Raw genomic sequence first — 72,089 nt, forward strand, 5'->3', positions numbered from 1 at the left:
AAGATGGTGGCAGAAGAGATTGATTCCACATCATGGAAAGATCCAAAAATATTGGTTGACCGGCTAAGACTGATGGTGGCATCTGTTCGTAGAGGAAACTACTCGCATATCGTGGAAGTATCGTCCATACTGTAAGAACTTCGGAACGCTGGCTACATACAATAATCATTTGATTAACTGTCATGTGTGTACTAATGAAAAATAAAATGAATTATTTATATTTTAAAAAAGTATGATTTATTTCTTGTATCCTGATTTCCAAATAAGCCTGTGTTTCCGCTACTGTATGTGTGATCATTCCGTTTCCTGTGTGTACTGTGTGTACGTTCCGATTTCCTGTGTGTACATTTCGTTTTCCTGTTTGTACATTTCGTTTTCCTGTTTGTACATTTCGTTTTCCTGTTTGTACATTTCGTTTTCCTGTGTGTACATTTAGTTTTCCTGTTTGTACATTTCGTTTTCCTGTTTGTACATTTCGTTTTCCTGTTTGTACATTTCGTTTTCCTGTGTGTACATTTCGTTTTCCTGTTTGTACATTTCGTTTTCCTGTTTGTACATTTCGTTTTCCTGTTTGTACTTTTCGTTTTCCTGTGTGTACTTTTCGTTTTCCTGTGTGTACATTACGTTTTCCTATGTGTAAATTACGTTTTCCTGTGTGTACTGTGTGTACGTTCCGTTTTCCTGTGTGTACATTCCGTTTCCTGTGTGTACTGTGTGTACGTTCCGATTTCCCGTGTGTACATTTCGTTTTCCTGTGTGTACTTTTCGTTTTCCTATGTGTACTTTCGTTTTCCTGTTTGTACATTTCGTTTTCCTGTGTGTACATTCCGTTTTCCTGTGTGTATGTTCCGTTTCCTGTGTGTACTGTGTGTACGTTCCGCTTTCCTGTGTGTACGTTTCGTTTTACTGTGTGTACTTTTCGTTTTCCTGTGTGTACTGTGTGTACATTGCGTGTTGGAGCCGAGTAGACTTGTATCCATGTAGCTTCATAGACATGTAGTTTCGTAGCCATGCGGTCTTTTAGTCATGCAGTCTCTCAGCCATGTATAACTCGGAACCAGCTAGATCCTTTTAGACTCGTAGCCTTGTAGCCTCGTTGTCTCTTAGACTCGTAGCATTGTAGCCCAATATCATTGGAGCTGTTGAAAGAAAAGGTAGTTGAAGCATTTGGAGCTGTTGGAGCCATTTGGAGGCTGTTGGAGCATTTGGAGGCTGTTGGGGCATTTGGAGCTGTTGGAGCATTTGGAGCTGTTGGAGCTAAGAAGTAGTCGTTGCACGTCTATGCAAAGCTAAATGTTTATAAGATTGCTGTCTTTCGCAAGTGATCCTGTAGTAGGATAGAAATTGTGTAGTAAATATTATGTTTGTAAAAGACTTTGTGGTGTTTTATTTCTCGAAACTTACACTTTTCTGGTACTTTTTTGAAATTAAAGTTGTTTTGTATCGGCCAGGGATCGAACCAAGGACCTTAGTCGATCTAATCAATCAGTATATAGATTACGAATTTATTTAATGAATATTGAACTTTTTCCCGAATCTCTAGCATTACAATTACGAATTTCCAATATGGTGGTCTTGATGGCTTATAGGATGATGGTAGTAGAGGATTTAAAGTCTCTTTAAGAATGTTGAACATGGTTTATTGAAGTTATTATTTTTTTCATAAAATTAAACATTATTGTAACGATCGAGGGTCGAACCAAGGACTGGAGCGGATCAAATCGATATGTAAGTTAATGAGTGATTTTTTTGATGAATTTTGGATTTTTTTCCGCTTTTCTAGCTACATTATTACATGATTTCAAGATGGCGTCCGAATTTCAAGATGGCGGGGGGCACCTCGGTAATAAATGATTACTGCAATGTAGCAGGCTAGAATAAAATTAACCAGATGGAAATGTACTCTATAATACGAGTACACACACAAGATGGTGTACTCCAGCAGGTGGTCGCTCCTGGTAGCATGTACTGAACATAAAATGTCGGATCCATGATGGTCGACTGGGACAAAGTCAAATTTCAAGGACAAAGTAAAATTTCAAGGTCAAAGTCAAATTTCAAGGTCAAAGTCAAATTTCAAGGTCAAGGTCAAATTTCAAGGTCATTGTCAAAGTTCAAGGTCAAGATCAAATTTCAAGGTCAAGGTCAAAGTTCAAGGTCAAAATTCAAGGTCAAGGTCAAAGTTCAAGGTCAAGGTCAAATTTCAAGGTCAAGGTCAAATTTCAAGGTCGAGGTCAAAGGTGTGGTAATTATACTACATGATATCGGCACACTCTAGCAGACGAAAACAATATGGTGGTCTCCAGTGGATGAAGACAAGATGGCGGAAATGATGTCATACCTGTTGACGATATATATACCTTGGTATTGGTGGTGATAGATCAGTCTAGGTAGCTTTCATGGAGGAAGGATCGACTGTTTACTCTCGTCGGGAATCGAACCAAGGACGTACATCGATATTATCAAACAGAATTCAAATACGTTAATTTTTTGATGAATTTTGGAATTTTTTTCATTAAAATCGGATAATAAATAAAGATTTCCAAGATGGCGTCTCAATTTCAAGATGGCGGACATGACGTCATACTACCTGATGGTATATGTGCATTGACATAAGTGGTGGGGGTCAGTCTGCTTGCAGTCACCTAGGGGGAAGGATCGGTCACCATTTTTTAATTTTTTTGCCTCTGTCGGGTTCGAACCGAGGACTCTGACCTCCGTGTCTAAAAAGTTCAATTTTTAAAAAAATATATATTAAAATTTTATTAATTGAATTTTTTTATAAATTTTAAAAAAAATTTCATTAAAATCGGATAATAAATAAAAAAGTTAAAGATGGCGGACGTATTGGAAATTGCAACGGTGATGTCATAATCCAAGATGGCGGAAAACAAAATGCTGGAATGTTCGAGAAAACAAAATGACGTCATCCAAGATGGCGGATCCAAAATGGCGGATCAAAAATGGCCGCCGTGATCTACTTGTCCCGTTACGTTATGTCCCGTTACGTTATGTCCCGTTACGCTGTGTCCCGTTACGCTCGTCCAAGATGGCCGCCGTGACGTCAAAATCCAAGATGGCGGACAGACAATCACAATCCGCACCATCCACAGCCAGAAGCCAGTGCCAGAACATACTATCCTATACTACTTAAAAACGAAATAATATTATTCCGCTACCGTGAACAAAATTTTTATAAATGTATATATAACATCTGAAACTATTAATTATTGAATATGGCCTCGTGGATGAGCGATCAGCGGCGCTATCTACTAGTTTCAAGGTTGTCGGTCCGAATCCCGGCAGGTGCGAATTTTTTTTCATTTGTAAAAATAAATACGACGCTCGTAACATTTCAAAAGTAATAAATATATTTGAATAATGAATGCAAATAAAAGTAAATTTATTAATTAAATTGTACATTTCATTTCACTCCTTTGTATCCATACAAAATAGTGATAATTCAATAAAAATGATTCAATTTTATTCCTAAAAGTATGCAGAGGTAGATTTTATCATACAAAAGATAGAAAATTTTTTAAAAAATATTCTTCCTCAAAGAATATAATATTTTTAATGCCTAAATGGTTTGGTTGCAAAAACCTATTACGGCTCAGTCTCAGGCCGAATATGATATTTCCTTTTCTTCTGGATCAATCATTTCATCAATGTTTTGTTATGACGTTGTCACGTTAAACTATCGTCCGTAAACCGACTTTACAGACAACCAATTTTTTTTTTAAATTTTATTTAAAAAGGTAGGTATGCATCTCGATCTTAGTGAATAACATTCTCACGGAAGTCTCAAAGTTTACTGACGACTATTCGAAGCACGCACCATATTAAAATATTATATGTTAAAAAATTTAGAAGTGAAATACAAATTACCACATAGCTAATTGTCTCCGTTTTTACAACAGTCAACAAGCTATTTCAGGACATAACAGCTGTAGCTAGGGTGTTCAGGACTGTAACAAAATTTCAGAACAGGAAATTTTGGTATAGTCTTTACTGGAACAGAGAATTCCCGGTACTTTAAATTAATGGTGCAGCAGTAGGTGATTGAAGTAGTAACAGTTAGTTTTGAACGATTAAACAAGTTTTAATGACCCGAAGTAAAAAAAAGATAAACATTTGTGTTACAATTTCTTATTGGAAAAAGTATCTACAAACGTGAATAAATCACTTTATTCTGTCTCTCTCTCATCTCAACCATTAACTCTGGAAAGAAAACATTTAAACAAATATTTCTTTTAACGCATGCAAAATAATATAAATACTGTCTTAAAATAACAGATAAAATAATTTAAAGAAAAAAATATCGTTATTTAAAGAATATTGGCAATGACAAATCACAGTTAAGTATATACCTGTTTTCGAGAAAACTCAGTAACTCAAAATTAAAATAAAGTTAGCATTTTAATCTTAAATAACGCAAAATACTTACATTTGAAGTGCCATTGAAGTAAAAAAGTAATGTCGATGTCGAGTTCCGAAAGTACCAAAATAACTTGTAATAAATTTTTAATTACCGGTTATTTTACTATATCAAAAGTACTGGGAATTCTCGACACTTTCGGAACCGGGATTTCCCGGTTCTGAACTCAACCTGTAGAGGTGTCCAGCTGGGTAGGCAGAGCGCATGACAGGGTAGCATACGCTAGAGCCGGCAGGTGATTGGTTGATGCGTCTGCTCTCTTGGTTCTCCATTTAGATGGCTGTCCTCTTCGCGCTAAGTGCTGTAGTGCCTTGTTGCAACACCAAAAACTGTAAAGTGTACAGAATTTCACAATAAAAACCTATTGCATTGAATTGAAATTCGGCCGAGTGACCAACTGCAGCGCTCTCTGCACAACTGCCACGTCGACTTCAATCCTGTTCCTCTGCAAGGTACCATGAAATTTCAGACAGTAAACTAATGCAGTTTAATCTCTGAATGTCTGTAGGAAAATTTTGTCAATCTTTATCCACCATAGTTATAGGGAAAAGTAGACATTTCACGTAACCAAATTATGAAAAAGATTGAAAGAACTTTTTTTTTTTAACTGACACGTATACGTGAGGAAAGGGAAGTGTTTAAAATAAGTGCCCGAGGTCTTCCAGCCGTGAATGTTGATTGAACCAGGTAGTCTCGACAAGACTTGCAGGACCTGCATGCAGAAACAAACCGGTGCAGCGATGCACCCAGTCCCACGAGACCCGACTCAGAGGAAGTCTCCCAGGACAACACGACAGTCTCCTCGGTCTACTCGAGTCCTGTCCCGTGTTCATTGGTTGTCTGTTCGTGACCGCACATTGTTTGTACTGCCAACTTCCAGACATTGTCATAGGCTTCGGTAAGGCATTATGAAGTAATCTGAGTAATGTTAGTTTAATGGCATTTCTATACGAAAGAAGTAGTATGTAATAGCCGGTCCGGCGCCAGGATCCAGGGTGTGGTGCCTGTGGTGCCGACCGCCATATTGGATTGTGACGTCACGGCAGCCATCTTGTATGGTTTTGACCTTGACCTTTGACCTTGACCTTGACCCTGGCGGCCATTTTGGATCCGCCATTTTGGATGACGTCATTTTGTTTTCTCGAACATTCTGGCATTGTGTTATCCGCCAATTTGAATTATGACATCACCGTGGCAATTTCCGTTATGGTCGCCATCTTTAACTTTTTTTATTTATTATCCGATTTTAATGAAATTTTTTTAAAATATATAAAAAAATTCATTTAATAAAATTTTAATATATTTTTTTTTAAAATCATACATTAACGACACGGAGCTCGGAGTCCCCGGTTCGAACCCGGCGAGTGCAAAAAAAAAATTAAAATGGCGACAGGCTTCTTCCTCAATGGTGGCTGCAGGCAGACTGACTCCCACCACTTTTTTTCAACGTATATATATCGTCACCTAGTATGACGTCATGTCCGCCATCTTGTCTTCGATGCTGGAAGCCATAATCATTGTATCGTCAGCGAGAATGCGCTGATGACATGTTTGTTTGATTCTTATCCGCTAAAGTGCAGTAATCATTTATTGCTGTGACACCCGCCATCTTGAAATTTGTACGCCATCTTGAAAATCCGTAATTATTTAGCTAGAAATTCGGGAAAAGTTCCAAAATTCATTAAATAAATCACTAATTAATTTACATATTGATTCGATCGATTCCCGTCCTCGGTTAGATACCCGATCGATGCAATAATGTTTAATTTTATTTAAAAAATAATAATTTCAATAAACCATGTTCAACATTCGTAAAGAGACTCTAAATCCTCTACTACCATCATCCTATCATACAACAAGACCACCATATTGGAAATTCGTAACTTTAATGCTACAGATTCGGGAAAAAGTTCAAAATTCATTAAATAAATTTGTAATCTATATAATGATTGATAAGATCGACTAAGCTCCTTGGTTCGATCCCTGGCCGATACAAAACAACTTTAATATTTTACAAAAGTACCACTAAAGTTCGAGAAAATAAAAACACCACAAATTCTATTAAAAAAACTTTTATTACATAAATTCTACACTACAACAAGTACAAAAAAATACACAGAAAATTACTAAAGTTTTGTGGATTCCGATTCAAACAGTCTTCTTGTTGTATGGACCAAGTCTTTTACATGTTCGTAAATGTCTATTCAGTTTATCAGGTCGACATATTGGTACACCACAATTTTCACACAAAGACGAATTGTTGACTTCATTAAAAGAACAGTGATATATTTCGTGTCGTTGTGCACTTTGAATATTTGCCAATGTTTTGTTACAAAATATACAGCTTGATTCCGATGAATGTACAGCCAGTCTATCACAATTCCTGAGGTGTAGTTTTAATCTTCCATATTGTACAAACTTGCTTAAACACCTGTTGCACTGATATTTAATGCGTTCAGAGTTATTACTACAATTGTGTATTACATAATCCCGTAATTTCAATTTTTTGATCTTCTCATAGTACGTGCAGTCGGGTGATGGAACACCGCTGGATGCTCCTTCCTTCATCAATGGCACTGGAATTGTTGACAACCATTGTAACACTTCTGACATGTTAACTTCTGAAGCCTTTGAGGTCTGCTCTGCAGAAGATGTAGCACGCGTCGAAATCTCCTGCTGTGCTGAGAGAGCAGGTGTAGCTGTAGACATAGTTGTCATCGTGCTCTGCACTGATGATGGTAGACGTTCGATCCAGTTTGGTGTAGATAGTGGTAATGATGCCATCGAATTCTCAAGAATAGCTAGATACCGGCCTATTATGTTATACAAGTCTAACTATCCGATCCATTCATCACCGCAGTCAGAGACGGACTGAAGTTCATATCACCAGGGTCTCACTTATATAATCTCATCAGCTGGTACAACACAAGAGTCAAAACAATAACCATACTCATTATACTCGTACTTAACTTTCTCGGAGCATTTTTTATAATGAAGACGTAATCTATCAATACGTGAAATTAGTTTATTGCACTTATTGCACTGAAATTGTATTCTTTTAACATTATTAGAACAACTTCTTCTTTCATGTCTGCGAGCATTTGAGGTGATAGTAAATGATGCGTCACAGTATTTGCACTGACGCAATGTACTCTCTTCATTAGTTGAAGAATCCATTGCTGATGATGAAACTTCGGATGATGGTGGTATCACATGTGTTGAAATCTCCTCCAATGTTGACGTCGTCGTCGTTGCCAACGGGATCTGCACCTTCTCCGTCGTAGCTGTCGTAAAGGTTCCCGTAGACGATGGTACAACCTCCGAGTTCGTCGTTAAGTCGGTAAAGATGCCATCGAGATCGCAAGAACAGGTAATTACGCGATTTATGCACCAGATTAAACAAACAAGGTGATCCTTACACCGCCGTCGTCAGTAACAAACTAAGCGTCCTGATTTTTTATTTTTTTTCCCCTTTCTAGGACTCGCTTATATACATGCACCGTATGGAATAATACGCTAGTCAAATCAAGAACCATCTACAATAATACTAGAGTCAAAACAACATTCAAATAGAAGGACCATCAACGAAAAGGCAGCACATTTGGAAGCACCGACAACGAAAAGGCAGCACATTTGGAAGCACCGACAACGAAAAGGCAGCACATTTGGAAGCACCGACAACGAAAAGGCAGCACATTTGGAAGCACCGACAACGAAAAGGCAGCACATTTGGAAGCACCACCAACGAAAAGGCAGCACATTTGGAAGCACCACCAACGAAAAGGTAGCACATTTTGGATGCACCATCATAAAGGCAGCACATTTTGGAAGCACCATCGAATAAATAAGCACATTTGGAAGCTAAATCAACAAAAAAAAAAAAAGCAAAAAGGAAGCACAAGTTACGAGATCTAAGTCTTAGTTAGAAATCAGAATACAAGAAAAAAACCATTAAATTCTTATAATTTAAATTATTTATTTTATTTCTTTACATTATACAAATGTAAGTAAAACAAACCATTATTGTATGTAGCCAGCTTTCCTCAGTTCCATGAGTATAAAGGATATTTCTTTGATGCACGAATAGTTTCCTGCACAAAGCGAACCATGTAGAAGTCTTAGCCGGTCAACCAATATGTTTGGATCTTTCCATGATGTGTAATCATTCTCTTCTACCACCATCTTCCTTGCACGTTTATAATAAATATTATGATCTCTAGTGTCTTCCGTTTTACCACCAACCTCAGGGTAACTTTCATTTTTGAGACGGTGATCATCACAAGATTGATCAGATTTATTTAATATATCACGTCGTTTCCATCGTTTCGGTCTCAGGACACCACCACATTCTTCGATCTTGTCAGCTTTAGGTGCTTCATCATAGTCTATGTCTTTGTCAACAGCCTCAGAGTCACTGTAACAACCACCGTAGAAGGAATCGTCTTCACCCAATTTACCGTAATAATTCGATGTTGATGATGTTGAAGTGTCTTCATCGTCTTCATGCTTCCTTTTTAGGAGTCCATCATTTTTACAAAGTAGTAAAGATCTACTTGAATTCGGCTGGAATATATTCTCACTTTTCACGTTAAGGATTCTTCCATAGTCTTCATTCTTCCGTAAATCATCAACCTCCTTCAATTTAAGTTCTTTGTCGAGATCGGAAGAACCAAGAAAATTATTGTCGTAATGCAGATCACTCTTCCTTAGTCTAGTGGATTCATCGTTGTCCTCTAGCTTGTACGCAGGCTTGGCGTTACAATTTCTGCCATGTCTTTTTAGGCTCTCTCTCCGCGTAAACGACTTGCTACATCGAACACAACTTATCATATTGCGCAGTCGATTTTTAACACAGTCATTCTTCTCGTGTTGTCTTTTATTCGTTCTCAAGACAAACTCTTTGCTGCAAAACTTACACCTATGTTCTTTCTATACAGCGTCAGATCACAAATCGGAATTCATATTAGTTACTGAGACTAATGCCAGATACCAATTGAGTGATTTAAATTAGATCCATTAACTTAAATATAATTTTTTTCATATTTCATCAGCGTGAATTAATATATCTCATGCAAAAGTACTTTATGCATGTAGTTCTGCTTTTCAACAACAGATGTCGCCACATGTTGCTTGCAGGTAAATAATATTTAGTTCTTTTATGCGGGATGCGGGATGCTCACTAACGATCGCAAAAGAAGGATGGCTTCGCTAGACTCCAAGGAGAAGGAAGTCCGTCCTTCCTGTTAGTGCTTCTTAGATTTCTCAGAGATTATTATTATTTGACTGAGAAATGATATTTTTTTTAATTTCCACCTGATAAAAATATTACAAGTGTTGATTAAGTAGCAGAAATTCACTAATTAAATGTACCCTTAAATAATTTAACATGACTCATTAAATAAAAAAAATCCTTCATGAAGAGATCAATTGCTCATCTGTAACCAGAAGCACTTGCAGAAAATCATCAAAATATTGTCAAGTATAATCAGGAACACACGGAGAAAACCATCAAATAATTGACAAGAATATTCAGGAGCACACGGAGAATCCCACCAAAATATTGTCAAGAATAATCAGGAGCACACGGAGAAAACCACCATAATATTGACAAGAATAATCGGAAGCACACAGAGAAAACCGCCACAAGTTTTCTTTGTTATCATAAAATTACAGAAAAGAATTAATAAAAAATTAATAAAAAAATCACAACAAATTCGAAAACTGATTATGCTAGCTTGTGAACTTCTCATTGTTGAGCAAAGATAGAGTTCTAGACCAAGCCAGAATCAGTTTTTGAATTTGTTGTGGTTTTTTTTATTAATTTTTTATTAATTATTTTCTGTAATTTTATGATAACAAAGAAAACTTGTGGCGGTTTTCTCCGTGTGCTCCTGATTATTCTTGACAATATTATGGTGGTTTTCTCCGTGTGCTCCAGAATATTCTTGTCAATATTTTGATGGTTTTCTCCGTGTGCTCCTGATTATACTTGACAATATTTTGATGATTTTCTGCAAGTGCTTCTGGTTACAGATGAGCAATTGATCTCTACATGAAGGATTTTTTTATTTAATGAGTCATGTTAATTTATTTAAGGGTACATTTAATTAGTGAATTTCTGCTACTTAATCAACACTTGTAATATTTTTATCAGGTGGAAATTAAAAAAAATATCATTTCTCAGTCAAATAATAATAATCTCTGAGAAATCTAAGAAGCACTAACAGGAAGGACGGACTTCCTTCTCCTTGGAGTCTAGCGAAGCCATCCTTCTTTTGCGATCGTTAGTGAGCATCCCGCATCCCGCATAAAAGAACTAAATATTATTTACCTGCAAGCAACATGTGACGACATCTGTTGTTGAAAAGCAGAACTACATGCATAAAGTACTTTTGCATGAGATATATTAATTCTCGCTGATGAAATATGAAGAAAATACTATTTAAGTAATGGATCTAATTTAAAACACTCAATTGGTATCTGGCATTAGTCTCAGTAACTAATATGAATTCCGATTTGTGATCTGACGCTGTATCGAAAGAACATAGGTGTAAGTTTTGCAGCAAAGAGTTTATCTTGAGAAATAATAAAAGACAACACGAGAAGAATGACTGTGTTAAAAATCCACTGCGCAATATGATAAGTTGTGTTCGATGTAGCAAGTCGTTTACGCGGAGAGAGAGCCTAAAAAGACATGGCAGAACTTGTAACGCCAAGCCTGTGTACAAGCTAGAGGACAACGATGAATCTACTAGACTAAGGAAGAGTGATCTGCATTACGACAATAATTTTCTTGGTTCCTCCGATCTCGACAAAGAACTTAAATTGAAGGAGGTTGATGATTTACGGAAGAATGAAGACTATGGAAGAATCCTTAACGTGAAAAGTGAGAATATATTCCAGCCGAATTCAAGTAGATCTTTACTACTTTGTAAAAATGATGGACTCCTAAAAAGGAAGCATGAAGACGATGAAGACACTTCAACATCATCAACATCGAATTATTACGGTAAATTGGGTGAAGACGATTCCTTCTACGGTGATTGTTACAGTGACTCTGAGGCTGTTGACAAAGACATAGACTATGATGAAGCACCTAAAGCTGACAAGATCGAAGAATGTGGTGGTGTCCTGAGACCGAAACGATGGAAACGACGTGATATATTAAATAAATCTGATCAATCTTGTGATGATCACCGTCTCAAAAATGAAAGTTACCCTGAGGTTGGTGGTAAAACGGAAGACACCAGAGATCATAAAATTTATTATAAACGTGCAAGGAAGATGGTGGTAGAAGAGAATGATTACACATCATGGAAAGATCCAAACATATTGGTTGACCGGCTAAGACTTCTACATGTATCGCTTTGTGCAGGAAACTATTCGTGCATCAAAGAAATATCCTTTATAGTCATGGAACTGAGGAAAGCTGGCTACATACATTAATGGTTTGTTTTACTTACATTTGTATAATGTAAAGAAATAAAATAAATAATTTAAATTATAAGAATTTAATGTTTTTTTTCTTGTATTCTGATTTCTAACTAAGACTTAGATCTGGTAACTTGTGCTTCCTTTTTGCCTTTTTTTGTTGTTGATGAGCTTCCAAATGTGCTTCCTTTTTCGATGGTGCATCCAAAATGTGCTGCCTTTATGATGGTGCATCCAAAATGTGCTGCATTTTCGTTGGTGGTGCTTCCAAATGTGCTGCCTTTTCGTTGTCGGTGCTTCCAAATGTGCTGCCATTTCGTTGTCGGTGCTTCCAAATGTGCTGCCTTTTCGTTGTCGGTGCTTCCACATGTGCTGCATTATCGTTGTCGGTGCTTCCAAATGTGCTGCCTTTTCGTTGTCGGTGCTTCCAAATGTGCTGCCTTTAAGTTGTCGGTGCTTCCAAATGTGCTGCCTTTTCGTTGTCGGTGCTTCATAATGTGCTGCATTTTCGTTGTCGGTGCTTCCAAATGTGCTGCTTTTTCGTTGTCGGTGCTTCCAAATGTGCTGCCTTTTCGTTGTCGGTGCTTCCAAATGTGCTGCATTTTCGTTGTCGGTGCTTCCAAATGTGCTGCCTTTTCGTTGTCGGTGCTTCCAAATGTGCTGCCTTTAAGTTGTCGGAGCTTCCAAATGTGCTGCCTTTTCGTTGATGGTCCTTCTATTTTTAATGTTGTTTTGACTCTAGTATTATTGTAGATGGTTATTGATTTGACTAGCGTATTATTCCACACGGTGCATGTATATAAGCGAGTCCTAGACAGCAGGACGCTCAGTTTGTTACTGACGACGGCGGTGTAAGGATCACCTTGTTTGTTTAATCTGGTGCATAAATCGCGTAATTACCTGTTCTTGCGAACTCGATGGCATCTTTACCGACTTTAACGACGTACTCGGAGTTTGTACCATCGTCTACGGGAACCTTTACGACAGCTACGACGGAGAAGGTGCAGATCCCGTTGGCAACGACGATGACGTCAACATTGGAGGAGATTTCAACATATGTGATACTACCATCATCCGAAGTTTCATCATCAGCAATGGATACTTCCACTAATGAAGAGCGTACATTGCGTCAGTGCAAATACTGTGACGCATCATTTACTATCACCTCAAATGCTCGCAGACATGAAAGAAGCAGTTGTTCTAATAATGTTGAAAGAATACAATTTCAGTGCAATAAGTGCAATAAACTAATTTCACGTATTGATAGCTTACATCTTTATTATAAAAATGCTCCGAGAAAGTTAAGTGTGAGTATAATGAACATGGTTATTGTTTTGACTCTTGTGTTGTACCAGCTGATGAGATTATATAAGTGAGACCCTGGTGATATGAACTTCAGTCCGTCTCTGACTGCGGTGATGAACGGATCGGATAGTTAGACTTGTATATCATAATAGGCCGGTATCTAGCTATTGTGAGAACTCGATGGCATCATTACCACTATCTACACCAACCTGAATCGTACGTCTACCATCATCAGTGCAGAGCACGATGACAACGATGTCTACAACTACACCTGCTCTCTCAGCACAGCAGGAGATTTCGACGCGTGCTACATCTTCTGCAGAGCAGACCTCAACGGTTTCAGAAGTTATCATTTCAGCAGTGTTACAATGGTTGTCAACAATTCCAGAGCCATTGATGAAGGAAGGAGCATCCAGAGGTGTTCCATCACCCGACTGCACGTACTGTGAGAAGAACAAAAACTTTAATTACGAGATTATGTAATACACAATTGTAGTAATAACTCTGAACGCATTAAATATCAGTGCAACAGGTGTTTAAGCAAGTTTGTACAATATGGAAGATTAAAACTACACCTCAGGAATTGTGATAGACTGGCTGTACATTTATCGGAATCAAGCTGTATATTTTGTAACAAAACATTGGCAAATATTCAAAGTGCACAACGACACGAAATATATCACTGTCCTTTTTTTGAAGTCAACAATTCGTCTTTGTGTGAAAATTGTGGTGTACCAATATGTCGACCTGATAAACTGAATAGACATTTACGAACATGTAAAAGACTTGGTCCATACAACAAGAAGACTATTTGAATCAAGGAATCCACAAAACTTTAGTAATTTGTCTGTGTATTTTTTTGTACTTGTTGTAGTGTAGAATTTATGTAATAAAAGTTTTTTTAATAGAATTTGTGGTGTTTTTATTTTCTCGAACTTTAGTGGTACTTTTGTAAAATATTAAAGTTGTTTTGTATCGGCCAGGGATCGAACCAAGGAGCTTAGTTGATCTTATCAACCATTATATAGATTACAAATTTATTTAATGAATTTTGAACTTTTTCCCGAATCTGTAGCATTAAAATTACGAATTTCCAATATGGTGGTCTTGATGTCTGATAGGATGATGGTAGTAGAGGATTTATAGTCTCTTTACGAATGTTGAACATGGTTTATTGAAATTATTATTTTTTACATAAAATTAAACATTATTGCATCGATCGGGTATCGAACCGAGGACGGGAATCGATCGAATCAATATGTAAATTAATTAGTGATTTATTTAATGAATTTTGGAACTTTTCCCGAATTTCTAGCTAAATAATTACGGATTTTCAAGATGGCGTCCAAATTTCAAGATGGCAGGTGTCACAGCAATAAATGATTACTGCACTCTAGCGGATAAGAATTAAACTAACATGTCATTAGCACACTCTCGCCGACGATACATTGATGATGGCTTCCAGCATCGAAGACAAGATGGCGGACATGACGTCATACTAGGTGACGATATATATACGTTGAAAAAAAGTGGTGGGAGTCAGTCTGCCTGCAGCCACCATTGAGGAAGAAGTTTGTCGCCATTTTTAATTTTTTTTTGCACTCGCCGGGTTCGAACTGAGGACTCCGAGCTCCGTGTCGTTAATGTATGATTTTTAAAATTTTTTATTAAAATTTATTAAATGAATTTTTTTATATATTTTAAAATTTTTTTCATTAAAATCGGATAATAAATAAAAAAGTTAAAGATGGCGACCGTAACGGAAATTGCAACGGTGACGTCATAATTCAAATTGGCGGATAACACAATGCCAGAATGTTCGAGAAAACAAAATGACGTCATCGAAAATGGTGGATCCAAAATGGTGGATCCAAAATGGCCGCCGGGGTCAAGTTCAAGGTCAAAGGTCAAGGTCAAAACCATCCAAGATGGCCGCCGTGACGTCACAATCCAATATGGCGGTCGGCACCACAGGCAGCACACCCTGGACCCTGGTGCCGGACGGCTATTACATACTACTGAAGGAAGATAAGCTTATTTTGTAGCTTATGACGTTAAAAAATAACTAAATGAAATAATATATTATATTAATACATATTGGTGTGTTCAGTAAAAAGTGTTAACAGGCTGCTGAACTGACAGAAAGAATTTTTCAAATAGCTAAAAAAAAATAATTTAAAACTAGCTGTGTGCCCGATGGCAATGTATTTGATCCTCATTTTTGATGAATTACCAAAAACGCCGATACAACTGTTAATTTATTAACAAAACCCTAAACACCTATTTCCATATTTCAAACTTCAAAAATTAAGAAATGTCATACCAATTTTTTTTTTTACAAATTATCGTCCCCTATTTAACCTCCTTAGGGAATGAATTTTCAAAAGTTCTTTCTAAGTGCTCACCCACGTTATATAGGAACTCCTAAGTAAATTTTCAATTATTCAAGGCCCACCGGTTTAAGCTGTCCGTGGTATGTCAGTCAGTGTTATATTTATATTAAATAGACAGCGCATTGCTGTAAATACGTGAATTATTAGCTAGCCAATTTTTGTGAGTAAATAAAATCATTTTGTTCGAGTAGGAGCAAAGTTAACGTGGGAATTGATAAAACGTTTTTGTTTCAAATACACAATTGTTTGAACTGTTCGTTTATTGGTTCGGTTGACGTGACAGTACTCCATGTCTGGCGGGGAGCAGCCGCGCCACTGGCGGCGAGAGTGTGTACCAGAGTCGAGCCGCCGGAACTCCCCGGCCGGAAGTGCGCCTCCCCTCTCGACGCCCCAGGCCGCGGAAACAGCGCCGATTAGCGCGCGGCCTTTGAGCGGCGTGTCGCTCCCCAGGTGTCGTCGCTAGGCGCCGCGGGCCCCGATCAAAGTCCGCCCCGCGGAGTCGCGAGCAGGGGGAGGGGTTGGAGGGGGCAGGGGACTGGGAGGGGGTAGACTTGTAAGTCTCGTCACTCGTCGGGGGGCGAGGACAATCGCAGCACGGAGCTGGAAGAACAAGGCAACTTGCGTGGAGGGCGCAGCCACACTGCTAGGAATTACAGCAAATGTACGGAATTTTCAATGAAGAATTAAACTCAAATCAACCGGAGTTCATAATTTCAAATAACTGAATCTTCGTAGAAACTACGCTGTATTGTGACTTACCCGTTGCATATTTCGTTCTAAACATAGGTAAACACAAGAAAAGTGTTCTTGCTGTACACTTAGTCAATTTTTAAATGTTTTGTTAGTACACCAAATATATTCTTTTGGATTCATGTTGAAAGAAAGTGGACTCAGTAAGTTTACAAAGATAGCCGTAAATTTATGAAGATCCGTGTATAATTTTTAACCAGAGTTATTCGTAAATTGAAGTTTTTAACAGTGCACTCGATGTCTCTTTTACGGACATATGCTGGATTCCAACTTACCGGTGACAAGCAATATAACCTAACAAGAGAGTTAAAAACAGTTGTTCTGTGTGACTCGTATCCAACAACAACATTGGTAGATGTTGACAAAATGACGAAGAGAAGCGGGAGGAATAGGAGGAGAGCAGCAAGCATATCAATCGACTTATCAGACCATCTCTGTGCAAGCGGTGAGAAACTAGCGTGCTGCGGAAGATGAGGTCTGTTTCTGATGCGCGGAGTCTGCACTGTTAGGGCAGCTTCACACGAGGCCACCACAATGGCGCGGCCAGTTCGTTCCGTTGAACTCTACGGGTTCATTCACACGTGGTGGTGACCACGCTGCTGGTGGCGGCACCAGATGAGTGGTGGCCGGCCTGCTGGTTGCTTTCCTGACCATCGACTGGACATATCTTACCACCAACTGGATGTACTAGACTGACAAACAGACTGGACATGCGTGCCTGGCCTACCTGCTGATATGTATGGTAACCAGCTTTAAATTAATAGCTTACATAATGACGTGCCTGGCAACAGAGTGGATGTGCCTAACTACAAACTGGACATGTCTAGCCATCAACTCAATGTGCCTGGCTACCTAGTGGTCGTGTTAGCCTGACCACAAACTGGAAGTGCCTAACCACCAAATGAATGTGCCTAGTTAATCGAATGGACGTGCCTAGTTAATCATCTGTCACGTGGTAATGCCCTGAAAACACATGTCAAGGCATGTAAAGGTCTCGTTTCGTCTTCTAAGAAGACTGTAAAATCGAGAAATGCTTTTAATTTGCTTTTTTTATTTGTAGAATTTACATAAACAATTGTTTTATTTGTAATTTTGTTTTTTTTCTGAACCTGTCCTTTCTTTGTAAATTGATGTGATATACGAAATTAAATTAAATTTTTGTATTGACCAAGGATTGAACTAAGCACTGTTATAGATCGAATCAATCGCTATTTTAAAAAAAACTTTTTTTCTATAATTTTTGGAATTTTTCCGAATTCACAAGTTAATAACTACAGAAGTTCAAAATGGCGGCCAAGAGAGTCAATGGGATGGTGAATAAAATGACAGTCTGGTGTTTGGCACTATAGCGGGTACAAATTAAATCAATATGGTGGCAGCGCACTCTAGCTGACTGTGTGTGTACTACATGACACTATGACTCCTGGTATCGATTACTGAAAACAAGATAGTGGCAATGCCACTTAGCAGGTGATGCCATGATTTCTTCAAACTAAAAAAAAATACAAGTCCGAATATGTGTGTTGTTTTATATACTTTTTAAATTCTCTGTCTGGTAAATGTGTCGATGGCCGCGCGGTCAAAAGCCATGTTTTCCAACCCACAGGTCCAAGCTGCCATGATTCGAGTCACCGCGGTTCCAATGTATTTTGTATAAAAAATTAAATTTAATATGTCGATAAGTACAAAAACAACATTGGTAGGTAATGGAACATCGACCTAACGAGCACGGGACAGAGCGATGCTTGCGCTTTCTAGGAACAAACAGCAGAGACAAAGATGTCGGTATTCAAGATGGTGACGTCCAACAGAACAGAAAAAAACAAGATGGCGGCCGTGACATCATTCAATATGGCAGCCTCTAGCAGAAGGCAACAAGATAGCTGCAGAATAGAAAAAAAGTGATAGATCAAAGTTGGCTGACATGATATTAGAATTCAAGGTGCTGACCATAACGAAAAATGCAACGTTTGGGGTTGGGCACTCGATGTAAGAATGAATGAATTCAAGATGGCGGCAGTAACGGAAATTGCAACATTTCAGTGTCCAAGAGGGCGACCATAATGAAAAGTGCAATTTTACAGAACTCAAAATGGCTACTGAGCTCAAGGTCCAAGGTACAGGTCAAAGATCAAGGTCATTCAAGATGGCCGCGGTGACACCATGGTGGTCGGTAATTGACCCCATACTCAATCCTCACTCCAACTTACGGGCCAGGAGGAACCAAAATATACTACTGCTGACGATAGATGATTTGGTGTCACTTAGATATCTGTAACTCTACTGTAGATGGAGTTGCTTGGCTTCTGGTTCATAATCGCGTCGAAGGCGAAGATTTCACCGACGTTTCGGCCGACCTTGCGGTTGCCACCATTAGGGTGGCAGTTACCTACCTGCAGTTACCTGCTACCGGGATAATGGCGATTGCAATCTCGACCGAAACTTCGGTGAAATCTTCGCCTTCGACGCGGCTACAACCCAGAAGCCAAGAAACTCAAGACAATGGCTGCGAAAGCCTGCGTTCTTGTCTGTGCATGCTTTCAAGTGTCACTTTATTTGCCTAATGTTGCATGTACACGTCTTTTAAATGCACGTAAGCAGGAAGCACCCGGCTCATGCATTTGTAGTGGAGCGTGATTGGAGAGGGGGGGGGGGGGGGGGAGGCAGCACAACACACATAGACCGACATTCCTGTTCATGGACCATTGATCTTCATTTGTGATTCTGCAACAGAGGCGAGTATTGGCTACGCATTAAAGCGCTGTGCTAATGAGTTGTGGTTTATATCCACCGATAATTTGCACAGTTCTTCGCGCACTTAAATCATCAGGTAATTCGTGAGGTTTTAACATATATGGGCATTCATCAACTAAAGCCAATGCCACATTTCTACGGATCAAATACGCAACGGGATCAACAGGAAGTTTATCAGTATTTTATATTGGTATATGCATGTTGCTTGAAACTGCCTGACAAGAAAAGACAAAAGTAAAATAAAATACATTTTCCATTCATCGTTCCAAATCGTCGTGATTTGAGAGGTAAGGTAAACATGACGACCATCAGGTGGCTTCAATAGTATATTTTCTAGTGTCAAACACTTGCTGTAATTAAGATGCATGTTTTGATTCGTTTTGCACAAGTGTATATCATAACTTGTTACGCAGGTTGGTACTGCGTAACGAGGAAACTCGCCCCTGCGGGCTAGTGGGATACCACCCGCCAAACACTGCACGGACTCGGCGCGCGAATTTCAATTGATGCGCGTTGGATAGCAGATCCTCGGGTCCACTCGTGCCGAATCGCCATTGATCGGAGCACGTGGATGTGGTCGGAAGTTTCCGAGCCGCGTTTCCGATTCAGGATGTCCAGAATATTCCTCGCTGTTTTAGTATGGAGCGCAGCGAGTATATAAGCAGGCTGCTAGCACGAGTTCCACAGAGTCTTCTCTCAACCGGCTGCGTGAATAATGTGGTGACCACGACCCGCACCTTCGATCATCGACGCCGAAAGGCTGCCCGCTGAGGTCTTCAAGCTGCGCATGGATGCCGAAAAAGGCGGTAAGAGAGGCCGCAAATTATACAAGTCAGTTACGGACTTGGTAATAATTCAGTGGTAGCCCAGTAACAATTTGCAAGTTGGCACGGGACTTCGGAAGTAAAAAGTATGTGTCGGACTTTGCAGTAAAATGACCAAGGGGAACATAGAAAATTCCGCCGAGGGTCATGAAGTGGTTTGCGACTAGGAGCATAACAGAGTTCTGCTCAGCAATACCTTAAAAAAGAAAATATATTTTCTCGTTCTATTAATACGGTGAAAATAAAAGGTGTTACTACTTGATTAAAACATTAAGGGCGTAGTGCAGTGGCATTAGCGGGACTACCAGTCGTGGCGTTTAAGACTACCAATGAACATAAACAAGGAGGTAAATTTTTAATGAAAAACTGTTTTAAAATAATTTCAAGCAACAGCATGTTAGGTGATTTGTCTCCAATTTTCTGCACTAGTATAGTGTTCGTTTTATTACCAAATAGTGTGAATTAAGAGCCGGCGAAAATGTGCAAGTATCAGGGAATCAGCACGGCGGCAGAGGTAGAATAAAGACATTCGCTCCATCGATGTTTCCGGTCCGACTGGGGTGATCAGTTCAAGGATCAACGGAAATAAAAAACACTCGCCGCTATCACTTAAACGACACTGAAGATTTTAGCCAATTTTATTTGGGGAGAAGTGTTGAAATTTAAATTGTGTTAGAAATATCTCGTTCCTAAGTCTCTGGTACTGTTAAAACAATGTCTAATTTTGATCTGTAATTGAAGGTTTAAGTATTTTGTATAAAAAAGAATTTGTAATTATAACTAAAAGAAAAGGGTCCAGTTAGAATTATTTATTGAGGAATAATTCGTGTAGTTATGAGAAAATGTTTAAATAAGTAGTGAATGGTACGTAATTTTGTATAAGTTTATTTCAGGTGTTTTGTTGGTAATCGCTGGAACATGAATTGTAGCAGTAAGGTGTAAAAGCCAACATAATAAGAAAATTTATATTAATGTATGAGGATTATATGTGTTTGTATAATGTGTGAATAAATTTCTGTACATGCCGTACTAAATATGTGTTATACATTGCTCTGTGTTTCCTTAAGCTCTTGTTGCCATTCTAATTTCCAACGACTAGGTAACAAACTGACTGAAGTCGCTTATTGGAACTGCCTGCAAAGACTTTCGGGGACATTAGGGAGAGTGAACTTGTCATTGCCAGTGTTCAATGATATTCGTACAGGAAAATGAGTGTTGGTTTTTTTCCAAAACATATTATGGAAGTTATTAACATGTAGGTATCATTTATAGTATTTGCTATAAATTTGCATTAAGGAGTGACATCACAGAGTTATTGATAATATTTCATGTGCAATTTCGTAGGCCAATAACTTTCATTTCATTTCTAGTAAAATTATAAAAATAACTTGTTTGCATGTAATACCTGCCCAGATCTTAACGTAGGTAAACAGGTCTAACAGGCATTCAGTGGTTGCGATACAGTAGTGGGAGAGGACGACGATGTGTAGACAATGGTGGGAAGAGACTCCCGCTTTAAGCCCCACAGAGGCGTGCCAGTTCAAGGCAGGGCGTAGAGGCGTCCGCGCGACTGATGCACGCATCATTGTCGCCCGTAGAGCCTCGCTCCTTTACGCAAGGAACAGTCCTCCTAAGAATGGCGCTCAGCCCTAGCCTCACGGGCCCCAGGCGAGGCCGGCCACACCGCCAGAACCGGCAACACCGCAAACTTCCGCCCGCCGCAACGGAATCCAATCAAAGTTAACCCCGAGAGGGGAGGCACGTGTTGGTACAGTCCAACACAACACCTTTCACCCAACACGGGAGGGTTGGCTGAGAGATGTAGTTAAGTCCCCTTTAGGAACATACGCATATCAAATGCCGGATGAACAGTAGTGGCACATGGCTATTTACTTTTAAGGACACCCTCCCCGGAACATTTGTAAAAAATCGTCTCTATCAAAATACATTTTTAACCCAACTTATTACTTAAATTTCGACCACAGGTTTGCTAATTTATTTGAGAATTTTTTGATATTTTTCCTTGATAAATTATTCTCAGGTCAGATTTATAAATGCTTACGATTAAATTTCCTGTATAAATCGCTTCATTATAAGTGGCAATAAAATCTTAAATATTTTTCTAATACAAAATCATAAATTTAAATAGGTATTGACCAGCAAATTAACTTACAAGCTAATAAAGAATTAATTTTCCTTTTGCCATTAATGTCCATATTCTTAACGGAGCGCTAGACCAAGCATCGGCGTGGGCACTTGGCTTGTCCTCCATGGAGTAGCCCCAGGGATGAAGAAGACACACTGATAACATCTCGTACACAGCAGTGAGAGGCTCTCAAATGATTATCATGTGCTGTTGCTGGGGGCGCGGGTCGCCGTCTGTGAGAGGAATATTCTTCCTTAAATCCCGTAACTGTAGGATAATAATTACACATTTAAGTTTCAATATTTATTCTGAATTTCTTCCTTTGTATTTCAGTTTTTTTTCTCAATGAATTTCTTAAAGATAATTAAACCCCCACAAATGATGACAGCACAAAATATTGAACACAAAAAAAATTTTCAGCACAACAGTTGAAACGAGACAAAAACACGAAAAAACGAAAAGGCGAAACAAACACAATAGTTTTCTAAAACAGAAACAAGCCTTTTGTGTTTTTTGTAGTTTTCTTCTACATACATAAATGTGCTTTAGCAATGGCGTATGTCCAAAAGCTTACATAAAGTCATAAATTAATAAAATAAGCAAGAGGGCTAATACTGCTCATAGGCGTTTCTCTCTCGGCATAATAATTTAAGGCATGTTTTCTGTAACGGAAAAATGACTCATTATTAGGTTTTAAGACGTTTGTAAAATTAATGAAATTTTGTAACTTAACTTCTTATTGGTTTAAAAGTTTGTTCAGTGTAATGAGGTATCTATGCTCAACTGTTCAGAAGGGTTAGTTGAGTCACAGCCATCCTGAGCTATACAGTCCCCGTTTAGATTAGTTCCAAAATTTTTGAACATTTGATGGTGCTGAATATTACAGATGATTAGTAAAACTTTATTGGAGATGACTAAATAATTACCTGAAAATTTTATTCGAAAGCTCTATAAAATACTACATCTATTGTAATTTAATTAGTTGTCATCAACGCAACTCGAAGAAGTTATACTTTTGCGTTTACTAAAGCTTAACTGAAGAATTCTTCGAAGTGTTTCACTTTTTGGTCTCGTAAAAAAATTGTATTGTAAAATCCTGCGAAGTTAGTTAATTTTGGGACTCGTACAGTAAATCGAAGTTTGATAAAGTTGTGACAACGAAAGCGACATTTAATTTAATTTACTCAAGAGGATGCCTCCCGGACTGTTGAGTTTATCTTCCGAGTCTTTAAGAAAATATATTCGTTGAGTGGGGAACTATTTTGATTCCATTTCTAGGAGGACGCCACGTGCCTGCAGTTCAGGACAGAGGCTGCACGACCATCGAGCATCCGCCTAAGTATTTGAACCAACCCGCTGTATTGAAGGAAACCCAGGACTCCCAAAGCTGTAAAAAGACAATATGGACGTTAACTAACTACAAAACGGCAATACAAAGATTGTAAAATAGCGTAGTTGCAAAATTTCTGTAAGCATCCAATTGGTTAGAATCTGTAGTAGTATTTTGTTTTTTGAATAAATATACTAACTTCTTTTGCTGTTAAATTGTCACATATTTTCTTAAGATATTATAATTTTGCGTTTTTTTTTAACTTAGAGGTTTAAATGAGGATAGAAAACTGTTTCGATGTGGTTATAATAATATTGTAAACTAACACTAAGTAGAGTGTTGTCTGTGGTGCATATATAAGAAAGTGTAAAAACCTGCTCTAACACTAGAACTTGGTTGGGTGCCGCTACTAAAATATCCTCCTTAGGATATATATTTCTGTATATTTAAATAAGCTAACAGAAATACGACAGAGTTCATTTCTGTTATTGAGACCTATGGCGAAATTAATTTGAAATATTGAAGTAACTTATTCAGACCTGTCAATTAAACGACAAAATAAATGGTTAAAAATAAATAGACACAATGGTTTTTAATAATTACTAATTGACAAGTATTTACTCTCATGTAACTGAACATATATAATGACACAGTTTCAAGTGGAGTCTATTATATTTACACATAAACTGATAATTATTTGAGTAGGGGGAGCGGACGGCTTCTGGGGCACAGTAAACAATCAAACAGGTGGGTGTGGCACTCCAACAGGTGGGCGTGGCAGCAGGTGGGCGTGGCACCACGTGGCCGGGTGGGGCGTGGCCGGGAGCCACGTGGAGGGAATCCTCAGGTGGTTGTTGACATCACATGGAGCGTCGTCTGCTCGGGCGACGGCATCTTGGTTCTAATTTAGGAAGCTAGGGAGCGCAAGTGTCGCACGCCACATTTAGTTTTACATGTACAAAAATGGAAGGTATCATGGCGGCGGGGATTCAGTCCGTCAACCTTTGGATTGGTAGTCAGCAATGCTAACCAAACGGCCACGAGGCCAGTTGGAATTAATAATTAAGTTGTTGTATATATGCTTATAATTTTTTTTGTGTTGTGGAAGTTTTAAAAATGTATGTAGTCCGCCATTTTAATTTTTTAAAGTACTAGGCTGGAAATTTAAAATATATTGTTGGCTGCTAGGCGGCCATCATGTTAATATTTTAAAGTTATAGGTGGGAAATTTAAACAAGCTGCATCGGCTGCTAGTTGGCTGCCAGGTTAATTTTTTTAAAGTATTATGCAGGAAATTAAAAATATAGTGTTGGCTGCTAGGCGGCCACCATGTTAATTTTTTTATTAAAGTACTAGGTGGTAAATTTAAACGAGCCGCATCGGCTGCTAGGTGGCCGCCATGTTTATTTTTTATAGTACTAACCAGGAAATTTAAACAAGCCACATCGGCTGCTAGTCGGCCGCCATGTTAATTTTTTTAAAGTACTAGGCGGGAAATTTAAAATATAGTGTCGGCTGCTAGGCGGCCAGCATCTTTTTTCGTCAACATTGGAAAAAAAAATAATTTCGGCTGCTAGGAAGTATCCAGAATAACCAACTAAGAAAATTAATTAATTTTATATATGACAATAGATTGCTGTAAGCCGCCATCTTGTAGCATGGCATACCAGGCTGCCATCTTGTAGCACAGCATACCAGGCCGCCATCTTTTTTCCAATTATAGTCATTGGTTTTCAAGTTTTAATATAAAAAAATTATTTCGGCAGCCACTACTCTATGACTATAGTAATAGGTGCCAAGTTCAAAACACACACTAGAGGGCAGCCATATATTTTTTTATAGTACTAGGCACCAAATTCAAAACACACACTAGAGAGCAGCCATGTTTACTTTTATAGTACTAGACCAGTAGTCATATTATGCTTAATTTGTTATGTAGCATGTCTGCCATCTTAGATACCACTATAATGAAAAAAATCTATAGGCATTACCTATGCTTATAGGAATATTTATGTGTTAGTAAAATACTTGACGTATATGCAGTACTAGTCCGCGAATTCAAACACCATTTTTTTAATGTGTTTAAGACATGTTCTCTTGTAGTGATATATTTATATTGTTTTTCCAGTAATTAAATATACAGTGGCAATTATTAAAAAAAGTAATATTATTTATAATTTATCACCCATTTTATTAGAAGTATTCTTACTACATCGCACACAGTTGTCATTATTCATAAATAAAAGAATTTTTTAAAGGAATGTCTTGTGCATATATAGAGAGTATTCTCTCTTATAGTCATTATATTAAATTTTTATATTGCCAATGCCGTGTAGGTTATCCAAGAGAGCTCTCGCTGTGTCACGAGCCTTGCAGACACGTTGCAACGGCGACCCCTCCTGTTTTAATAATAACCCAGATGGCCTCCTGCGTAGGGATCGCCAGCCAGCAGTGCTCGGAGCCCGTTAGCAAAGCCTTCAATTAATATTATTTAGATTTACCTCAAGTTAAAATACTTTTTCCACACTTAAAATATTATGTGTGCCTGTATACAAATGTAATTTCTCCAAAGTTAAAATATTTATTCAACTGTTTAAATATTACATGTATATGCATTATTTCAGTTAATTATAAAATAGTATTTCAAGATAAAAATAAAATATTATGTGTAACAATTTTTTTTACTCCAGTTAAGTGGCTGGAAGTTGTGTGTGTGTGTTATTAACAGAGTTACCTGTACCTGCCATTTGATTGTTACCAGGCAAAAGTAACTTGTAATAATATTTTATTCTTTTGCGATAGTTTAATTTACATAAAGTTTCTTTAAAAAAAAATAACGTATGTATATTTCTCAAATCAGTTTTAATATCTCTTACGAGTAGCACATTGCTACAAATTATATTAAATATTATGTGTGTTTTCCAGACAAATGTAACTTACACCAGATTTGGATCATCAAATAATGTAGTCAACACATCGATATAGTTAAAAAAAATATCTTTATTTATTTTGTACAAAAATCATCCCCATTCTGCTGGGCGTCCATTGCCATCAGCAGGGCCACAACCTTGCCGCTAAACAGAGCTGGCACCTGCTGCTGCAAAGCAGGTAACTGGTATCCCCTGAATTCTTCGGCCGTTAGCGGCCGACCCCAGGGACATGTCCCAGAGGGGTCGGCAACTAACAGCAGCGGCAAAGCCGTGGCAAGCGGAGGAGGAGGGGAGACGACGGCCCCTCCTGCAGTTCTTCGGCGAAGAAGGCCACCTCAATTTCGGGTGGAATATCCTCCCCCCACCTCAACCTCTTCCTCAAAGAAAGAGGCTGCCGATGCTAATGGGACCCTCTCCATAAGGGTGGGGAGACCTGTAGAATGTCACACAATTTTCAGGCATCCTATCAAGAGTACGATTTATATATTATATAAAAAAAAACAAGTTAGTGTTTTTTTGCGTTACTTTAAATCAGGATAGCATGTAAATTAATATAATTTGAGATGCTATCCAGGCAACTTGAAACAAGGTAGTATTTTTTTACGTTACTTTAAATCAGGATAGCATGTAAATTAATATACTTTGAGATGCTATCAAGTCAACTTGAAACAAGCTAGTAATTATTTATGTTACTTTTAATCAGGATAGCATGTAAATTAATATCCATTGAGATGCTATCCAGGCAATTTGGAACAAGCTAGTAATTTTTTACGTTACTTTAAATCAGGATAACATGTAAATGAATATAATTGAAGATGCAAGCTATCATGGTAACAGGGAATATTTTGCAAACATCTCTACACCTTTTCTTTAACATACCGATGGTTTTTATCTCCACATGCATAATGGAAAGGGTCAGTTTGCATGACATGTTGCGGCACGGGGGAGGTGAACACACCCCTCGAAATTTTTTTTTGTGGTGGGAGGTCGAAGAAGTGCTGTTGTGTGCCTTAAACCCCTTCCCCCCCCAGCACACACACATATACACTAGAAGCCATCCGTGCAGAGGAAGAGTGGCGAGTGCTGTTGTGTTCCTTCAACCACTGCTCGGAGGTTATGTCAGCAGTGTTCGTCTCACTGGTGAACGTAATCGGAGGAAAAATGGAAGTAAGTACAATTATTAGGGGGGATCGCGCGAGACACAAGTTTGAGAATAACACAGATCTTTATGCCCCCAAGGTAATGTGCTGACACCATCTTCAGAAAGCCAACGCTTATTGTCTCCTGAAGACAGTTCTACCTTGTTCACTCGCTCCGTAAACACAGTGTGGCCTCGCGAACGGAAATGGAATTGACTGCCTAGAATCCGGGAATATTTAAGCAAGCAATCCAGGTATTGAGGAAACAGAAGTGATTTGATTACGTTGGCCTTAACTCCTTTCACTTTACACCTTACAAGAACCATTCTACATCTTGTATGCGTAATGTTTCGAGCGAAGACCCATGTATTCCGTGATGATCTTGCCACCGGCTTCGTCTTTCATCAACCCTGTTACGCCCTTGTTGACTAAGGGGAAGCGTTCATCATTACCTGGCACATAAATTTATTTGTCGAAATGTGAAGCTAAGTCGGGGCGAATAGAATCATAAATGTTATCACACTGAACATGATAAATAAACTAATCAGTGTCCAAGTACAAGAGATGCAGAGACTGTGGAGGGAATTTTTTTTGCATATAGTTCTAATGAAAATTGTATAAAACCAATTTTGACAAATCTAAAATAGCGATGCCCAAGTACAAAGGTTTATCGAAGGTTATCGAACCTTTCTCCAACTCTATGAGAACTAAATTTTCATCGATGATTTGCCGAACCTTGAATGTCGGACAACCAATCAGCTCAGCCGCCCCATAAATATAGTCATACTGTGAAACAACACATACATTTATGTGTTCTAAAGTTTTACTGTACACACAGTTAGAAAGTAATTTAAAACACGACTTTTCGAAAGGATTCGCAGCCTGGGCACGATGCTCAGTATTAAAGGATATGTATTCCTTCATCCAGGCTACCTGCTCAAACCACAGCACGTGGTGAACATGGCTGATGACCACCCCATACTGAACGTAGTGCTGCAGTGTTTTAGCATGGATAACATAATTATTACGCGGTGCGAGAGTTAACAATAATTTACTCATACGCCCTTTTGGCAGTACACCATTCACAGGGGCCAGAGGCAGATCTGATAGGCGGTCATGACAATCATCAGGAAAGGTCAAATCCACTTCCACGAAATATGACATATCGCCATCTATGTCAGTGGTGTTGAAATCCCAACTCACATACTCATCCCTGGGAACCCACTCAAATTTTCCCACAGGAAGTTTATCTATCATTGTGTGAGCATACAAAGCATTTACATCGAAATAGCAGATATAAGAAGACAGAAGGCTCGGGTCATGAGTGGATATGTAAACATTATTGGCTTTCGCGTGATGTCGACTTACATTGGTTATACCTCCACGAATGGCTGACTCTAGGAAGAGGTATATATTCGGGTCAGTTATCAGCTCAAGATATGCACCGGTTTTAATGAGAAGGGCATTCCATGCGAGCGAGGGAGCGGTAATGTAATAGGCAGGATCTAATGAATAATACTGCAAACAAACTGAACAAAATGTCTAAAATATGTCGGCCAGCAAACAAGTATCCACCTTTAGATAACTATGTGCGTACTCTTAAAATGTGGCACAATGGAAGATGTCCCAAGCCTTTTGAGCGTGAGCATAGTCCCGATCACTCATGTCCATGCCACTCATTACATTATGGAACTCTTCTCTTCCAGGTAGCGAGACGGTCTGCAGGTCTTCACTATATTTAACAAAACCATAAGGGAAGACACCTTTACGCGTAGCTAAGTGAAACTGTGTGTCGTCTGAAAACATTGAACGGGTGACATTCAATTTATCTGGCACAAGATTGCCAGCGAGAGTTTCCAGAGATGAATTAAAAAAGTTAAGTGAATCTATGAACCTAAGACGCACAGTGCGCACGCCACCTTCCGCATTACCTGAAATGGGTATGTTTTTGGTAATACATTTATAGCTCTCCATTGTAACTCCAAGGACTTTGACCTCACCAGGGTTCTCCAAAACAAAGAAACCGTCCGGCTGTGCAATCCGCCACGAAACGAAATGTTTCATTAAAAAGTGGGCATCGTAATTTTGCAAATTATAAAAAACCATGATGAGTTGATTCTTTTGCATCCTGAAAGCCAGGTTGCATTAAGAATGGGCATAAACACGTATTTCATCAGTCAGGTGACAGGGATCAAGCACCATCTGCCCAGCCAGTATATTCTGACAGATATGGCAATGTGTTTGACTCGCAAGCCTTGCAGAGCCAGTCAGAGTCGGTGTCTTAACAGCTACGGTCTTTGAATAAATATTGCAAACCGATTTGACATTGAAACTAATTCTGCGACCATTTCAGCAATACAATTATCACCCTCGAATTGCACATACTTGGTCAAAGAGCTATAGTACCAACACACTAACAAAATGCTACATGAATAAGGCACGTGTTCGTTTACCCATGTGGTGCTAGAAGACTCGTTACCGGGCAAACAGGTGGAGAAAGGCTTAAGGTAACACTCAGTGTCACAGTACGCAATAAAGCCGAGGTGGTCCTGTTTTGCAATGTTTGTACATTGCAAATACTTATTATATTCTGTAGGGAAACAGGACCGCACTGCTTGATGCTGGCTACAGAGAACAATTTAATTTGTCTTTAATCTGTCTTTGCTTGTAAAATACTGAAGACAGCGCTCGCAAATCCATTTCTTCTGATGTGTCTGGGACAGTTGAGAATGCAATAATCTGGACATTGATTTAATGTAAACAAAATTTAGGTGCTCTGTCGTGCCACTCGAACGAATCGCCAAAATATTTACATGTCTCTCTCTTCACCCAGAGGATACCCGAAGAGACTGGATCGAGGATATAGATTTGCCACTAAAACATTTGTCAACGATATTCCCCTTAGAATCTACACAAGCATAAACATTAATGGAAATATCATTGTTCCTCTCAAATGTTTTAATCTGATGCAGAGTGGAGGGAAACATCAAGCCATTCGTATTAAAATACACAAGTGGATTTGGATATGAAGTGGCTCGAGTAACTTTACCTTCCACCGTAGACACACCTGCCATGATGGCATACAGGAAACAGTGCTGCTCAGGACACTCAATGTTAACACAAGCTTTCCTATTGAACAAAAATGCCAGCAATTTTGTGTGCGCTGTGCCAACCGTGAAAACTCTATAGCTTGAAACATGTACATCCATGTTAATCAATCTTTTTAGAGCCCAGCCACTGCCACATGCTGCGAAATCACTAACATGTTTATTGATTTCTAGAATGAATGTTGCATCGTAGATTTACCCTACCTCATCAGAGTGCAGTACCGTGGTTGAGTGAGTCGTGAAATGAAAAATTTCACTCTCGTTTCCCTCCGCAGATTCCTTAACAAATGAAGCCTAGAGTGAAACATAAACATTAAAGGGGCGAATTAATTCGTTAGTTAAGTCCAGAAAGGGAACCCTACATCTCTGTAGAAACCTGTCCAAGTCCGGATCGACATTGTCAATGTAATTTCCAATTCGAAGTCCACTATCTTGATAGCAAATGCAGTGTTCAAGGTAACACCCTCCAGGCGAGGCAAGATGTCGGACCCCTGTGCCAACTCCACCCCTGACCCCCGCCCACTATCGCGAGAGGCAGAGCTAGAAGGCTAAGCTTCATTAAGACAGAGTCGCTTTGCCTCGGGGGAGGAAGAACGGGAATACATAGTAAGAGAGAAGAGAGAAGAGAAAGAAAGAGAGACTGGAAATTACGTTCAACATTGAGCACAAAGCTAAAACAAAAAGAAAAGAATCAAATGTAGTAGACTTATGTATGGGGTATGGGTTTGTCATCATTTAAAATTAAATATTATTTTTTTATGCTTCAAACACAAAGTTAGATTGTATACGGATCTGAATTATAGCTCTCTCCCATCCATTTGCAATATATTAAAAAAGTAAACAAGAATATCCCTAGATGGCAATATTTTCTAAAAATATATTTACTTAATGAATAGGAGATATTAATAAAATAATAAATTATAGATGGTAAATACATAATAAATTAATTAAAGTTAACGCGAAACACTGTGTTACTAAGATGTGAATAAAGTTTTATAAAGGTTAAGTTTAATATTATTTTCATGTTAAATGAAAAAACTTATATTACCATTCAAAATGATAATAATATTATCCTAACATTACAAACAGATAGGTAAATAAATTTAGTGTCATTATCTTACCTTAGCTGGAGAACACGTCAGGTGCAAGCAGACTGGCAGTGCACGCAGATGAGGCGGAAGAAGCCAGGCGACTGATCAGAGACTGAGTTGGTTCACCGTCTGTGCCCCGTATATATCAAAACACATTTTCAAATTGGCCGCCAGTGTATTTTTTTACTTTTACACTGCATGCGTTCTCACCGCAGCGCATCGCATTTGGTTATTTTTACAACTTACCACCCCTCCAGACGGATATCACCCCAGAACGTGCATCTCAGCGCTTTACAGTTTTAACACAAACTCAGTGATCAGGTTACTTTTAAAATATATATAGAAATTCGATTATATACAGTTTTATTTGACAGTCACACTTCAAACCACCCCTTATACAATATTTAGTTAATAAAGAAATCAAATACACACAAAAATATAATTACACACACACACACACACACACACACATATATATATATATATATATATATATATATATATATATATATATATACGTAGAATGTTGTGATACTAGACCACACTTAAGTGTGTTTTAAATTAGAAATAAATATTATATATGAAGACGTTTTTTCACAAACGATGTATTAAATAAAAAAGTTACGTGGAATTAACACAAGTAATAAGACTTACAGTTTGTTTAACATTTCGATGAGTACAGTACGTAGGGCTACTTTGGCATTGTTTAGGTCTCTTTTGTACTGGTTCTGCTGAACGTTGTGATCACCATCTTGACTGACGGGTCCCAGATGGCGTCTCGGTTTATACGTTGCGGGGTCTCTCCACTGACATTTCTTGCGTGCTGGTTTCGCAGGCTTGATGATTGCTGATGCACAGTAGGTGAATGCAGTTCTGGCAATTTCAATGCGTGATTGTAGACTTCGTCGACACTGCAAGGTAATGGGGTGTATTTTCGCATGTAATTAACTGCACAACGTCCGTACGAATTGCACTGAATAACTTCCAGAGGTGGATCGTTAGTGTATGGGTTTATAATCTGAACAGTGTGAAAGTGACCGTCACAACTCTCAACATAGTTCTTCAGGATGCCATTATTCCAGATTGAATACTCCACCATAGATAAACCACGAGACAGGTTTCATACTGGATACCGGATTAAACGACATGTTTACTTGACCAAGGCTCAGTCCACACTGAGCTGAGACACTGAATGTCTTTTAGCAATTATATGTATGAATTCCATAAATAAAATTGCAATGTATTGACAGAGGGTGTCACAACACGTAAGAGTGTTACAACATGTAGGAGTGTTACAACATGCTGACTCACATATTGACTTACAACAGTTCATGATTTGTTTAGAATAGTTTACATTTTGTTGATAGCGTGAAGCCGACATATGGCGCAAGAAGTAATGCTTTAGACAGTGAAAAGTTTGACTCTTTTATTACTTTTGCATGGTAAATCGGACATAGGTGTCCTACACATGGCATGTCTACGTCGTCATCGTGTCCCAACAAAACAATGTAAGATTTCTTCCGACAATGATCGGTTCCCGTACAGCGCTCTATAAAAGTTTCATCATTTTTAACCCTAGATGTCCTGAGTTCATCAACAGTTGTTGGATGTTTAGCCAGCGGATGGCACAAGTGCACATAACATTTCTTATCTTCACAGTGAAACGATGTTAACAGTCTCATGCTAGTATATGGGAATGATTTATTCCAGCAAATACTATAATGGATATTATCGCGACACGATTCAAAGTATACAGATAGACATTCACAATCCTTCTCAATGTCATAATATCTAACACGGTATTCGACACAGTGCAGGCTAGCATGCACGTAATGGTATCTAGTTTCTTGACAGTCGTACATTATCTGCGGTAAAGTGTCAGTTAACCTAGGATCTTATATTCTGTGTTTCTTCGCTTTTTCTCGCCATCGGCGCGAAGCTAAAGAAATAGGAATGTCATAGAAGTTCCGGACACTTTGATTATCACTAAAACCATCATCTGAAAATTGTTCTGGGTTAGTATCTGAATAACGAACATCCTCGAACAGCGGCATGGGAACGTCCAGATGTTCACCGAAAGCAAGTCTTATACCTGCGGGATATGGCCCGCGGATGTATCTAGCCTTTTCCTTCTTGGTCCTGATGGGGTCCCTACCCCGGACAGGCGGAAATATGGAGGAATTCACTCACCGGATCTGTTACTGCGAAGGCTGGCGGGTGGCAGCTGGCGGCTGGTGGCTGGCGGTTGGCGGTTGATGTTTTAACCGTGACAGCGGCACCACAGGTGGGCGACCTCGTCGGGGTACTCGTCGGGGTCGACCACGGTATGCAAGTCGCACATGGTTGTGTTACATGGGACATTCCATGAGTGGTTGTCCCCGTCGAGGAAGTTTGAATGTGTGAATGCATCACACGATTCACTCCAGGCGACCAGCGTGTCGTTGGGACGACGCAGCTCGCACTCAAAAAAACTGTGCTCCTGACTGGGCCACACCTGTATGACTTCTGCTGCGGCCTCGACGAGCAGAGCTGCCGGGGAGCACAGGAGGTGTGTGTCCGGCCGTAGGAGGCCCACGCTACAGTTTTGCTGAGTGCAAGGCAACTCTAGGTGATCTTCCCCTGCGTCGTCGCGAACCAGGTGTCCCAACAATGTGCACACATGCAACCACTGCCGACTGTCCGCCATCTCGAAATTAACTCTACCATAGCCGAGCAACACATGTGGTACCTCTAGCACGTATTAACACCGTTAGGGATGGGTAAGGGTCCCTACCTGTCTCAGGAATTCAGTTTGTTTCGAAGCGTCGAGCGTGTCGCATTGTTAGCGTGTGACGCACCCAAACATTCCTCAAGTTCAAACACGTATAGAAAAGTGAAAAGTGAACCGATTAGGATTCTGCAAAATGTATTATTCTCCAGAACGTAAGTGAATTTTTGATGTGTTGCCCTTAATTGATATTATTAATAATTTTAATAACAAATTAATAATAAATGATGATGTGATTTCTATATCACTTTTGAAGAAGAAGTTTTAAATAAAAGCCATAAGTTAAAAGTCCCACAAGATCCCACTCTGAAACCAAAAGGCATTTTAGATCATTATAATTTTTAAAACATGTCAAAAAATTAGCTGCAGTTAGCTGCAGCTTTGGCTTCTGTTATAATTTATATTCGATGATATGGATGCGCTTTTAAACCCGCATTTTTCACATTCAGTTTTGCGTTTTTTTATGAAATAATATTTACAATAAATTGGTAAGAACATATTATTTAAACACTTTTAATTCTTAATTTTTAGAATCTGCAAACGATACCAAAGAAATTTCTTGCACGAGAAAGGAAATTTTTCTATTTGTGAAAACTGTATTAAATGAAAATATTAACACGGTGAATGAAATTGTTGAAACAGAGGTATCGAAAAAGTTTAGACATCAATACATTTAGCCACAAAATTTAAAAGATGTAATTGCGAAATTGGTATCGAAGTTTAGGAAAAAGTGGAAACAGGTTAATAGAATTGAAAGAAAGCTCTTCGAAATATTTGATATATGGCTCAATGTTCCTATATATTTCACAGTTGAAAATAAAGGTGCGGAGGCTTCCGCGAACAAAACAATAGGCCGTCCTTCGTTAAGTTGGGACGATTTGAGTGTACGGTCAAAATGGAGGAAGACAGAAAAGGTTCGAGAAGAACATAGCGTCAAAGCACTGGCCTACGCTACACAAATGGGTATCCGGGCTTCAGGAAATGTACATGCTTCGAAATTAAGGATGTCACAGAAGACAGTCCATCAAAAGCATCAAAGTACCAGAAAGCTATGCAAAATTTTACAGAGAATACACTGTCAGGCAAAGAAGCATTATCATTTGTTATAGAAAATAAACGGTCCAAAAGTCAGTATCAAGGAATACGTTCTTTAAGCGTACAAAAACATTGTAAATTGTACCCGCCTTATAATATGTATTGGATTCTAAAAAAGAAGTGTTACTGAAAATTCAGAAATTTCTGTAACTGAAAGTGGAGCTACAGTTATACTTCAAGCATTGTTAAATCATACAGTTGAAAGAATTTTAATGGTACAATAAAAATTTAAAAATTAAAATTTAAAATTTAAAATTCTTCCTGAAAACGAAGTTGTTAATTTAGAATTAGTACGCAAATGGGGATGTGATGGCACTTCTGGTCAAAGCACATACAAACAAACATTTAGCGATGAAGATGGCCATAAATCGGATGCCAACATTTTCGTTATTTCGCTCGTTCCGTTGAAAATCTATGATAAAGTCAGTTCACATGTCATTATTTGGAAAAATCCTCGACCTTCATCGCCAAGATTTTGCGCCCCATTAAAATTCAATTTATGCAAGAAACTGCCGAAGCTACCAGACACGAAGTTGATAGTATCAAAATGCAAGAAACCTTGAAGAAAGAAACCTTGCGCTCTTTCAAACTGTAATGGATGGAAAACAAATTAATATCAATTTCAAACTTGTGTTAACAATGGTAGATAGTAAAGTTTGTAATGCTACAACGAATACATCGTCGAGTATGCGTTGCTACCTTTGTCAAGCTACATCCAAAGAATTTAATGATATCGACTGGATTTTACATAAACCAATCAATTAGGATCACTTCGAATTCGGAATATCGCCACTGCATGCTTGGATACGGTTTTTTGAATGTTGTTTGCACATGAGTTACAAATTAGAAATAGAAAAGTGGCAAGGGCGCAAGGACGATAAGGAAAGTGTTGAGAGAAGAAAAAAATACATACTACAAGGTTTTCGTGACAAATTAGGGCTTATTATTGATCAACCAAACAAGGATATGGAAATTCAAATGACCGAAATACAGCTCGGCGTTTTTTCGAAAATTCTAAAATTTCAGCTTCAATAACGGGAATTGATGAAGAATTAATCAACCGATTTCATGTTATTTTGCAAGCAATTTCTTGTGGCTTTGAAATCAATGTACAAAAGTTTCAGAACTACACTGAAGATACTGCACGTAAATTTGTCGAAATCTATCCATGGTATTTTATGCCTACAACAGTCCATAAAATTCTTATTCACGGTCACAAAATTATAAATTATTTGATTATCATTATCGGGAAAATGTCAGAAGAATCTCAAGAGTCGTGTAACAAGTACATTAAAAGATTCAGAGAAGATTTTGCGCGAAAATGTAACCGAATAAAAAAATGAAAGACGTTTTTTGCAGGCTTTTGGTAACGTCAGATCCACTGATCTCCAGTTTGCGGAAACTTCCTCCAAAAAAAAACTTAAATCATTATTCCCTCAAGCAAGGCCGCAACTAGACTCTCTGGCACCCGGGGCATAAATGGATTCATGCGGCCCCCCCCTCCCCTCTTTTTTTGCACATACCACACCAATAAAGCGGGGGGTCCGGGGGCCCTCCCACGGAAAAATGGTGCTATTTAAGCATTTTCCATACCTACATGTAACAGTTTCTGTGCTACTGTAACTTCCATGCATGAACCCACTATGTCCATAAAGTAGTCCATATAATCACTAAACTTATTCATTAAATTGTCGTCATAAATGTATTTTAAAGATTCAAATTCTACTTGCGAGACCTTTTTGCAGCAAAGATTTTGATGATATCATCATAGCAAATAGAAGATGATCTCTTGTGTTCTATGGAAATAATGCTCAAATTCGACAGTCTGTCTTGTCTCATATTATTTCTTAAATAATTTTTTGCAATTTCCAATTTGCTGAAACTTCTTTCGCCTGAAGAAACTGTTACAGGAAGAGTAAGAAATATCTTACGGGCTGTGGTCAGGTTTGGATATCCTTCTTCAAGTCTGTGTTCGTGAATGAGCTTCAAGAGGGTCGCTGCAGATGCTGTTTTCATAGTGTCATCAACTGCCAAGGCGTGGTGTTTAAAACTTTCCATTTCTTGAACTATTTATTCTCCATTGATGTCATCTTTGTATGTTTCAGACAACCAATTGGCTGCAGTCTTCAACTTCCATTTTGTAGATGTTATTCTCATTTAAAAAGCTAAACTTGTCATTAATTGCTTGAAGAGCCTGAAACCGGGATTTTAAGGCATTCACTATTCCATCGCCACTGCTTCCTCACAGCCAGTGGTACCACCCTCTCTGACAACATTGTACTGTATTCGTAAAGAGGACGCATTAAAACTTTCTAACTTCTCCCTTTACAATTTTTTATGTTAATGATGAACTTAACATTTTTCTCAGAGTATTTTAAAATAAATATGTTGAGGGGTTGTATTGTAAATCAGATTAGACATTCCTGGCATACAAGTTAAAAAACTTTTTACCAGTTACCAGTTGTAGTAGGAATTACAATGCAAGCAATTTCGGCGCCCCCACAGCTTTGCGCCCGGGGCGTATGCCCCGCTTGCCCCCCCCCCCCCCCTTAGTTGCGGCCCTGCCCTCAAGCAATTGAACTTTTAGATCCGCCATAATTTGCAGAATCAAGTATTCATAGCTCTTCGATGGTTGCAAGCGACGATGGTGGTGGTGGTGATGACAATGAATCTTCAAAACATTCGTCGGATAGCGACTGAGAAAAGGTAAAATTTTAATGGAAGTAATGTTAATTAATTATCATTGTAATAGTTATTAGTTATTAATTACTTAATTATAGTAATCTATTTTCACGACCTTTTATCTATAATATTACAATTTGCATTTATTTGATTAATTATCATAGTTATCAAATGCATTTTATTTTTTTTAAGTTAATTTTCGTTATCAGTAACTTTTGAAAATCTTATACACTGAATTTCTTATACAGAGAGTGATGTTTTCCCGAATTTTTTGTCTATATAACGCTCGCTATTTTTATTTTTTTAATTTATGATTCGTGTCAGCGACTTTTGACAATATCTATATATGTATGTATAATATGTGAGGAACAATTTCTGAGCTATGATATAGTCACCATTTTGATTTTTTTCTTAATTCTACTTTGGATTTATAATCAGTGACCTTTAAAACCCCCAGATACGAATTTTCATCGAAATTGATAAAGGCATTGACTTTTGGCCAGCTTTTTAGGATTTGGGACCAGTGTGGGGCGGTAGGGACCCGCCTGCGCCTGACGCCATCTGACTTGCTGGCATCTAGTAAGGGAGTATTTGGGCAGAGGGCAACACAGCGGGGTTTGAGCTTATTGTTGTGCACCGCGCCACGGGCCATATTCTCAAGAAAATGGTGTTCCTTCAAATATGTATGATTTTAATTGTTTGTGTAATTCAGTTTTGTTAAACAGTGTAATATGAGTATTGTTTTATCTGTGTAACAAAATATTTTTTTGCTGGTATAATGCCTTTCACGCTTTAGTTTGACAGGGTAATTATTTGTCACGTATTATTATTTCATTAATTAAATCATACACCGTATTATAATTATGAGCCCACGAGCGTGTAAATATAAGTCCAACTTAGAATATGCCAGTTAACATTTTTTAATCAAATCCCATGCGTGGAATATTAGTTTTATTTTCACTCTGTGGCAATATGGTTATAATGTAAAGTATTACTGCGTAAAGTCCGTGCCGTTTAGTTTTCCGGTCGCGGAGCGGCGGACATGGTACTTACTCATTGTTCATTCGTTCGACGGCAGAGCACCATCAATGCTTATGAATGTATTGAAGTATGTCTATACAGCCTATTAGTAGAATCTGCCGTTGCACTATAACTCAATAAGGTGATATTTGCATAACTACAAAATCGTTCTAGAAGAATGATCAATTACATGTAACCTATACATAACATAAAATCAAATTAAAAACGAATTTATTATTAATATTTACAGCTGTGTTATTTACGAAACAAATTTTCTTTTGGTGTATTTCAACAGTGACTAATAAATATTGTTAATAAACAAATATTGATTGATCAATAATCATTGGTATCCTGAGCAGTTAATTTTAAGTGAGAAATAATTTAGTTAGTTCATGTTTATTTATAAAATTGTCTTATTTCTTTCTTTATCTCTATCAGCCGTTTCACCCCTTACGATATACTTACGAGTCGTGGTTTGAATTGCCAAAGAAGTGTCACTTTTATTACGTTTACTGATTTACACGTGCTATTTTTTTTAGGTAGAATTCAAAGAATGTCTACCTATTGTAGCCGTTACCATGGTGCGACTTCCGGAATACCTTTATATATTTTTACGTTTCATAGTACATTGGCAAAATCATCATCAACTCAAAAGTTTATAAATGTACAAACAAAATTTTTTTATGGATACGATAATTGCCATAATTTTTCACAAATCAGTTCCAAACTGATACATAAAACAATGATGGAAAATCTCGGTAGAGTTCTTTAATGGGAAAAATTCCATCAAATGGGTAGAAATTATAGAAAAATCGCTAAAACTCCCATAGTATAACAAATATAGCATCCGTTTGAACGTTTTATAACTTTTAGGAGTAGTACCAAAAACGTTTGTCTAAATAAATTTTTCATACTATTAACTATAACTGCAAGGGGCGAAAAAAAAAACAAGGGTTGAAGAACGAAAAAATTCATGTCCCTTTTTAGGTAAACTATAGAATGTATAACAATTGATTGTAAATTTTCTAAAAATTATCCAAATATATGGTCTAAAACCAATTTTGATAAGACGAACAATTACTGCAAGGGGTTGAAAAAACCAGGGGGTAGAATAAAAAAAAAATTAAATGTATGTACCATAGGCACTATTGAATGCGTTCATATATATTTTAACTTCCCAAAATTTGTTCTAAAACTTTTGTCCAAAGCAAATTCTTATGTAACCAACCAATAATTTCTAGAGGTGGAAATAACAAGGATTGAAAGAAAAACAAAATACGTTGTAATATATTGTTAAAATCCTAAACGTAAATCTTAAACCGTTTGTTGAAACAATTTTTAATGAGACGAACTATTATAGTAAAAACAGGAGGGGACGGGCGTAATTAAAAAAAAATATCATACTCTCTAACTATACAAATTGTTATTCAATGCTGAATGAATTGAGTTAAAAACATTGGAAACATCTTCGCTCCATGGAACATGAGAAAATGTTTTATCATCATTTTGGAATATGGGATATTGGACAACATTTATGATGTTAAGTACGTCCAGTTTTTAAAATGTTTCATAAGTTTATAGAAGTTTCCAGAATAAGTAGGTTCTTCGAAATCTACCTACGCATGTAGGCTGTGCCGAAAGGGATTTTGATTATTAACATTTAATATTTATTTTGCGAAATTAAATTGATGCCCTTTTAGAGTTATGAAACATAAATAGAGAGACTTACTTCCGTCGCATTACATTGCAAAATAACCTCTAACAAAGATACTTGTCTTATTGGCAGCTAGACATTAAAGATAACAGAAGTCAAATATTTACTTATGGAAATTTTCACGACAACCTTTCATGATGATTAACAAATAAAGTAAATACATAAAAAATCTTGTGTCACAGCTGGGTGTTAGTTGCTGCGTTGTTGCCACATTGCAACTGAACACTGCTTCACCGCATGCTCTCAACATTGTTGCACACGCGTACTCCGTTGCTAGTTTTGTCATCTACGCTGCTCAACCTGATCTCAGCAGTGCCGAATTCACTGTGCTGCGTCACCAAGTAGTTTCAGTTTTATGGTGCCTGCAATGTTACCACATGTTACAATGTTTGGCCCCGCAAGTGTGGTAGTGCACCACCAAAATAGGATCTGCACACACGTCATTGCGCATGCAGTGTTGCCAGATGTAATCACGTCTCGAGCGTTGATGTCCACGCGCAGTCCTTGAACTTTCAGACACACAAGAATTGCGTTTGGACAATCACAGCCTGAAACTTGCCACGTGGTTCTGTGGCTCTGGTGATTCCGTTGGTTCCGATGGTTCTGGGAGAGTGGTCAGGGTGTTTCATCCTGAACCTAGGGGAAACATTATTAATTTATTACAATAAATCACAAAAGAAAACATGTGCAGCATCTAAATATTGACATGTATCGGAGTGGTTAGTATGATAATTCCATCGCTCCTATTATGTTTCTACACAATATAGATTGAATGTCAAATAGAAAGAAATATTCTACAATGAACAAAATTTAATAATTATTGTGTCAGTGTTGCTAGATAGCATTATTTGACTCAGCTTTGCTGTTTGTGGGCAACTATAGACCTTTCAGTATTTGAAGAGCTAATATGCCATTCACTCTGTGGTAAAGAGTTATGTTGTTTTCTTGCAATGCAGTTAAAATAGCGTATGACAACTACCCACCCTCCTCCACGATGGGCTTATGGAATCCATAAGAACGTTACTCAAAAACTGTAAAACAAAAAGACAACGATCTCTAATTTAATATTTATAGTTTGATTTTTGAAATTGACGGATATGGTGGTTTTAGGGTAGCATAATCTCTTATTTTAAATAATACCAACTAAATAATCATAAATATTTTTATAAAATACCACAGTTACTACATTAGAAAATACCTATTCGCACATTATAATAAATATTAAATGAATCACTATATCGCGAAATGTCAACATAATGACATAATAACCTAACAAGGTAAATAATGCAAGGATAGGTTAGTATTGTATATAACGGCAGAACCTTTATTAACAACTGTCTTTTGAACTTAAATGTTGTGCGTATAGGCTTAAGTACATATGATATCCAAGATTATTATGAGCTCAGAAATACTGGATACAACAAAATATTCATGCGTTTAAGGGAGTTTGCTAGTGGTTAAGATCACATTACGATTACCCACACTTTCCTGGTTTCTCTACCATGGAGCGTTGTGCTCTTCTTCCATGAACGAGTGTTACTAGAGGTTCAGTTCAAACGAGCTAACCCAGTTACTGGTCAAGCTCACATCGAATTGACTACGGATCACAGCGACCGGGTCACGGCTTACAGCGTCCAGGTCACGGCTCACGGTATTTCATCCCCACGAATCAAGCTCGCCCGTCTATGGCACGCTCCACTGGAGCCGTGTGAGAGGCAGCGCTGCGGTCACCGGGCATTTCCCCCTCCCCGGAAGAGAGAGTGATTTCGGTTGTTTTACAGTCGATAAATCCTCGGCGCACGGCGCCAGCCACGCCCGCGCGCTCCGACACAGCTCACATCGCGGAGTTTGGCGGCGCGCCGGTGTAGTGTGGCTCGCTGTCAGAGCCACCTCCCTGCTGCACGCACACAGCCCTGAGTGTCACCTGTGCTCGCATGTCCGCTCTCCTGCGTCCAGGCGCACAGCAGCTGAGACCATCACTGTGTGCTCATTGATCTACACCCCTGCAACCAGGCGCACAGCAGCTGAGACCATCACTGTGAGCTCGCATGTCCGCTCTCCCGATTCTAGGCGCACAGCAGCTGAGACCTTCACTGTGTGCTCATTGGTCTACACCCCTGCAACCAGGCGCAAAGCAGCTGAGACCATCAATGTGTGCTTGCTGGTCCACTCCCCCGCGTCCAGGCGCACAGCAACTGAGACCATCACTGTGAGCTCGCATGTCCGCTCCCCCGCGACCAGGCGCACAGCAGCTGAGACCATCACTGTGTGCTCGCTGGTCCACTCCCCCATGACCAGGCGCACAGCAGCTGAGACCATCACTGTGAGCTCGCATGTCCGCTCCCCCGCGACCAGGCGCACAGCAGCTGAGACCATAACTGTGTGCTCGCTGGTCCACTCCCCCACGACCAGGCGCACATTAGCTGAGACCATCACTGTGAGCTCGCATGTCCGCTCCCCCGCGACCAGGCGCACAGCAGCTGAGACCATCACTGTGTGCTCGCTGGTCCACTCCCCCATGACCAGGCGCACAGCAGCTGAGACCATCACTGTGAGCTCGCATGTCCGCTCCCCCGCGACCAGGCGCACAGCAGCTGAGACCATCACTGTGTGCTCGCTGGTCCACTCCCCCATGACCAGGCGCACAGCAGCTGCGACCATCACTGTGAGCTCGCATGTCCGCTCCCCCGCGACCAGGCGCACAGCAGCTGAGACCATCAATGTGTGCTCGCTGGTCCACTCCCCCATGACCAGGCGCACAGCAGCTGAGACCATCACTGTGAGCTCGCATGTCCGCTCCCCCGCGACCAGGCGCACAGCAGCTGAGACCATCACTGTGAGCTTGCATGTCCGCTCCCCCGCGACCAGGCGCACAGCAGCTGAGACCATAACTGAACACACAAGGTACAGATATTTCATTACTATTTAGCTAACTAAAAACCCACACTTTCCTGGTTTCTCTACCATGGAGCGTTGTGCTCTTCTTCCATGAACGAGTGTTACTAGAGGTTCAGTTCAAACGAGCTAACCCAGTTACTGGTCAAGCTCACATCGAATTGACTACGGATCACAGCGACCGGGTCACGGCTTACAGCGTCCAGGTCACGGCTCACGGTATTTCATCCCCACGAATCAAGCTCGCCCGTCTATGGCACGCTCCACTGGAGCCGTGTGAGAGGCAGCGCTGCGGTCACCGGGCATTTCCCCCTCCCCGGAAGAGAGAGTGATTTCGGTTGTTTTACAGTCGATAAATCCTCGGCGCACGGCGCCAGCCACGCCCGCGCGCTCCGACACAGCTCACATCGCGGAGTTTGGCGGCGCGCCGGTGTAGTGTGGCTCGCTGTCAGAGCCACCTCCCTGCTGCACGCACACAGCCCTGAGTGTCACCTGTGCTCGCATGTCCGCTCTCCTGCGTCCAGGCGCACAGCAGCTGAGACCATCACTGTGTGCTCAATGATCTACACCCCTGCAACCAGGCGCACAGCAGCTGAGACCATCACTGTGAGCTCGCATGTCCGCTCTCCCGATTCTAGGCGCACAGCAGCTGAGACCTTCACTGTGTGCTCATTGGTCTACACCCCTGCAACCAGGCGCAAAGCAGCTGAGACCATCAATGTGTGCTTGCTGGTCCACTCCCCCGCGTCCAGGCGCACAGCAACTGAGACCATCACTGTGAGCTCGCATGTCCGCTCCCCCGCGACCAGGCGCACAGCAGCTGAGACCATCACTGTGTGCTCGCTGGTCCACTCCCCCATGACCAGGCGCACAGCAGCTGAGACCATCACTGTGAGCTCGCATGTCCGCTCCCCCGCGACCAGGCGCACAGCAGCTGAGACCATAACTGTGTGCTCGCTGGTCCACTCCCCCACGACCAGGCGCACATTAGCTGAGACCATCACTGTGAGCTCGCATGTCCGCTCCCCCGCGACCAGGCGCACAGCAGCTGAGACCATCACTGTGTGCTCGCTGGTCCACTCCCCCATGACCAGGCGCACAGCAGCTGAGACCATCACTGTGAGCTCGCATGTCCGCTCCCCCGCGACCAGGCGCACAGCAGCTGAGACCATCACTGTGTGCTCGCTGGTCCACTCCCCCATGACCAGGCGCACAGCAGCTGAGACCATCACTGTGAGCTCGCATGTCCGCTCCCCCGCGACCAGGCGCACAGCAGCTGAGACCATCAATGTGTGCTCGCTGGTCCACTCCCCCATGACCAGGCGCACAGCAGCTGAGACCATCACTGTGAGCTCGCATGTCCGCTCCCCCGCGACCAGGCGCACAGCAGCTGAGACCATCACTGTGTGCTCGCTGGTCCACTCCCCCACGACCAGGCGCACAGCAGCTGAGACCATCACTGTGAGCTCGCATGTCCGCTCCCCCGCGACCAGGCGCACAGCAGCTGAGACCATAACTGTGTGCTCGCTGGTCCACTCCCCCACGACCAGGCGCACATTAGCTGAGACCATCACTGTGAGCTCGCATGTCCGCTCCCCCGCGACCAGGCGCACAGCAGCTGAGACCATCACTGTGTGCTCGCTGGTCCACTCCCCCATGACCAGGCGCACAGCAGCTGAGACCATCACTGTGAGCTCGCATGTCCGCTCCCCCGCGACCAGGCGCACAGCAGCTGAGACCATCACTGTGTGCTCGCTGGTCCACTCCCCCATGACCAGGCGCACAGCAGCTGAGACCATCACTGTGAGCTCGCATGTCCGCTCCCCCGCGACCAGGCGCACAGCAGCTGAGACCATCAATGTGTGCTCGCTGGTCCACTCCCCCATGACCAGGCGCACAGCAGCTGAGACCATCACTGTGAGCTCGCATGTCCGCTCCCCCGCGACCAGGCGCACAGCAGCTGAGACCATCACTGTGAGCTTGCATGTCCGCTCCCCCGCGACCAGGCGCACAGCAGCTGAGACCATAACTGAACACACAAGGTACAGATATTTCATTACTATTTAGCTAACTAAAAACCCACACTTTCCTGGTTTCTCTACCATGGAGCGTTGTGCTCTTCTTCCATGAACGAGTGTTACTAGAGGTTCAGTTCAAACGAGCTAACCCAGTTACTGGTCAAGCTCACATCGAATTGACTACGGATCACAGCGACCGGGTCACGGCTTACAGCGTCCAGGTCACGGCTCACGGTATTTCATCCCCACGAATCAAGCTCGCCCGTCTATGGCACGCTCCACTGGAGCCGTGTGAGAGGCAGCGCTGCGGTCACCGGGCATTTCCCCCTCCCCGGAAGAGAGAGTGATTTCGGTTGTTTTACAGTCGATAAATCCTCGGCGCACGGCGCCAGCCACGCCCGCGCGCTCCGACACAGCTCACATCGCGGAGTTTGGCGGCGCGCCGGTGTAGTGTGGCTCGCTGTCAGAGCCACCTCCCTGCTGCACGCACACAGCCCTGAGTGTCACCTGTGCTCGCATGTCCGCTCTCCTGCGTCCAGGCGCACAGCAGCTGAGACCATCACTGTGTGCTCATTGATCTACACCCCTGCAACCAGGCGCACAGCAGCTGAGACCATCACTGTGAGCTCGCATGTCCGCTCTCCCGATTCTAGGCGCACAGCAGCTGAGACCTTCACTGTGTGCTCATTGGTCTACACCCCTGCAACCAGGCGCAAAGCAGCTGAGACCATCAATGTGTGCTTGCTGGTCCACTCCCCCGCGTCCAGGCGCACAGCAACTGAGACCATCACTGTGAGCTCGCATGTCCGCTCCCCCGCGACCAGGCGCACAGCAGCTGAGACCATCACTGTGTGCTCGCTGGTCCACTCCCCCATGACCAGGCGCACAGCAGCTGAGACCATCACTGTGAGCTCGCATGTCCGCTCCCCCGCGACCAGGCGCACAGCAGCTGAGACCATAACTGTGTGCTCGCTGGTCCACTCCCCCACGACCAGGCGCACATTAGCTGAGACCATCACTGTGAGCTCGCATGTCCGCTCCCCCGCGACCAGGCGCACAGCAGCTGAGACCATCACTGTGTGCTCGCTGGTCCACTCCCCCATGACCAGGCGCACAGCAGCTGAGACCATCACTGTGAGCTCGCATGTCCGCTCCCCCGCGACCAGGCGCACAGCAGCTGAGACCATCACTGTGTGCTCGCTGGTCCACTCCCCCATGACCAGGCGCACAGCAGCTGAGACCATCACTGTGAGCTCGCATGTCCGCTCCCCCGCGACCAGGCGCACAGCAGCTGAGACCATCAATGTGTGCTCGCTGGTCCACTCCCCCATGACCAGGCGCACAGCAGCTGAGACCATCACTGTGAGCTCGCATGTCCGCTCCCCCGCGACCAGGCGCACAGCAGCTGAGACCATCACTGTGTGCTCGCTGGTCCACTCCCCCACGACCAGGCGCACAGCAGCTGAGACCATCACTGTGAGCTCGCATGTCCGCTCCCCCGCGACCAGGCGCACAGCAGCTGAGACCATCACTGTGTGCTCGCTGGTCCACTCCCCCATGACCAGGCGCACAGCAGCTGAGACCATCACTGTGAGCTCGCATGTCCGCTCCCCCGCGACCAGGCGCACAGCAGCTGAGACCATAACTGTGTGCTCGCTGGTCCACTCCCCCACGACCAGGCGCACATTAGCTGAGACCATCACTGTGAGCTCGCATGTCCGCTCCCCCGCGACCAGGCGCACAGCAGCTGAGACCATCACTGTGTGCTCGCTGGTCCACTCCCCCATGACCAGGCGCACAGCAGCTGAGACCATCACTGTGAGCTCGCATGTCCGCTCCCCCGCGACCAGGCGCACAGCAGCTGAGACCATCACTGTGTGCTCGCTGGTCCACTCCCCCATGACCAGGCGCACAGCAGCTGAGACCATCACTGTGAGCTCGCATGTCCGATCCCCCGCGACCAGGCGCACAGCAGCTGAGACCTTCACTGTGTGCTCATTGGTCTACACCCCTGCAACCAGGCGCAAAGCAGCTGAGACCATCAATGTGTGCTTGCTGGTCCACTCCGCCGCGTCCAGGCGCACAGCAACTGAGACCATCACTGTGAGCTCGCATGTCCGCTCCCTCGCGACCAGGCGCACAGCAGCTGAGACCATCACTGTGTGCTCGCTGGTCCACTCCCCCATGACCAGGCGCACAGCAGCTGAGACCATCACTGTGAGCTCGCATGTCCGCTCCCCCGCGACCAGGCGCACAGCAGCTGAGACCATAACTGTGTGCTCGCTGGTCCACTCCCCCACGACCAGGCGCACATTAGCTGAGACCATCACTGTGAGCTCGCATGTCCGCTCCCCCGCGACCAGGCGCACAGCAGCTGAGACCATCACTGTGTGCTCGCTGGTCCACTCCCCCATGACCAGGCGCACAGCAGCTGAGACCATCACTGTGAGCTCGCATGTCCGCTCCCCCGCGACCAGGCGCACAGCAGCTGAGACCATCACTGTGTGCTCGCTGGTCCACTCCCCCATGACCAGGCGCACAGCAGCTGAGACCATCACTGTGAGCTCGCATGTCCGATCCCCCGCGACCAGGCGCACAGCAGCTGAGACCATCAATGTGTGCTCGCTGGTCCACTCCCCCATGACCAGGCGCACAGCAGCTGAGACCATCACTGTGAGCTCGCATGTCCGCTCCCCCGCGACCAGGCGCACAGCAGCTGAGACCATCACTGTGTGCTCGCTGGTCCACTCCCCCACGACCAGGCGCACAGCAGCTGAGACCATCACTGTGAGCTCGCATGTCCGCTCCCCCGCGACCAGGCGCACAGCAGCTGAGACCATCACTGTGTGCTCGCTGGTCCACTCCCCCATGACCAGGCGCACAGCAGCTGAGACCATCACTGTGAGCTCGCATGTCCGCTCCCCCGCGACCAGGCGCACAGCAGCTGAGACCATAACTGTGTGCTCGCTGGTCCACTCCCCCACGACCAGGCGTACATTAGCTGAGACCATCACTGTGAGCTCGCATGTCCGCTCCCCCGCGACCAGGCGCACAGCAGCTGAGACCATCACTGTGTGCTCGCTGGTCCACTCCCCCATGACCAGGCGCACAGCAGCTGAGACCATCACTGTGAGCTCGCATGTCCGCTCCCCCGCGACCAGGCGCACAGCAGCTGAGACGATCACTGTGTGCTCGCTGGTCCACTCCCCCATGACCAGGCGCACAGCAGCTGAGACCATCACTGTGAGCTCGCATGTCCGCTCCCCCGCGACCAGGCGCACAGCAGCTGAGACCATCAATGTGTGCTCGCTGGTCCACTCCCCCATGACCAGGCGCACAGCAGCTGAGACCATCACTGTGAGCTCGCATGTCCGCTCCCCCGCGACCAGGCGCACAGCAGCTGAGACCATCACTGTGTGCTCGCTGGTCCACTCCCCCACGACCAGGCGCACAGCAGCTGAGACCATCACTGTGAGCTCGCATGTCCGCTCCCCCGCGACCAGGCGCACAGCAGCTGAGACCATCACTGTGTGCTCGCTGGTCCACTCCCCCATGACCAGGCGCACAGCAGCTGAGACCATCACTGTGAGCTCGCATGTCCGCTCCCCCGCGACCAGGCGCACAGCAGCTGAGACCATAACTGTGTGCTCGCTGGTCCACTCCCCCACGCCAAGGCGCACATTAGCTGAGACCATCACTGTGAGCTCGCATGTCCGCTCCCCCGCGACCAGGCGCACAGCAGCTGAGACCATCACTGTGTGCTCGCTGGTCCACTCCCCCATGACCAGGCGCACAGCAGCTGAGACCATCACTGTGAGCTCGCATGTCCGCTCCCCCGCGACCAGGCGCACAGCAGCTGAGACCATCACTGTGTGCTCGCTGGTCCACTCCCCCATGACCAGGCGCACAGCAGCTGAGACCATCACTGTGAGCTCGCATGTCCGCTCCCCCGCGACCAGGCGCACAGCAGCTGAGACCATCAATGTGTGCTCGCTGGTCCACTCCCCCATGACCAGGCGCACAGCAGCTGAGACCATCACTGTGAGCACGCATGTCCGCTCCCCCGCGACCAGGCGCACAGCAGCTGAGACCATCACTGTGAGCTTGCATGTCCGCTCCCCCCGCGACCAGGCGCACAGCAGCTGAGACCATAACTGAACACACAAGGTACAGATATTTCATTACTATTTAGCTAACTAAAAACCCACACTTTCCTGGTTTCTCTACCATGGAGCGTTGTGCTCTTCTTCCATGAACGAGTGTTACTAGAGGTTCAGTTCAAACGAGCTAACCCAGTTACTGGTCAAGCTCACATCGAATTGACTACGGATCACAGCGACCGGGTCACGGCTTACAGCGTCCAGGTCACGGCTCACGGTATTTCATCCCCACGAATCAAGCTCGCCCGTCTATGGCACGCTCCACTGGAGCCGTGTGAGAGGCAGCGCTGCGGTCACCGGGCATTTCCCCCTCCCCGGAAGAGAGAGTGATTTCGGTTGTTTTACAGTCGATAAATCCTCGGCGCACGGCGCCAGCCACGCCCGCGCGCTCCGACACAGCTCACATCGCGGAGTTTGGCGGCGCGCCGGTGTAGTGTGGCTCGCTGTCAGAGCCACCTCCCTGCTGCACGCACACAGCCCTGAGTGTCACCTGTGCTCGCATGTCCGCTCTCCTGCGTCCAGGCGCACAGCAGCTGAGACCATCACTGTGTGCTCATTGATCTACACCCCTGCAACCAGGCGCACAGCAGCTGAGACCATCACTGTGAGCTCGCATGTCCGCTCTCCCGATTCTAGGCGCACAGCAGCTGAGACCTTCACTGTGTGCTCATTGGTCTACACCCCTGCAACCAGGCGCAAAGCAGCTGAGACCATCAATGTGTGCTTGCTGGTCCACTCCCCCGCGTCCAGTCGCACAGCAACTGAGACCATCACTGTGAGCTCGCATGTCCGCTCCCCCGCGACCAGGCGCACAGCAGCTGAGACCATCACTGTATGCTCGCTGGTCCACTCCCCCATGACCAGGCGCACAGCAGCTGAGACCATCACTGTGAGCTCGCATGTCCGCTCCCCCGCGACCAGGCGCACAGCAGCTGAGACCATAACTGTGTGCTCGCTGGTCCACTCCCCCACGACCAGGCGCACATTAGCTGAGACCATCACTGTGAGCTCGCATGTCCGCTCCCCCGCGACCAGGCGCACAGCAGCTGAGACCATCACTGTGTGCTCGCTGGTCCACTCCCCCATGACCAGGCGCACAGCAGCTGAGACCATCACTGTGAGCTCGCATGTCCGCTCCCCCGCGACCAGGCGCACAGCAGCTGAGACCATCACTGTGTGCTCGCTGGTCCACTCCCTCATGACCAGGCGCACAGCAGCTGAGACCATCACTGTGAGCTCGCATGTCCGCTCCCCCGCGACCAGGCGCACAGCAGCTGAGACCATCAATGTGTGCTCGCTGGTCCACTCCCCCATGACCAGGCGCACAGCAGCTGAGACCATCACTGTGAGCTCGCATGTCCGCTCCCCCGCGACCAGGCGCACAGCAGCTGAGACCATCACTGTGTGCTCGCTGGTCCACTCCCCCACGACCAGGCGCACAGCAGCTGAGACCATCACTGTGAGCTCGCATGTCCGCTCCCCCGCGACCAGGCGCACAGCAGCTGAGACCATCACTGTGTGCTCGCTGGTCCACTCCCCCATGACCAGGCGCACAGCAGCTGAGACCATCACTGTGAGCTCGCATGTCCGCTCCCCCGCGACCAGGCGCACAGCAGCTGAGACCATAACTGTGTGCTCGCTGGTCCACTCCCCCACGACCAGGCGCACATTAGCTGAGACCATCACTGTGAGCTCGCATGTCCGCTCCCCCGCGACCAGGCGCACAGCAGCTGAGACCATCACTGTGTGCTCGCTGGTCCACTCCCCCATGACCAGGCGCACAGCAGCTGAGACCATCACTGTGAGCTCGCATGTCCGCTCCCCCCGCGACCAGGCGCACAGCAGCTGAGACCATCACTGTGTGCTCGCTGGTCCACTCCCCCATGACCAGGCGCACAGCAGCTGAGACCATCACTGTGAGCTCGCATGTCCGCTCCCCCGCGACCAGGCGCACAGCAGCTGAGACCATCACTGTGTGCTCGCTGGTCCACTCCCCCATGACCAGGCGCACAGCAGCTGAGACCATCACTGTGAGCTCGCATGTCCGCTCCCCCGCGACCAGGCGCACAGCAGCTGAGACCATCACTGTGTGCTCGCTGGTCCACTCCCCCACGACCAGGCGCACAGCAGCTGAGACCATCACTGTGAGCTCGCATGTCCGCTCCCCCGCGACCAGGCGCACAGCAGCTGAGACCATCACTGTGTGCTCGCTGGTCCACTCCCCCATGACCAGGCGCACAGCAGCTGAGACCATCACTGTGAGCTCGCATGTCCGCTCTCCCGATTCTAGGCGCACAGCAGCTGAGACCTTCACTGTGTGCTCATTGGTCTACACCCCTGCAACCAGGCGCAAAGCAGCTGAGACCATCAATGTGTGCTTGCTGGTCCACTCCCCCGCGTCCAGGCGCACAGCAACTGAGACCATCACTGTGAGCTCGCATGTCCGCTCCCCCGCGACCAGGCGCACAGCAGCTGAGACCATCACTGTGTGCTCGCTGGTCCACTCCCCCATGACCAGGCGCACAGCAGCTGAGACCATCACTGTGAGCTCGCATGTCCGCTCCCCCGCGACCAGGCGCACAGCAGCTGAGACCATAACTGTGTGCTCGCTGGTCCACTCCCCCACGACCAGGCGCACATTAGCTGAGACCATCACTGTGAGCTCGCATGTCCGCTCCCCCGCGACCAGGCGCACAGCAGCTGAGACCATCACTGTGTGCTCGCTGGTCCACTCCCCCATGACCAGGCGCACAGCAGCTGAGACCATCACTGTGAGCTCGCATGTCCGCTCCCCCGCGACCAGGCGCACAGCAGCTGAGACCATCACTGTGTGCTCGCTGGTCCACTCCCCCATGACCAGGCGCACAGCAGCTGAGACCATCACTGTGAGCTCGCATGTCCGCTCCCCCGCGACCAGGCGCACAGCAGCTGAGACCATCAATGTGTGCTCGCTGGTCCACTCCCCCATGACCAGGCGCACAGCAGCTGAGACCATCACTGTGAGCTCGCATGTCCGCTCCCCCGCGACCAGGCGCACAGCAGCTGAGACCATCACTGTGTGCTCGCTGGTCCACTCCCCCACGACCAGGCGCACAGCAGCTGAGACCATCACTGTGAGCTCGCATGTCCGCTCCCCCGCGACCAGGCGCACAGCAGCTGAGACCATCACTGTGTGCTCGCTGGTCCACTCCCCCATGACCAGGCGCACAGCAGCTGAGACCATCACTGTGAGCTCGCATGTCCGCTCTCCCGATTCTAGGCGCACAGCAGCTGAGACCTTCACTGTGTGCTCATTGGTCTACACCCCTGCAACCAGGCGCAAAGCAGCTGAGACCATCAATGTGTGCTTGCTGGTCCACTCCCCCGCGTCCAGGCGCACAGCAACTGAGACCATCACTGTGAGCTCGCATGTCCGCTCCCCCGCGACCAGGCGCACAGCAGCTGAGACCATCACTGTGTGCTCGCTGGTCCACTTCCCCATGACCAGGCGCACAGCAGCTAAGACCATCACTGTGAGCTCGCATGTCCGCTCCCCCGCGACCAGGCGCACAGCAGCTGAGACCATAACTGTGTGCTCGCTGGTCCACTCCCCCACGACCAGGCGCACATTAGCTGAGACCATCACTGTGAGCTCGCATGTCCGCTCCCCCGCGACCAGGCGCACAGCAGCTGAGACCATCACTGTGTGCTCGCTGGTCCACTCCCCCATGACCAGGCGCACAGCAGCTGAGACCATCACTGTGAGCTCGCATGTCCGCTCCCCCGCGACCAGGCGCACAGCAGCTGAGACCATCACTGTGTGCTCGCTGGTCCACTCCCCCATGACCAGGCGCACAGCAGCTGAGACCATCACTGTGAGCTCGCATGTAGGCTCCCCCGCGACCAGGCGCACAGCAGCTGAGACCATGAATGTGTGCTCGCTGGTCCACTCCCCCATGACCAGGCGCACAGCAGCTGAGACCATCACTGTGAGCTCGCATGTCCGCTCCCCCGCGACCAGGCGCACAGCAGCTGAGACCATCACTGTGTGCTCGCTGGTCCACTCCCCCACGACCAGGCGCACAGTAGCTGAGACCATCAATGTGTGCTTGCTGGTCCACTCCCCCGCGTCCAGGCGCACAGCAGCTGAGACCATCACTGTGAGCTCGCATGTCCGCTCCCCCGCGACCAGGCGCACAGCAGCTGAGACCATCACTGTGAGCTTGCATGTCCGCTCCCCCGCGACCAGGCGCACAGCAGCTGAGACCATAACTGAACACACAAGGTACAGATATTTCATTACTATTTAGCTAACTAAAAACCTATTGTTATATCAGTTATCAAAATCCTTTTTTTAATTATTCAGTTTTAAAATGAATCAAATTTAAGCAGTGTCTAATATTTTTATATAATAGAACACAGTAAATGGTGCAATATTTTGCCACATTAAAAAGTTGTGATAATTCTAAAAAAAAAAAAAAAAAAAAAAATATATATATATATATATATATATATATATTGTTCACTATTGACATACATATTCGCTTAAAGACAACAAAACTTGTTACTGTTTACTATTTAGCTAACTTAAAACCTATTGTTACATCAGTTATAAAAATCATTTTTTTATCTATTCGGTTTTAAACTGATACAAATTTAAGCAGTGGCTATTTTTTTAAATTTAATAGAACACAGTAAACGGTGCAACATGTTGCAAGATTAATAAGTTGTGAAAAAAAAAATAATTTACGTTCACTTTTGGCGAAATAATTCGCTTATAGACAACAAAACTGGTTACTGTTGGGAATGGAAAATAATTTTGCCAAATTTTAAACCAATCTGTCACCATTTCAAAATAAATATAATATTTAAAACCAAAATATTCTCTAAAAACTTTCCCATAAGCATATTCGAGAACCTTCATGTCCTAACTTAATAGATGGCCATGGATTTAATATATCCTACTGTGTGGTTTTAAATGGTGGATTCTGTTGATGGGGCGGGTAAATCATTCCAGGACACAAATGACACAGGACACTTGCCATGTACATGGAACCTGGTGACCTGAAAAAATCACCTTAACTAGAGCCTGCTGACCCTGGATGATCACTGTACATGGTGCGTGTTTCAAACACCCCTTTTTTAAGAATATTTTTATTATTATTTTCAAATTTTAATACGAACTGCACAAAGGAACCTTTTTTAAATTAAGGCACATTCAAACATTTAAAATAAGCCACAATTAGTACAAAAGAACAAAGCCCAATTTCTGGTAGTCAATGTGTAGTTTGAAATCACAACCTAAACATTAAAATAATTTTGGATACTTCACGATGTATTTGAAAAAAATTAATAACCATCCTAACATAGGTATTTAAGTTCAATAATTTCAAACCTAAATTTTACAATAGTTGAATGGCTGGTCAGTAAGCAATTATCTACTATTACATAGCTACAAAAATGTCTTTACTAGAATGTCTTTACTGATATGCCTACCGTAACTGGAGCCTGTTGATGCTGGACACCCGCCTTGCTCTTAGGCGGTCCATGCGGTCCATGCGGAACGCACATCACGCTCAGTGCCTGTGCATAGAGCTTGTCAATACGGGACACCCGGCCATGCTTTGAGCCTGTTGTCGCGGAAATCTCGCGATACATGGCACTCGTTGATGCGGGACGCCCATGGTCTGGAGCCTGCTGACATGGAATGTTCATTATACTGAGAGCTTGTCGATGCGGGACGACCGCCGTACTTGAATCCCGTCCGGCCATGATGCCTGGGGCCTGTTGACGCGGGACACCCACCGCGCCTGGAGCATGTTGACGAGGGGCGCCCCGAGGTCTCGAGTGGTGAGCCGCGGCAGAGTTGCGGTAAAAACTGCTCGTCGTCGGCGGCTACTTTATCACGCCGCAGTCGGTCCTGGTTCGGGGAGAAATAATAACAAAAAAATATCCGTCGCCGAGCTCAGGCGAAGATGAACGGCGACGCTATCGGCACTGGACAGTGACCACGGTGATGTATGGCCCTGTTGGCGTGAAAGAGGAATGGGTTAGGGGGAGGGGGGAGGCAGACTGTCCCGACGACTCGGTGTGGTCTGGTGTATACAAGCACCCCCCTCCCCTGCTCCGGGCAAGACTGTGCGCTACAACAGTACCTGCCATCTGCCAGTCTGCTGGGAACTGAAATAGCCCGATATGTACCCAATAAATGTTTGAAACTGACACGAATCTGTAGCTCAGTTCTTTGGTAAATTCATAGAGAAAGTTATTACTTATTATTAAATAATAATTGAAATGATTATGATGCAACTAAAAACATAAACTATTATTTAATGTTACTGTTAGTTAAATGTGTTTTTTACTGTAATGTGTTACCATCTGATTGCTTCTATAACTGAAGAAAATGAAATAAGCAGGTATAATGTTGTCCATAATGTTAAGAAGAACTGATTAAAAAAAATTCTCCTTCACCGTTCTAAAATTGTATAGAACATCTTGACAGTATAAGTATTGAGGTGTTTATTATTATTAATAATACTCTACTATGCGAGAATGATAGTTATCTAGTGCCTTTGTATGAGCTTAAAAAACTGCTGACAATGTAACAGTCTGCCGCACGCTGGCGCGCACTGTTGCTAGATTGAGGCAACCCGGCTTGTTAACATTAGAATCTTTTTTTTTATATACCAGCGATAATTATAACATGTTTCCATATATTTAATTTGACTAATATTTGTTGAATTTACTAAGACCATAAAATAATGACGTTTGACAGTACTATTACAGTGGTAGGTATCCATTACGAAAGAAAATAACTATGAATTGAAAAAAACCAACTATTATTCCGAAGGAGAAACTATTTGTAGTAATCCGTCACTATAAATAACAAGACATTATAATAATTAACTATGTTCTATGTTAAAACAGATACAACTGTTTTAATTTAAAAGATTTAAAGAATTGATGGTAAAAACTTTTCAAACCAATATTGAAATTTTCAGTATGTTTCCTTAGAAGTAAGATATGAATATTACCAGATGACATTCTTGATGAAATACAACGAAAAAAGCATCTAGTTCAACATTTTCCTTTACATTTTTTTTAAAAAGTACATTTTAAAATTTTGTCATTACAGTGTAAAGTTATGTCTAAAACTTTTGTGCTCTTGGGGTAGGTATGTCCACCAATTGAGCTCACCGAAACAAGGACAGTGCTAATAGCAGGTAAGGGGAATTGGAAAGAGAGAGAAAATGATCATTTAAACGCACACTGCTACCTAAGCTGGAGTCACAATGCAACGACACGACAGGCCCGACACGCTCAGCAGCCAATGGAATACAAGGTCGCCGTGACGTCAACACGATGAAACATCCGCCCCGACGGCCCGCAAGAAGTAGATTATAATTATAATTGTGTCGTGTAGTGCCATACGAAGGAAAGACAAACGGGAAACTTAAAAAAACTAAACTTCAAAATTATTTACCTACTTGGTAAATCATTATGATGAAAAATTAAATTTCTTTTACGCGTGTGTACACTTTAACATTTGTAGTATGCTTTCATCTGTTTGTATAAACGGATACATTTTGTTTATGTTCAATGATATTATTATACATTGATCAAGATTTAATTTAAGAATGGACGAGTTCAGCGAAGAACACTTAATTAATAAAGTTCAGGCTAATGGTATTTTATAAAACATTGGGTCGAAGGACTACCGAAACCAACCTAAAAAAACAAAAAGCATAGGCTGATATAGCATTCTTTTTCTTCTCTACACTGTTTTTAGCGCATTATATATTGCATTTTATAAACGCATTTGGCTTGGAAAGATTTGCCGACAGCCATGTTAGAGTTTGTCGTGTTAAGGTTGTCGTGGTATTGTGACCCTACGCTATTAAGTCTGTCGTGCTAAAGCTGTACGACGGTTTGTCGGGTTTGTCGTGTCGTGTTGTGACTCCAGTTGAAGAATAAGACACACGATAGAGGGTAAGATGTAGCACGAGACAGCCAGCAGCACTCGACGAGAACGATTGGACGCTGACGTAACTTCATTCTAGTTCCAGCAGCCAGCAGTTGTTATATGACGACAAAAATGTTGACTTGGTTGTTGTTGATTAAGGTACGCAAGTAATGATAAATGAGGGGGTGTATTTAGCACACATTCCCTCGCACTAAGCGGGACTCATTATTGCATTTGTTTGGTTTTTTTTTTCCAACGAAGCCAATCACTCTCGAGCAGAGAAGAAAGAACAATAATTAATATGTGTGCCTCGTGGCTTAAAAGAGGCGAGAGTTAAAATGTGTGTGTCAGAAACAACTCATTGCGGGAACATGAACCAAAATCTCGCTTAACCCAAGAGTGAAGGGCAGCCGTAGGGGTTCAGCGATGCAGGCAGATGTGTGTGGGTGGTTGTTCTAGTGTCCGCGACCCGCGCGCCCCTTGCGGCGAGACGAGCAACCTGCCGCTGTCGCCGCAGTGACCTGCAATCAGTGGGTAGCTCGCAAGCAGTGGCAGCAGACAGCCTTTGTTACTTTTACCTGTGGAATCCATGCAGTGAAATAAATGGTTCTTTCCTAAGACGGAACAGCAACAATTAATTATCACAAGTCACGATAGGCCTATGACGATTTCAGGATCTCCATTAAATGTGCGTTTCACCATTGAATATATATAATGTATATAATCAATGGTTTCACTAAGTGATGAAAATACATGATAAGCCAAAAATATACATGATAACAGCTATATGCTACCATTGAATACATTATATAAGTATATTCAATGATGCTACAGCCCCAAGGCACGCATCACGTCTTATCACGCGCTTATCAACTGTATGAAAGCGCGGAGCGTGTGGTGTATTCGTTTGTAGTGATTCATCGAAATTTCCCACCGACAATGGGATTTCAAATATCTATTCTTTTGAGATGGAGTGTTCCGAAACATTAGAGGTCCTTAACCTAACCCCCACCCCCCCTTCCACAAAAGTGAAAGCCCCAAAATTTAGAAAAATTGGAGGAAATTGTATTAAAATTAAGTTATTATGAACTAAAGTGTGCGGGGAATGGTGGAAAATTTACCCAAAGACGTCTTCTCCATCAAAATTGTAAGAGGGGAGGTGGGGCGGAAAATGCAAAAACCCAAAATTTCAAAAAATTCAAATTTTTTGAAATATGTACTTTTTTGCGATTTGTAGTGTTTCCTAGCCATTCGGGGTCCTCAAACTAACCTCCCTCCACAAGGAGTCAAAGTCCCAAAATTTCGAAGTTTCAAAAATTTCAAAAATCTATTCTCTTTAGATTTTGAGTGTTTCCGAGCCATTCAGGGTCCTCCACATACACCCTCCTCTAGGGACAAATCCCCAAAATTTCGAAAATTTCAGAAATTTCGAATATCTGTTCTCTTTCGAGAGATAAATATAGATAGAGAGATACATAGATATATAGATGTAGATAGAGATAAATAAATATTTAGAGAGATGGATAGATTATTTGTATATGTGTTACGACTTCAAATATATTACAAAACAAAACGGAATGAGGCATTGCAATGCATGCCGAGCATTAGCTAGATGATGGAATATTTTCAATATTAGTAATCTATTATTTTTCAGCTTTTTTATATAGTGCTTTATATAATCTAGATTACATATAGACCACCAATTTTAGATATATACTGGTAAATAACTATACACTGGCAGAACAATGTCTGTCGGGATATGAAAGTGATATAAATTATTTTGCACACTTGACATTTAAATTAAGAAGACAATTACTTACTACATCTGATTTCAAAAAAAAAATGCCTCACCCTGTGTTCAGCCCGGGCAACGCCGGGTACTGCAGCTAGTTATTTATAATTCGTTTGATGTCAACACTGGTAGAGCAAAGTTGCAACTTTTGCTTGGAATGAGCTTTCGGGGAAACCATGGAAAAGGAACGTGGGATGTGTGAATCGATATTCGAACCCGTGTAAGTCTTCCGAAATGCAAGTCTAAAACCACTGTACCACCTGGCTCGCTGTAGAATCAGGCCAGTTTCTGAAATTAACATTTACAAAATGTATAAACTAGTCTTTATATAAATAGGTATAGCTTTATAATTCTCTATATCTCTTATCCTGTATTTTGATCTCGTTATATATATCTCCTCTATGTATATATATTTTTCTTAATCTATATCTATATATCACTCTCTATATATCTCTATAGCTCTATACCTCTCTGTATATCTCTATATCTCTCCATCATTCTGTATTTATCTATCATTCTCTCTGTCCCTCTCTATATAACCCTGTCACTCTCTTTCTCACTTCTTCTCTCTATATCTCTCTCTTTATCTCTCTATCTCTGTATCTCTCTATCTCTTTATCTCTATCTCGACTCGCACGCCACCATTATTACTCGGATCATAGAAAAGAGGAACTGACATAAAGTACTTACTGGTAATAATCCGATACTACTTGCGCGCCTGTTAAATTTTTGCTTGAACCGGCTTACCGGTTCCGTATTTAATTAACAGAAATACGAAGTTGGCATGTGTAAAGGTTCTTTCAAAGATGTTTTAAATATTAGAGTCATTATCTGCAGCGCACTCATATTTGGTTAAGTTGATTACTACATAGAATGCGCTCGTATAGTCCAAAATCGATATCGATAGCTCGCCCATTGCATGCAACGCGCACACTCTGTCTCGTGCCGAGTAAACTACATTTAACAGCCCGCATTATTTCTTTCGTTGTTAGTCTGTGATGCGACGATGTAATGGCGAAATTTTACCAAGAATAATTAAGTTATGCTTTAAGGTTTTGTTTTATCGAAATCTTATCAAGACGTTGTTTCGAAGGCCATGTGTGCAAAGTTTCAACTCAATCGGATGAACGGTGCGCGAGCGCATAGAAGACGAACACACAAACATTAATTTTTTCATATAAAAAATGAAGCAAGAAGATAATGAAACAGCTCGGATAAAAGCTTAAAAACTTGAAAAAAAAAGTACTAAAACTCGGTTTTGGACCTGAAATCTTTACAAGGAATTGTGTTAAAACAATGCCCATCTTGTTAAAACTCATTAGATAGTTAATACTATAGAGTTTACTTTTTTCTTTCTTTGTAAACTTTGGTTCGCGCCAGATGGTAGCACGGTGGTTGTTGCACATTTCCGTTCCTTGACTTCGGTCGCATTCACGAAATCACTCCCGCCGAGAGCTAGGATGTTACTGCGAGTGCGAACGACTGGCGAGCCTCGCCGGCCGAGAGCGGCGCCGCGACGCGAGGTCGAGGGCCCGCGGCGCCGTCAGACGTCAGCGCGGCGGTAACCACGTTACTGCAGGGGCCTAGCGCCTGTAGTCGCGGCACGTCGAGCGCTGCGCCCGCCGCTTCTTTGTGCGCCCTCCCCTCCCGGGCTGGAGACCCCAGCAGGGGAGTGCCGCGGGAACGTGCTTTTGTCAGCACGAACACAACTCTTCGGAAACCTCTGAACTTCTCTCACCACTTCACACAGAAAACTAGACCTGGGAAATTCATTTTAGAAATACACATTATGCTTTATCTGAAAAAAAAAACCCATACAGTACTTAGCTATAAAATATTATGGATTTTGGGTATCGATATGTTATAAATGTACAATAAACTATAGAATTAATTATATTGTTACAAACTGCTATTTGCCACAGATTTTTGAAGAATCATATCGGTACGGCATGGACTGTCTGCCGAGAGCTGGAAGCAACAACCTGTACGCGCCTTCAGTTACTTCGAGCTCCCGCCTCCACTACAATTCATGAGCTCCTGCCCCTCCTACTGTTAACGAGCTTCCACCTTTACTACTGTTCACGAGCTTCCACCTTTACTACTGTTCATGAGCTTCCGCCTCTCCTGCTGTTCACGAGGTTCAGCTCTTCTACTGTTCACGAGCACCCATCTCTATTACAGTTTACGAAATCTTGCCTCTTCTGCTGTTCACAAACTACTGCCACTTCTGCTGTTCATGAGCTTCTGCCACTCCTACTGTTTATATGAGCTCCCGATTCTACTACTGTTCATGACCTCTTGCCTCTCCTACGTTAACATGTTCCTAACTCTTCTAAAATTCACGAGCTCTTGCCTATGCTAAGATCTACAAACTCCTACATATTATATTGTTCATGAGCTCCTGCCAATAATTATGTTTACAAGAATTTAATCTACTACTTTTAAAGAGCTCCTGCCTCTCCTACTGTTCACGGGATCCTACATAAATTTTTCTTCACAAGCTCCTTCAACTTCTACTGTTAACGAGCTCAGACCTCTCATACTGTTCACGAGTTCCTTCATCTTATATTGTTAAAGAGCTACCGTCTATCCTACTGTTTACAAGATACTGCCTCTCCTACTGTCAGGAGTCCTGCCTGTCCTACTTTTGACGAGCCCTGAGCGCTGCGGCGCTAGAGTAGACCTGCTTGTCGAGTGCAGGGCGCGACAGAGGGCCGTGCCGGCGAGGTCACAGCGGTGCTGTCCGGGTGTCTCCCACACCGCCACACCCCGAACACGCCCCGCCCGTCCATTTGTCGGCCGCAGCCCGGGAATCACATTTGTTCACACGCGACCGCCCCGCCCGCCCCGCTGCCATCGACAGCCCTCTGACCGGCCACAGAGAACAGGGGCTCGCTGGGCATTTATTTGTTACGGTAACTTCATTTGCCTCGAGTGCGCAAAAGGGAAAATCTAGTTACGGCGCGGAATGCCCGGATATTTCCATTTACTTTTATACATATAAAAAGGGTGGAGTTGAGGGGGATGTAAAGGGGTTGTAGTGGGGACGGGGGGAGGGGCAAATGAAAATGTATGCGCGAAGCTAGCGGGTTCTCTCGCGCCCGTACACCCGAGCTAACACAGCTCCAGCCGGCATTAAGGGCCACATTCCCACACCAGCCTCGCGCTGTATGGCCCTTGTTGGTACAACGTCCTGCAACAAAAAATAAGTATTATTTTACAAGTGACATTAGAATAGGCACATTCCGCTTAATGACGAGTGTTTATGGAATTTTTACTTTTAGTAGATTATTATGTGTTTTTTTTATATTAATGTGATTTGATATATTATTTACTAATTTTTTATTAATTCCTTTAATATTTACAACTAGCTAGTACCAGGCATACGTTGCAATGCTTAAATTTTTTTTTGTAATCTCTTTGAAGTAGGTACACATATACGATGGATCCCTCGCTCTAATTCTCTATCCCTCTATGTAATTCTCTATATCTCTCTTATATCTTTATCAACACATATATCTACCTCTCTAACTCTCTTTATCTCTATATCTCTGTGTCACTCTAAAGCAATGAAAATATTAAAAATCTATAATTTTACCTATCTGTAATTTTATCTATTTTTTAAATTGTCACAGGTGTAACGTAGGTATATAAAAACACGCGCGCATTCGAATGCAAAGTTGTGCCTAAATTTAAAAGTAATCGATGAAGACCTTTCAGAGATTGAAGATTTTGAACGTACGAACATTTAAATTTTTATTTATATATAATTACAACTAAATATATTTACATAGTGCACTCATAAACACAAAGCTTGTGTGTAAAATTTCCAAACTTACGCAAATACTTCAGTAGTAGTAGTTACTACATATCTATGTTGCAATTAACTATGAACAAACACCAAAAAACAGACTTTTACCGACTTGTTCAGGTCTAACAATATCTGAGACTGAAGCTGTCGCAAACGAGATATAGCTTGGAATGCACTACAATTGTGATGAGGTATGAGGTGTGCTAGCTGCTGCGTTTGCACTCAGAGTTGTTAGCATCAACCACGGCCAAACCAGAGTTGCTGCCACGTCCACACGTCATTAGAGTCATTCAAGCTTCGTCACGAACAAAAAACACTCAGAACAATGTATTTGCCGCAAGTCACAGTTCGTGCAAGTTTTAGCCACTGCGAAGTCCTGTTGCTGCACATAACCTTTCTGTTTGACGTAAATATTTACAGTAAAATTATTTGTGTTATAAGCAACATTACACAGCATGTCCATAAAAGAATTTCCCTGTTATAAATACATTTTAAAAGTATCAACTATATGCGTTGTAGAGTTTTGGTTCAAGGTCACAATTAAAGAGTAACTCAAATAGTTTTAGACAAGCGCATGAGCGAGTAATGATTTGTTGTTTCCTAGCTTGCCGCGCCACCTACGGAAAACGGCGACTCCTGAGCGTAAAGCATTTTGTGTTCTGCAATTTACTAAGAATGGAACTGTAATTTCAGTTTAACGTGCCTTTAATTAAAATTTTAATTGTGATCCCCCATGTGGAAATATCATCCGCCAATGGTATAGGCAATTAGAGATGACAGAGCTCTTTTTCGCTGGCCTCCACGTTCACCTGACATAATGCCAAGTTTTTTCCTTTGGGTTTTATAAAAGATCGTGTCTACGTTCCACCGCTACCTAATTATTTGCCAGAGTTGAGACATAGAATTAAAGTGGCTATTGCTTCCATTACTCTGGACTTGTTAACCGAAGTGCGAAGAGAATTGGATTTTGAGATGAATGTGTACAGTATAACTAAAGGTGCACATATTAAACATTTCTAAGAAAACACTAGGTTAGTTTACCTTAAATTTGATATATGATTTATTGTAAATATTCTAAATTAAACTGTTATGATATATTGTTGAAACTGGGACATCCATTTATGGACATTCTGTATTACCGATAAATTTAGTTAATCTGAAGTTAAAAATATTTGGTACATTTTTGTTTACCACAAAGCAAGTGGTTTTACAATGACCAGTCACTGAAACACGAGCACTAACATCCACTTAAGGACTAATAGTTTAGTTACTTAGTTTGCCAACAAAATGAAACGGTGTCATTAAAATAAATAAACTGAAAAAAAAAATAATATTTTTTACATAAAAATATAAATACACATACATTTCTATCCTTCGTTACATGACATGCTGAGTTAGCGCAACACTCAGGGAAATATAGTGTTTATATATATATATATATATGTCAATTCTTATTGTTGCAATATCATTGCGAAATGTATTTTAAAACTTTTCTCTCTAAATCAACTTAATCAACTTAATCAACTTCTGACAATTTTTGGAGTTATCCTTTACTTTAGCAAAAATATATATATACATGCTGAACTAGAAATAAATTTTATATAATAATCTTTACAAAGAGATACAATCACGAACCAATATTTTGTCAAATTTTATCTGAACAATTTGTATTTCAATAAAAAACTGGCCCCAAAGACAAATAAACTTCAAATTAGGGTTTGACGATGATTTGGCACAGAAAGCCTAAAAAATGGACCAATTCATGATGAGTTTTATGGGTTTGGAGCCACTAAGCACTAACTCAGCCAGTGGGCGTTGGAGACAAAATAGTGTCTGACGGTTCTGGCGAAATTACAGTCGCCGTCTTTTCTGACAGCTGCAGCATAGCTGCAGACCTACAAGGGACGTGGGTTCAGGCAGCTTCTGCAGACACAACCTGTGAACTCTTATTAGGTGTTGTTAGTTCATGAGCCAGTGTACGCGATATTCGTGTCATCAGTTCGTCTAAAGCGGGCCTTGCGAAAACGTTCAAGATTCATTCACAGTTTGACAAACTGCATGTTTACTAGTATTCTCTCGCATAGCAACAAAATATGTGCAGCTTGGCCCGGCCACAAGCCAGTAAAAATGTATGAAAATTAAACCGCGTGCTACTAAAAAATGCGATATTTAACTGGTTTAAAATATTTCAATTACGTAAGGAAGGGCATTTCTAATGCGCTAAAAAAAATTCAAATGGAAAATCTGTAGCCATATAATGAACGTAATCATTTTACTATGAAATTCAGTATTGAGTAGTTGAATTTTGAAAAAAAAAAAAAAACTTTTTAGGTTGTTTATTATGTAAACAATTCTGTTTAATATGTTTTAATTTGGTTTAAACTGCTAAATGATAACCTGCTACATATCCCTGTCTACACACTTGATACAGGCCACGTAAAAACACTTGTCGTACCAGGAGGACAATCTAGCATACTGAACCCAGGAAGACACAGGATGGAGAAAGTGCAGTGAGCAGACAGCACATGTGGGACACCGGTTCTTCTGCAGCCACCACGACGCGCACTGCTGGAGGCTTCTGAGGCATCGAAGACGTCGACAGCACCAGAAGTTACCAGCGAGGAGAGAGAGATGAATATTCATGCGCTCGGCGCCACATCCAGCCGCCTGGAGCCTTCAGAGGGCCTGTTTTTACTATAGAGCCTCCAGGCCACGCTGCCAACTTTATAGAATTTGATTCTCGGGGACTCCGTTGGCGGCAGCCGCTTCTATCTCGCCGAGAGCTCTCGCCGCGCGCGAGTGGCCATTAAAAACTTGCGAAGGCCTCGCGCGCCGGCTAGAGCAGCCGGGAATTAACTTGTAATTAATTCCATAGCTTGCTACCCCTTGCCCTCTCGCTACTTCCTCGACTCGAGTGCCTAGGGCGCTATCTTTATTGCGCCGCTTGCAAATGTGTTTCGCTGTTCTTTCCCGCTCCCTTCCCTCTTTATACACCCCCTTCCTCCTTGAAGAGCGGGGCGGGCAGAACTGTTATGGTTTTTATCCTCTCGTTGCGAGAGAGCCGGCCGCTCCTGGCTCACGCCTGTCTCTCGCTGCAACCCGCCATGCAGCCCGCCTACCACCGCTGCAACCCGCAACTCCTTGAACTGTACAGCGGTGCCCCATCGGATCCAGAGAGCGTATAAGCCGGCTAGTTGAGCGAGACACAGATTCAGACTAACACACAAACTGGCAAGGAACCAGATGTTCCCTTGGGCAGGGAACCATCCCAGAATTTGTCTGCAGAGACGAATGGGATCATAGACAACCAGACTGAGGATTGTCGGGCTAGGATTATAGCTCGAGCCCCCAAACATTAGTTAAGCGTGTTACCACTGCGTGTTATAACTCAGTATTGTCACTAGCGCCGTGCGCCACGAGGACGGGGAGTTGTCTTGGACCTACGGTACGGTGCGGTGGCGCGAGTTTAGTCCGTGGGTATAACAAAAATGAGGGAGCGCCGGCTAGTGCATTTGGAAAACGTCTGCAGCAAACATGAAGATTTGGTCGACTTTTGGTGATGTGCCGAGCCCACGCCTTTTGGGTTGTGTGTGCCAGAGCGGCACACAATTTTCCAGCTGCCTACTATGAGACTACAAGCAAGTGGCGACGACCTTATATTTTTAGCCCAAACTGAAGAATTACGGCCCCCAGTGACATCCAGTCTACCCACCGCCAGTCTGCACGAACATAACTTAATTTTTGGGAACAGCAGTTATCAGAAGCGACGTAATTATTTGCAAGTAATTTTAAACTGCAATCTTCACTCAAGGACACGATGTTTGGGAAGATATTTTGAAGAGCGTTTTAGAGGTTTTTAGTAACACTTTAGTGCAACTTTTCCTTGCTGCGAGAAACAACAAATTTAAATGAAATATAATATTCACGTGGCAAATGGATAGGACTTTTGTAATTGGATTGATAAGCCCGGGCGTAAATAACAAATAAATTTATTTATTTTTGTTTTTAAAGTATTTTATTTTACATAGTATTTTTGATGCAGGAATGTCGGTGTTATTGCAGTTTTATTGGTCTTTAAATGTTAAATTGTATGTGTCCATTTGTAGCATTTTAGCAGCGCGCAAGCATGGGATTTACCTGCATTTTTATTTAACTTTTTTGATGATTTTAGAAAATTTTATTAAAAAGCCATTTCATTGCTATTGTATTTTGAATGTAACGTTAGTCAGTTTATATTTAATGTAGTCGTTAAAAATAAAAATTAAATACCCTAATTCTGCTTACCTGATTTCGCCCCTTCTTCAACTTTGCTTTAGACTTTTCAACCCTTTTTCCGGACATCCCTTTGGCGGGAGAGCATCGTCGTGATTACGTGTGTATTTAAGAATTATTTAATATCTTTAAAGAAAGAGTTTAAAATGGTAAACGCTACTCCTAGCGAGGTGTTCGAGTTGTGTTTACTGACTCGGGCAGCGAAAAGTAACCACAGTGCCCGCTCTGTGGCGTGGCCTGAAGCGAAGGAGTTTATACTCCAATGCCAACACTCGGTTCACTTCACTGAGGAACCCACGTGGTAATTACTCTCGGACTGCACGTGCTCTTAAAAAACGAAGGCTTGGATTAGTTACACAGATTTAGAACAAAATACACCATAAAAACCAACTAAATTTGTTTTCTTCCATTAAATAACTTTATTAAGAAATCTTACATACCAGTGTCCCATTTATCTTTTTTTATGAAGACAGTAAACACATTTTTTTACCTTTTAATGACGAGACTTTTACAATGGCTATTGACAAGATTCTTCATTATTTCCATCCATACAAATATATTTTGATTTTAAAAATAAAACAACACAAATGTAGCAATACAAACTAAATTTACCAAGTGATAACTCTAAAAAGTACTAATTAACAAAATTAATATTGGAATGCTAATGCAATCTATTAATCTAACAAAGAAAATTATTTTTAAATTTTTTGTTGTGCGCCAGAATTCCCACGATCCCTGCTTGGTTCATAAATGTGGTAAATGTCTTGAATACGCAAAGCAAGAGGCAGATACGAGCATATCCCAACACCTTCCTATGACCAGAACTCGATGCAAGTACATGAAGTCACGATGGTTGAAACAGTTAACAGCAGTCGGCCGCGCTGCGCACTCCCTAGTTGCACACACCACCTGACACCTCCCCACTTGACCCGCCTTGTAGCCGGGTGTTTCTCTGTACAAGCCACGACCACAGCAAAGTGTCTGCTGCTAGCGGGACCCTCTCGTGGGCCCCCCTGTACTCTGGCACTAACTGGAAGTTCCAGCTGTTTCTGCGCTGGGCCGCCACCTGTCAGCAACCAAGTGAACCGGAAACGTGCGCCATAGAAAACAAGACCTTTCGGTATCTAGTTTCACATTCACCAGGAGGCTTTATCTTAATTCATGCAAAAGTTGTAGGACTGTGAAATCAGATGAATCATTTAGAAACATCCTGTATTTTAGAGGTATTACAAATTAAATCTCAACGTTCATAGCTGAATATCCACATGCTTAAACATATGTGGCTTCTTCAGAATACTTTGTAAAATATTTTTTTTTGTCAAACAGTGTGGGCTGTCTTGCAATGATCAGCTGGTGTCTTAACCCAGGCTTAAAAAAACTGTTTATCGGACTGCTACAAGTTATTTATCACGGTGGTGTTGTGTTATTTATTAGTAAATTTTTGGGGCCCAATTGAAATTTGTTGAATTGACACAATTCATGTTTCTTTAACTATGTCTTCTAGCATCGTACTTTAAGTTTACTTCAATTGTATAATTCTCGCTAGGGAATTTTTGGTTTTAGTTTAGTTTGATTTTAGTTTTAATAAAATTTCTTGTTGAAAATCAGGTACAAAGCCGGGATTTAGTATTTTTTCTCAAATGTTTTTTGCCCTTATCGGAGTCACTTCTTAATATGCTTTAACATTTAAAGTTACTAATCAGATTATTCACTGGTTGACTTAGCATCTCCGGCAGTGAATTCTAGCGGCGGGTTGGGAAAGTACGTGTGGTTCGCGTCCAGAAATGTAGTTGGAAACCCAATTTGCGGATATTTATCACGCTGGGCATTATTTTAATGAATTCTACTTTACATTTCGGGATCGAGATTCCAAGTATAAGTGTAATTGCAACATGAGAAAATGAATTTTCTCTTTATCGAGGTTAGATGGTACACATCTCTGGCACATTTGAATTTTATTTTGACATCATTGTTTTAATTTGACTTAATAATGTTCGCAGGCTTCCACGGCCACTGTCTGAAGTAGCGTGGCTTCTGGGTTGTACCCTTGCTCTTGGCAAATAATTCACCGACGTGTCGGTCGACATTGCAGTCGCCATAATCAGGGAGAAGTTACCTACTGCTACCTAACTACCTACCTACTACCTACCTACTCAGTAGGTAACTGCTCCCTGATGATGGCGACTGCAATGTCGACCGAAACATCGGTGAATTATTTCCCAAGGACACGGCTACAACCCAGAAGCCAAACAACTTTAATTCGACTCCTTACACCATTTGGTTTTGGCTCCCGATTATTTATTTGGCTCGGTGGGTTGGAGTCCGGCCGGCGTGAGGAGGTCGCCAGCACGATCCCTGGTACCGCGCGAGGTGCTGTCTCTGACGGAGCGGCGCGGGGCGGGAACTCCCGGTGCCCTGCGACGCAGTTGAAGCACCGCCACCTGCACTGGGCAGCGCCTTCCTTCCAAAACCAGCGCCGAGAACTCTCATCAAAAACTAACCTCCTTTAGTTGCCAAATGTGTCCAAAGGAACATTAATTTAAATTTCCCATGACTTGATTTGCATCTGCTTCAAATTTTTGGGTACAAGAGTATCAACTGAAAATTAATACATCGTGTGCACTGGTCAGCTTTTAAATCTTTAACATTCTTTTAATGTCCTTTTTAAGTATTTCCTTTATCACAGTCGTTTTATTTGGCGGTGATTTTAGCTTCGTCTGTAAAACATGAGTTCAACATGTCTTTGTAACATGTCACTTTCAACATTTGGTCCAAATCCTCTTCTTATGGCTAGTTGCACCATCAAAGTTCAGGCGTTATCTAAAGTCATAAGATGGTTTGATCATTGTACGACCACATTTTCTGTTGCACCGCTGTGCTGTGAGCTCTGAGCGAATGTTATTGGGAACTTCGATGCGAACCAACTCTCCGGTCGACACTGCGTGAGAAAATATGGCCGTCATTTTCACGCAATTCATGTAGGTTAATTTAATCAGACGTAAATACTAGAGTATTATTTATAAAATTTCAAGTCATATACGATACACGTATGAAAATTTTTACTTACTCTAGTGTTACAGTCTCTTCTAACATGAAACACCCATATTTTAAATGTTTAAAAGGTTTTTTGGATTTAGTTTGATGTTTTTATATTTAATTTCGTCATGATTACTTAAAATATTAAAAATAAGCGCTTTTTAAGTCAAAACATATTAATTTATGAGGAATGATTTGTTTTGTATTAGCTTTTAAATATCAGAATGTGTTTTCAGACAGAGCAGAAGGATGCAACTGTGACCATAAGAGTCAACGTTATTAAATATTGGAAACCAACTCAAGAAAAAAAAATATTTCTTAGTTACTATTTTCCCCTCAACTTGTTGTCTCGAAAGTCACGTGGCAGCTGTGAGCGGGATGCTGCCAGAGATGGTGGCAACACCGAAGGGAGGGGTGGTCGCTTGGCAACGCCGCGCCGCCCCTACACGCCGGCTGGCGCCCTGGTCACCGGAACTACCCCCTCCCCCTCCCAACTCTAGCGCCGCATGGAGGGCCGTGCATGTCCCACGACACACAGCGAGTGGCATGAAACCACTCACGGTGCAGCAACCTGGAGAAGTGCGGTAAAGCGTGCTGAAAGGTGACGCCCGGGCGTGCAGGCAAACCTATTAGAGAAAGCACGGCACACATAACACGCAGTTGAGTACTTACAAGAACGCGACTGATAAGATCAGCTATTTGTTCTCCTACGTGGGGCGGCTTCAGGGAAGGACAAGCCAGCGTCACACCTATTCCACTTTCATCACTTAAGTATAGTTTTCTGTGAAAAATATTGAAAATAATGGGAAAAATTAAGTATTTTATTGTTATGAGCATGTAATTCAAAGTGCTGGAGGCAGTTAGCTTTACGTCGAGAGTAGCTGGTTATTTAATCGCTGGTTAGTCCTGCGTTGGGCGGACACTCAGCTGTAGAGTCATCAGCAATGGAGGTCAGTAGTCCAAGAAAGTGGGCCAGCTTGACATTCGCTGGTTGCAAGAGCATGGTGACCTCCACTGGAGACACTTGCACCCGAGGTAGACTGAGCCAGCTAAAGAATAAATTCGAGATTAATTGGCACAAGTAACAATACAAAAATAGTGAGCGGTCTTTCAGTACTCGCCAGAGATGTGTAGCATCTGACCTTGGTAACGAGAGATTTATGTGTTTGCATGTTGCAAATTCACTTATAATACCAAACTCGAACACAAAATATAACGTAGGATTCTTTAAAATAATGCCGAGCGTG

The sequence above is a fragment of the Bacillus rossius genome, chromosome 1 (genome assembly GCF_032445375.1).
Source record: "Bacillus rossius redtenbacheri isolate Brsri chromosome 1, Brsri_v3, whole genome shotgun sequence".
NCBI classification, from domain to species: Eukaryota; Metazoa; Arthropoda; class Insecta; order Phasmatodea; family Bacillidae; genus Bacillus; species Bacillus rossius.